Here is a 72,089-nt window from a genome sequence, read left to right on the forward strand (position 1 = left end):
GGTACAAATGGACAGAAGGAGTAAAGCTTCAAGGCTTCTCTGATGCAAATTGGGTAGGGATTACATCCAACCTGAAAATTACATCAAGAGGGATCTTCAGTATTGGGTCAGTGACAGTGTCTTTGTACAGCAGGAAATCAAGATCGGTTGCACTCAGTTTGATAGAGGTAGAGTACATGGTTTTAAGTCAGGAAACATGTGATGCCATTTGGATGAGGAAGGTCCTGGTTGGTTTGTTTGGTCAATAGATGGATCCAACCACGATTTACCACGATAATCAGAGTTGTATCAAACTCTTTGAAAATCCAGTTTTTCATGATTGGTCCAAGCATATTGATATCCGATATAATAATCTCAGAGATTGTGTATTGAGGCAGATTATGTTGTTAGAATATATTCCCGTGGAGGAGAAAGATGCTAATATTTTGATAAAGGAATTGTCAAGATGTAAATTCGAGTTTCACAGAGACAAGATCAGGGTAGCTGATAATCCATTTCTTGTTGAGGGGGAGTGTTGAGAAATGGAAACAAGAAATTCCAGTTTAATTTGTCCTTGAATTAAACTGAGAATTAAAATCAAATTCTATTCTCATAACAACTTGTAAATAGTTAATTAAGTTTAATTAACTTAGTAATTTTGAGTTTTAAGTATTTCTGAAGTCATGTATATGTTCTCCCTACGTTTTAGGGTTCCAGTATGAGTTGAAATTGAGTTGGAGATTTGATCACTCAGTTCACTGAGTTAAGTTCAGGTAAATTAGTTCTAAATTTCTTTTGGAACTAATAGCTAGTTGGTGCACTAATGCATCCACTAGTGCTACTCCAGTTAACTGAAGATTCCCTCATGTGAAACTTATGCATGCTGATTTTGAGAAAGACCCTGTTGAGACTAGAGTGTAGGGATAGTATACTATCATTGGTATTATTTATTAGAGTGTAAACATCATGCATGCATCATAGATTGATCCTATGTTTGGATTGTGCAATTTTGGAAGCATGAATTCCCTTTAAATATGGGTTATTCATCCTAGGAATTATGCAAGATATTAGGGGCTTGGAGAACTGCTAAATAGGTTAAGAATTTGGCTTGAACTAGCTTGTGAGTTGACAGAGATGAGCATACTTGTGCAAAACTTTTCTTTTGAGAACAAGCTTTGTATCTTCACTCATATTTCTGATATATGCAATACAGATAGCGGGGTTTTGAGCAATGGATTTCCCCAGATACATCTTGTGTTATGTGCCATTGATTTATCTTCTTCTTGCTCATATTGCTTTCATCGATCTATTGGCTTCCACTGGTTGAAAGTAGAAGTAGATTCTTGTCATGTGCTTTAGTAAATTGCATGAGCTTGTGAATATATAGGATTTTCTACAAGAAGGGAGGTTAACCCTATTTTCACAGGCTACAGAATGGTTACCCTTTTTGTTTGGATTCCCAAATCGAGTTGTGTTGGAGAGTGGAAAACTGCTACTTGAAGCACGACTTAATTATGTGAACAAAAGAAACAATTATTGAGTGAAATAATAATAACTTGTAAGGGGGAAACTTTACAAACAAAGCGATACCAGAGAGGTGTGAAGGGGGAGAGTTAGCTAAGGGGAAACCCAGACAAATTCACCAAAATGAATTTAACACTCCTGAGGTATAGTTCACCCATAAATACATAAGTGAGACTGCAAGGGTTGGGCCAGTAGAATGAATTCACTAGTAGTCTCCCTGTTCATAAACTCAATCATGGGGAAAGAAAATTATCTATGGAGGAAATTAGGAATGGAACCCCTCAATAAATATTAATGTTGATTCATTACAAACCATGCAGTCAACCAAATAGAAAATCTCTTCTTTTTCCCAGTAGTCAAAGTATGAATGACATACTTGGTAAAGTAGAGAAACACAGTCGGAAACCAAGTGAGTAACCCGACAGCCAAGAACCCGCGTCGATGACCCTGGTGTTGGGTTGTGTTATATTCTTTCCACGTATTTAATAGGTGGTTTGAGGGGCACCCGTAACCCCACTTTATGGGGTCTAGGGTAGTGCCCCAGAAAATTTTGGTTTTGGAACCCATGTTAGGTTGGGCGGACCCACCTATGGTTTAGTGCATGATTTTCGCACATTTTTTTGGATGCGATGGTTTTCGGTCCATGGTATTGGATGCTTCGGCATGTATAAATATGTATTATAACATTGAAAGGAACATAATGAAAAATCAAGCTGGTAGTCCCGGTTTTGGGATCCAGGGGAAATCTCCGTGTATATGTGTTTTATGTGTTATGCTCTCCCATTGTTTATTTTTCTGTGCTTTAGAATTCATATGCAGGTAATTTCTGTACGAGATTAAAAACTACATTTGGTATCAAAGTAGGTTTGGCTTCAAGGGGATGCCTTTGTTGCTGAGGGGTTTCACTCAGGCCTGTGGTAGACCCTGTTCAGTGGGAGTTCTGCAAGATTGATTCTAGTGGTGAAATAAGATGGCGAGCAGTGGAATGATAGAGATCGAGAAATTTAATGGAAACTCAAGATGGAGGATCTATTGGTGGATAAAGATCAGTGGATCATGGTAGATCCAGGTACTAAACCAATGGGAGTGTCCGATGAAGAATGGAAAAAGTTGGATCGGAAGGCAAAGAGCACAATACGATTATGTGTCTCAGATTCAGTATTGCTGAATGTATCTGGAGAAGCTACGGTGAAGGCTTTGTGGGACAAGTTAGGGACTTTGTACCAATCTAAGTCTCTAGTGAATAAACTGTTCCTGTGAAAAAAGATGTATAACTTGAGGATGAAAGATGGAGGCTTGGTGATGGAGCATATGAACGCATTTAATACTGTGGTAAGTCAGTTAGCATCTATTGATATTAAAATTTCAGATGAAGATAAGTGCATCAGTTTGTTGTGTTCTCTACCAGATTCATGGGATAGTCTGGTTGTTGCAATAGGTAGCAATGCAACTGCCTTGCAGTTTGATGAAATAGTCTCAGCCTTGATGACGGAGGAGATGAGACAGAAAAATATGGAGAGCCAAAATGGTGATGCCTTGTCTGTACGAGGATGGTCCCAGAACAGGAAAAAATAATAATTCATCAAGTGGGAGATCTAAATCTAGAGGGAGATCTAAATCTCCAGGAAAACCTGTAAAGGTGGTGTGTTGGAAATGTGGAAAGGAAGGCCACTTCAAAAGGGACTGTAAATCTAAAGCTCCTGACAAAGGAAAAGGATCTGATGAGGCTCCTTCTACAGAGGCAAAAACCACCTCAGATGAAGGTGGGGATGTGTACTTGGCTTCTTCAAGTACACATGTAGATCATGTGGCATAGTTGATTGACTCAGGTGCATCCTTTCACTTTACTCCCCACAAAGAGTGGTTCTGAGAGTATGAGAAATACGATGGTGGAGATGTCTTCTTAGGGGATGATAGGAAGGCTAGAATCGTTGGTCGCGGAAAAGTAAAGTTGAAATTGCAAGGTGGAAGGGTTAGAACACTTCCAGGTGTTCTGCATATTCCTGCATTAGCCAGAAATCTGATTTCTATTAGTAAGTTGGATGATGCAGGTGTAAAAATAGTGTTCGAGAAGGATACCTGCAAGATGGTTCAGGGAGCACTGGTATTGATGCGGGGAGTTCGGATTGGAACTCTATACAAGCTGCAAGGTAGCACTGTTGTTGATGGGTGCAACAGTTCCATGGTTCCTGAAAGTGGAGCAGAAAATCTAGTGGTCTCTGGAGAAAAGACCATGATGTGGCATCAAAGGCTTGGACATATTGGAGAGAAGGGCCTTCGAATACTTCATGGTAAAGGTATGGTAGAAGGTATGAGTAATAGCTCTCTGGATTTTGATTTCTGTGAAAATTGTGTATATGGGAAGCAAAATCGGGTAAGTTTCCCCTCTGGTGGTAAGAGGGCGAAACATATATTAGAGCTTGTGCACAGTGATGTGTTTGGACCTATGAAGGTTCCATCACTGGGTAAGTTTGTGTACTATGTATCATTTATAGATGACTTCTCAAGGAATACATGGATATATTTCCTTAAGAAGAAACCTGAAGTCTTTGATAGGTTTAAAGAATTTAAGGCTCTAGTGGAAAAACAAACAGAGAAGAAGATAAAGGTGCTGAGGAAAAATAATGGTTGAGAGTTTTGCAGTAAGGAATTTGAAGAATTCTACAAGAAGTGTGGTATAGCACGACAGAAGAATACTCCATATACACCTCAACAAAATGGAGTTGCAGAAAAAATTAACAAGACGTTGATGGAAAAGGCAAGAAGCATGCTCAATGGTGCCGGGTTAGGACAGGAATTTTGGGCAGAGGCGGTGGATACTACATGTTACCTGGTCAACAGGTCACCTTCATTAGCGTTGAAGGATAAGACTCCACAAGAGGTATGGACTGGTAAGAAACTCTCTCTTTCACATCTGAGGGTATTTGGATGTGATGCATATGTACATGTTCCAAAGGAGAAAAGAACAAAGTTGGATAGTAAATCTGAAAAGTGCATCTTTATTGGGTATAAGGATGGTTTAAATGGTTATAAGCTTTGGAACCCAGTAACAAGGAAGGTTATGTACAACTGAGATGTGGTTTTTAGAGAGGTGAGAGATGTTATTAAACATGAAGTCAAACCAAAGGAACCTGAGAAGATAGAGTTTGAGCTAAAGGAGGAAGAATCAGACTCTACAACAGAGGAGGAATCAGAAGATGAAGAGCCACAAACTCTGGCTGTAAGAAGATCAGTTTGAGAAAGAAGGCAGCCAGAAAGGTATAGTCCATCTGCTTTCTGTTCAAATTTTTCTTTGTCTGTTATTGATGATGATCCCAGAACTGTGAAGGAAGCAGTGGATTCAGAGGATGGAAATCTCTAGAAAGAGGCCATGGTTGATGAAATGGAATCTTTACACAAAAATGAGGCTTGGGATCTGGTGGAGTTGCCGGCTGGAGGGAAATGCATTGGCAGCAAATGGGTGTTCAAGAAGAAGATAAATGCAGAAGGAAAAGTGAAGAAATACAAAGCTCGGTTTGTAGCAAAAGGTTATTCCCAGGTGCCAGGAATTGATTTTGGTGATATTTTTTCTCCTGATGCAAAGGTAACTTCTATTAGATTACTTTTATCTGTTGTTGCTGCTTTTGATTTTGAGGTAGAACAGATGGATGTGAAGACAACATTTCTTCACGGGGATTTGGAAGAGGAGATCTACATGAAGCAACCTAAAGACTTTGCGGTGAAGGGTAAGAAAGAACTAGTATGCAAGTTAAAGAAGTCTCTGTATGGGTTAAAACAGTCACCAAGGATGTGGTATCATAAATTTGATACGTTTATATGGAGACTTGGCTTCACCAGAAGCAAAGCAGATCACTGTGTGTATTTTAAATTAATTGGTGACTGTGTTATTTATCTGGTCTTGTATGTGGATGATATTTTCTAGTTAGAAATGACAAAGAAATTATCCAAGATTTGAAGACCCAATTGTCCTCCAAATTCGACATGAAAGATCTTGGTTTTGCAAACTATATTTTGGGCATGGAAATTAAAAGAGATCAAGAAAAGAGGAATATCTGGTTAAACCAGAGGAAGTATGTCGAGACAATACTGCAGAGGTTTAATATGCAGGATAGTAAATCGGTGAAGGTTCCTATTACTGTAGGTGTGAGGTTTTCTGCTGAATAGTGTCCCAAGACACAAGAAGAGGAAAAGGACATGTCCCGTGTTCCATATGCAAGTGTAGTCGGTAGCCTGATGTATGCAATGGTCTGTACTAGACCAGACATTGCACATGCAGTGGGAGTATTGAGCAGGTTTATGTCAAAACCAGGGAAGGAGCATTGGGTAGTAGTGAAGCGGGTTTTCAAGTATTTGTGTGGCAGTAGTGATTATGGTTTGTGCTACCAAGGAAGACCAGGATTGGACAAAGTGTTGAATATTCGTGGCTTTGTTGATACATACTGAGCTGGAGATCTGGATCAGAGAAGATCTACAAGTGGGTATGTGTTTAACCTATTTGGAGGTACATTCAGTTGGATGAGTAAGAAACAATCTGCAGTGGCGCTATCAACGACAGAGGCAGAATACATGGCAGCCACTCATGCAAGCAAGGAAGTATTTTGGTTGCAGAGATTGTGTTCAAGTATGGGGTTATTACAGGAAGCTACAAGGATAGACTGTGACAACCAAAGTGCAATTTTCTTGGCAAAGAACCCTGCATATCATTCAAAGACAAAGCACATTGATGTTCAGTATCACTTTGTGAGGGATATGATAGAAGACAAAAAAGGTGTTGTTGGTAAAGGTGGAAACTTTGAAGAATACTGCAGATGCATTGAAAAAATCTATGAGCTCTGAGAAGTTCTCTTGGTGTAGAGAGACAATGGGCATTTCAGGGCTGGAAAAATGACTAAGCTCTCTTATGACCCCCTGTGGAAAGAAAACAATGAGTGGGAGAATGTTGGGTTGTTTTATATTCTTTCCACATAGTTAACAGGGGGTTTGAGGGGCACCGGTAACCCCACTTTATGGGGTTCAGGGCAGCGCCCCAAAAATTTTTGGTTTTGGAACCTATGTTAGGTTGGGTGGACCCACCTATGGTTTTGTGCATGATTTCACACATGTTTTTTGGACGCAATGGTTTTTGGTCCATGGTATTGGATGTGATGGTTTTAAGTCCATGGTATTGGATGCTTCAGCATGTATAAATATGTATTATAACATTGAAAGGAACATAATGAAAAATCAAGCTAGTAGTCCCGGTTTTGGGATCTAGGGGAAGCTCTCTATGTATATGTGTTTTATGCGTTATGCTCTCGCATTGTTTATTTTTTTATGCTTTAGAATTTGTATGTAGGTAATTTCTGTACAGGATTAAAACCTACACCTGGTGCTTCCTATGTTCCTTGTAGGAGATGACAATACATTAACACTTAAAGAAACTAAACCGTGAAAGGAAATAAAATAAAACAGTGGTTGTAAAGGGAATTGAAGCCAACAAAAAATTACCCCACCATGGAAACGTTGTGATGGATCTTGTCTCTAGTGTTGTGTTATGCTCTTGGAGATGAAGGGAAAATGCCACCAATGTTCTGAGAAGAACCTAAAACAGGCAAGAAACAATGTTTAAAGATGATAATGGGTTCACAAAAACAAATAAAAAGACCACCGAACATTGAAATCATCACAGTGTATACATATACCTAGAGAAGTGTCGTGGCCATAGAATTTTTGGAATTATGGTACATGCGTTGTCCTTGATGGCAACCCACTCACAGGTCAATTCAAATTTGATAAAGGGCGGCTCACATTGTAACAGGTCAATTCAAAGGTAACAGGGAAATGGTACAAAAGAACAGGATGTTGGAACAAAGGACTAAAGATGAGATTCAAGAATTGAAGAAAAAGAATGTTCTCATTCATATTAAGTTGTATACACTAGTTCACCTAGTCCAAGTAGTGTATACAAGTGGGTTCACTGAACAAAAAGCGCGTATACGTATGCACGCACTTTCACAAGAGTAAAAGTGCATATGAGATGAAAAATTAAGAAAATTAAGATAAATGAATACCAAGGGTCCATACCATGGTATTAGCCCACAATATTGAGTGGAATAATGATTATTTGATCCCCTATAAGAATACCACGGTTCTATGTGTTGTTTTGGTCTGAGGTATTGAATAAGGCTAAAACTATATAAGGAGGAAAAGATCAAAGGGCTAAGTGTGCAAGTGAAAGGGTTTTTCATGAATACTTCTATCTGAAGTATATTTTATGTTGTAAGGGCTATGGTTATGATATGATCTAAAATGTCTTGTGCACCTTTGGATACAATGTTGGATCAGGATCATGAAACCTGAAATGACTTATCATTGTATGATCTAATTATTGTTGGGCTATATTTGAATGCTAATGCATGTTTTATCCTGTAAATGTTATGATCTGGGTATGATTGAAGTTTGGAATAGTTGTGAAGTTATAAGTTATTATTTTTAGATCTATATGTTGGTTTGCCTTGGTGAAGGCGTTTATACACGCTGGTTCAGCACCTTCAAGTAGCATATGTAGAAGAAAAGCTTGTTGTTCAAAGATGACTGATCTATCTGATCAGTGTTGTTGTTTTACTGTTATCTGTTAATGATGTCTTCATTAGATATGAAAGTAGAACTGACTGTATAAGTAGATTGAGCCTGATTGATTGATTGATTGAGTAAGAAGGGTGATCTTTGCAACTATCTGTTTAGAACTTTGTAATTTGACAATAGATCTGCAGGATATTTTGGTTGGTACAATTTTGATTCAAAGGTTTTTATGATTCAACATTTTTGGAGGTATACACAGGTTTGATTAAAGGAAGTAGCATATACATGTAGATTGGCTTCACTGAAGTAGCGTATACATTCTGACATATGATTTTTGAGGTTACAGTTGGTTCTGATTGTTGATGCAGTGTTCTAGATTCAACTCTATGTTCTAGTGACATTGATCTGACTATTCAGATTGATTGATTGTTGTTAGATGCAGTTATTGCAGTAGTAATTGATTTTAAGCTTCATTGTTACTGCTGGGTCCAGTATGAAAATTTGATGAAATGTGACCTTCATATTGTGTTGTTATGTATCAAGAGTATCGAGTCTGAAAATTTATGAAACGTGGTCACCAAAGGAAGAGTGAAGGTAGTAGCCTTATGTAGGTCAGCACCTACATACTGGTAAACAAATCAGCCAGTACAAGAGCTAGGGGGTTGAAGCTCCCTTCCACGAGAGAAAGTTGTAGCCTTCAGCAGGTAGATTCCTGCGTACTAGAAAAGTTTGCACGAGTACAAAATTTGTAAACACTTTTATTATAAGAAGATTGAAGACTGAGACGACAACATCAGTGGTTTTTTCCCACATTGGGTTTCCACCTGAAAAATCGTGGTGTTCATGTTTGTTGCTTATGTGTGTTGATTTATTCTATTCTTAAAAACTGCATCTATTTACTACTTAATGCACTCTGATTTAAGACAATGAATCAGTTGTTTATTACATATACGTTGGTTTCATTCTTTATAGTAGCGGACACACGTTGGTTGGTTTGAGTAAAGTAGCGTATACTGTTTGAAAGGGAAAATCATAATAGTGGAAGTTAAAATATTGATTCACCCCCCCTCCTTCTCAACATTTTTCCCAACAAGAATAACATGGAATCTGGGCTAACTCCATGGTCCAAGTGTGAAGGAGGAGCTGAAGGAGACATATCGTTGCTACTAGGAGGAAGAGGCAACAACTAAAATGAGTGAAATAATCGAGCGACTAGGGTTACCAACGATTTATGGTTAGAAGAGTTGATCTAAGTTGTTGATTTCCAACCTCTCATATCCACCGTCCAGAGATTGCCATCAATCCTAACACTACCACCATGGTCACATGATCTATATGTGACAGTGGCCAACATGGAGATGTATGAGAGGGCAGCTAGAATTGTAAGGAAGAATAGTACAGAGCGTATGAGGTCACATTAAGGTTTGGTGCTATGGTGTGGTACCATGGATACAATACATTCCATTTCTTAGTTAGAACATAGGGAGAAGAGTTAGGTTAGTAACATAGGGTATAGGGTGTGTAATGCACTCCATAATAACCATGCCCAAGAGAACTATCGTTTTCCATAACCTTTAAGTTGTATGGTTATTATTAGGGAGGATTGAGATATTTTCCTCAACCATAGAATAATAGCATGGTTAATCACCTAAATGGGTAAGGAAAAACATTTCCAGAATGTCAGTAACCCATAGCTTGAAATTACAACTCTTAAGATGGAGTGGAACATTTTAATTAACAAGAGACAAAGCTTAGGGAATTTGGGGTAAAGAATTATAGTGTTAAATTTCCCTATATCAATTAAATATATAATTCAGGAAAGAAAGAGATACTTTGAAAAAAAAGAATGTTGAAGGGACTGAGGTATGTTACATTGTCTTTGTCGTGATGTGACAGTTGATGAATATGAAAAATTATTGTAGCAAAAATTATATCTAAAGTAAAATCTGTAAGTTGTTAAAAGTAAGAAGAATATAGTCATAAAAATAAATTCAAATGACAGGAAAACATAAACAAGGGGTATGAATCACCTCCCATGATTTTCTGGCCAATAGGATGCTAGAAGAGCTCAAATCAACAAACAACCAACATTATTTTGTGGCAGAAAAAGAGAAATAAAAGACCAAAATGGTGGAACAATGCCTATAATGCAGCTCACTAGGATGAGCTATACCTTATATGAGCTAGAAAGCAAGATGATAAAGAGGTAAAGAATCTACTACAATGAATTATAATAATGATTTTCATTAGGATGAGCTACCTGGTATTAGTGAAGTTATAACAAAAAGAAGTGAGGCATCTTTTCATCCTCAAGCTTATGAAGAAGATAGAAGCAACCTTGCATGGGAAAAGGCTATGCAAGCTGAACATGATACTTTGATTAAGAATTAAACATGGGATCTCATAAATCTATCTCTGTGGACGAAATTCACTTACCATAAATGGGTCATAAAGTCAAACATAAGTTAAATGGGACACTTGAAAATTATAAATTAAGGTTGATTGAAAGGGCTTTGTCTAGAACAAAGGGATTGGCTGCAAGGATACATTTTATCCTAATGTGAAAATGGGACCAATATACTTTGTTCTAGTCATGACAACAAATCTTGGTTGGAAACTACAACAAATGGATGTGAAGATGCCTTCATCAATGGTGATCTAATAGAAAAATATATACATGTACAAATTGTCGGGGTTTCAAGTTCCAAGGATGGAACAATTAGTATGCAGATTGAAGAAAATTATTTATGGGTTGAAGTAGGCTATCGAGGCATGGTACATCAGAATTGACAAGTATTCAGAGAAAAGGGATTCAAAAGGTATCGTTCTACCCTCAATGTCTACATCAAAAGTGAGAATGGTGATGTGGTGATTCTAGTGATATAAGTTGATGATATCATCATTACAAGTGGCAAGGCAAGAAAAATTGCAAAGGTTAAATCAAATTTATGTCTAGATTTTTACATGAAAAATTTAGGTATCCTACAGTATTGCTTAGGTGTAGATGTTTGAAAAACAAATAATCATATTTTGTTTCACAAAAAAATATGCCAAAAATTTTGCTAGAAAGTTTCAAAGATGGAAAATTCTAAAATTTCATCCACACCAAAGGAAAAAGAGTTGAAACTTTCAACCAAAATTGATTCAAAGGCAATGAATGAATCAATATACAAGAAACTTATGTGCAACTATATATATCTTATTTCCATTAGCCTTGACTGGAGCTATGCAGTATGATATATCTCCCAATCTATGCAAGCTCCAAAAAAAAAACAACAAGCAATAAACAGGGTGTTATAGTATGAAGAGAGATTATTTGACTTTGTCATTTTATAATGAAAAAGAAAGAAGCCTTAGTTGTGTGGATATTCAGACTTAGATTAGGCAAGGTTCATGGATGAAAAGAAATCCCCAAGTTGTGTTCATTCTTGGCCTGGATCAATAAGAAACATGTAGTATCACACTCTTCTACACAAGCTAAACATAAGATAAGATAAGATAATTATATCTATTTCCAACAAATGACCACAAAAGTAAGTGAGTGGGAATTTTGAGTATAATGATGTTTATACAAAGAAGGTGTACCAATTTTTCATATATAAAGAACAATAAGGAAAGTAAGCTAAAACCCTCCATATGTTGGTGACTACACTGGGAGGGAGATGTATGAAGGGAAGGGATCCATGGACAAGGTCATGGTCCACTATATATATATATATATATATATATATATATATATATATATATATATATATCCTAACTTCCAAGGTCAAATGTAGGAAACTCAAAATAGAGTAACAACAAAATGGGCATGTTAAGCAATTTGGCTTAGGAAAATACTTGCGGACCTGCAAGTTCATTAGGATAAGAATAATATTTTTTATGATAATGAGGGAGTTATCAAGAAAGAAAAAAGGCACACCTTCCATAACTAAAACAAACATAATGATGTTCCTTTTCATTTCATCCAATAACCTATAGAATACTAGAGTAGACACAAGTCTAAACTGCAAACATCTTCATCAAGTTTATCGACCTAAAAAAATGTGTAAAATTTAAAGAAACCAATGGAATTCAATGAATTCATTAATGAAACATCTCCAAAACTAAACTCTCTCTTTAGCATCACTGTCAACATATATGTCAGCTACACTAAACATGCATCTATCCAAATTTTTCTCATTATGAGGAAGCCTAACCAGAATAATACCTTATTTTCCCTCATAGCCATCCTCCATGTTGAAATATCCAAACAAGGCAATAAAATTTAGGGATTTCATCAATAATCCATCTCCAAAAAAAATAATATCTCTAACACCATCGCTCATAACTATGCTAGCTAAACCCATAGAATGAGATTCAAGAGTTGAATATGGCTAATAGTTCATGTGACTAATAAAGATAGTAGGTCAGATTCTGAATACTACGAGAATTCATCTCATGGTAAAGAGTTTTTGTTTGGAACATAAGGAAAAGCGAGATGATAATAGAGTTTTATCTTAAAAAAGGGTAGTTGCAATGGGAACCATAGCAAGAGTCCCTCACACAAATTAAGTAAATGGAATTAGAAGTTGAAGATAGGGATGAGAAAACAATTTTAATGTCGTCACAAGGAATGGATGTTCTTAACGCTATCACAAGGAAAGAGGATTCTCAAAACTATTGCAAGGAACAAACGTTCTTATCACTATCATTAATCCAGGTGAATATTGGTGGCCACCCGCCTATTCCACCTAGACTCCCCAGTCACTTGTTTCCTTAATTGTAGCACAATTTACTATTTTTGGTAGTTTTTCAGGTCCTGAACTTCTGGAGCCATTTTGAGGACCTAAAAAACAATTTTTTGGAAAAATTCCTCCGAATATTGCTAAGGAAAAATGCCAGAGGAATTTTGCCAAAAAAAATTTCGTTTAGGGCCTCAAAACAGCGCCAGAAATTTAGGAACTGAAAAACTGCAAAAAATAGTAAATTGTGCTACAATTAAGGAAACATATGAAACTGACTGGGGGCTCTAGGTGGAATAGGTTGGTGGCCACAAATATCCACTTGGATCATTCTTCCCCCCTTAGGAAGAAATGGTCCCCATTGCGTGCAGAGCCTCCATAAGGTGAAGAAATTTCTGTTGAACGTGGTCCCTAATGAACCACTTGCCCTGATGACGAAGTTGGCATGCTTTGACAACTCGATATAGCTGTATCCTTTGTTGTCGAGTGTTCTTGATCTCTGTGTCCATGATTTGATCAGTTGTGTCCTATTACATGCATTCCATCTTAAGATCTGTTGGTGTGAGTTGTTCTGCAATGTTAGATGTGTCCAACAATGGTGGGAAGTATGGTCAAAGGTAATCTACATTGAACACTAGGTGCAGACCAAGGAATGATGGGATGCTGAGCTCGAACGCATTGTCATTGACGGCATTGGTGATGGTGTATGGCCCATATCGGAGCAGGAGAAGCTGGCAGTGGGGTCCAACAAGTTTCCCTTTCTACAAATGAAGCCAAACTTTGTTGCCAACCTAGAACTTGTGTGACACTCGATGTTGATCATGGCGCTACTTGTACTTAGCATTGGATCTATGCAATATATCATGGACCTATTGGCAGATGTGTTGAATGTACCTAATGAAGTTGTTAACCCTTTCAGCTTTAGACTGCACGTGAGTCGAATATACTTGAGTGGCTACAAATGGTATGGCCACATCAATGGGGCATAATGGTTGAAATCCCAGCCCTAACTGAAAGGGGTTGTAGCTTGTTGAGCTATGGAGAGCTTTGTTGTAGTTGTGTAGGACATAAGGGATACTTTCATCCCATGTGCATGGATGCTTTGAGTTGTACATGCCAGAATGCGTACAATCATTGTGTTGGAAACCTATATTTGGCCATCAGTTTGGGGATGGAAAGTCATGGAATTAGTGAGTTTTGTATCTAGCATCGACTAGAGACTTGACCAAAATGCACTCAGGAATTCGCTATCCCGATCTGAGACAATGAACTGTGGGATCCCAAAGTGTACCCACACTTGCTCAAAGAAGATCTTAGCAAGGGCCTCTACTATGATACTCTTCTTGCATAATGCCATGATGGCCATCTTAGAGAATTTGTCGATGACCACGAAAATGCAATCGTTGTCGCGCTTAGTAGAAGGAAGGTCTGATCTATAATCCATGGAGACATATTCCCAAGGCTAACTAAGAGTAGGTAGAGGAGTATACAAGCCTTTATTCTTGATGGTTACTTTGGCAAAGGCGCAAGAAGTGTGGGATCTAATATACTTCCCAACATCTTGACGAAGTTTCAGCCAACAAAAACACTTTTACAATGCCGCCATTGTTTTCTCTACTCCAAAATGTCCAGCGAATCGACTGTAGTGTGCCTACCAAATCATCTTAGCACACTCACTTTACGAAACACATATGTGTCCCAAGTGACATAACAGTGCATCCTGAAGGTGAAAATTTGGAACTTTCTTCCCTTCCAGGAGTGTATGGTATATGTTGTCGAATTCTAGATCGCTCTTCTAAAGATGTGGCCACCTCGATGTCTTGTGCCGTAATCTAAAATGAAGCAGATTAGTAATTTTTTTCTAATTCCCCATTTAGAATAAAACCCAAGATGCTTATCATTTTCTCATCAAGTTCTTAAGGATTCAATACTTTTTCTTAATTAACTGATTCCCATGAGAGTTTCTTATGTAAATGTTATAAAAAAATTTAACAAAAAAATATATGCTGAACAATAGCAAAATAATGGTAAAGAACAACAAAATACAACACACAACAAGCACATGATAAAGGAGTTCACCCCTCCTAGGCTACATCTCCTTGGTCCAGCTTCCAACGGCTTGGGCCTCTCTATTATGCTCAAATTACAACAAAAGTGTGTTTACAATACTCAAATGCCTCTGAAACCTATCTCAATGAGTTTAGAATACTCAAAAATGGCCATATAGCCTCTTTTTGCATCCATTTTGGATAAGAACTGAAGAAGTTATGACTTCTCCTAGTTCTTCTACTATTTGTTCCACAAAATTCTCCAAAACTGATCAAAAACCCCATTTCAGCTCCAAAATCCGCTAATGGAGCGAGAAATTCGCCGTTCGGCGGGCCATATCCCGTCAGTCATATCCAAATCGCAATCAGCAAGTTCTGCAGGATCCCAACATAGAAAAATGTTGTGATTCTAGTATTGTGGACCCGCCAGGGATAATTAACTGCAACATATATAATCCCACATGCAAAACCTCTCGGTCATCACAAATGGCGAAGTTCAACGATTGAAGGTCTTGTTAACATGGGAACACTACAATTGTGGTATTGCAGACCCGTCAGGGTATTAAACTGTGATATATAAAATTCCTGCATCTGGGTCTTATCACAACTAGATTGGATGTGGGTACATAACTAGTGCGATATGATGGACCTGCCAGGACATTAAACTGTAACACATAAAAGTATCACATCTAGGAGTCTTATTGCAATCAGAACTTTACCAGTGGTAACAACATAACAACAGGATGTTTGATTCGATTTGCGAGGGCCGATTATTAACATGCGCCTCTTTTTTTCCTGATGTGCAATTTGCATGACCCAATGGAAACCTGCCACTTGGTGCTTCCCCATTCATTGGGACCCTTGCCATGTCATCCAATCATGTCACATAGATAAGTCAAATGTGAACTTTGACATGCTTTATTTTCTGCATATGAACTCGGATTTGAGTGTCGTTCACACTTTTGGATTAAGAATGATGAGCCCCTTAATTGGAAGCTGAGTTTGACAAGATTCTAACACATTGATTTTTGAGCATAATTCTGAGCACCTAATCACTCCTTCCCACTCGAAGTCTTTTGGACCCAAAAATATTTATATTCAGTTATTTAATAGATGAAGGTATTGTTCCCTCACCTTCCCCACTTCAATCCATTTTTCCCTTGATGGATGTTACCTTTGAGACCCCCCCAAATATAATCAATACTTCCCCTTTTAGTTGTCCTTCTCCTTCTATCAAGCATAGTGTCTTGCTGAAGCACATCAAGGAAGTATGCAAAAAAGTGTTCAATAGATGCAATTTGAACATTATCTCCTTGATCTTCAATCAAAGGAGGTTCATATAATCTCAAATTTTCAACATTAACAATGGATTAGATTTGCATATATGAAGGCAAATCAATCTTGAAAGCATTATTACCAATCTTTTCCATAATTTTAAATGGACCATAACGAATGGGTTTCAGATTTTTACCTTCACCTTGAAGCCTTTCCTTGCTAATGTATAGCAAAACTTCATCACCTACTTGAAACTGATGATCCACAAAATGCTTATCATGCCTTGCCTTATACTTTCCTTGACTTTTTTCTAGTTGTTCTTGAACTTTTTGGTGAATCAACTGAATTTTCTCAATGCATTTATTTTCTCTATCTATGTCACTATGTCCATCTACAACTACAACTTTCTCAAAGATGAAATCCAAAGGTGATTTAGGAAAATAACCAAGACATGCTTCAAAACGCGAAGTTAGAGTAGAAGAGTGTTTTGCTCAGTTGTAAGAATGTTGAATATAATGCAAGTGTTCATCCCACAACTTAGGATGTTTGCTGTAATATCCTCTTAGAAAATAAATAAATGTCCTGTTAACCACTTCAGTTTTACCATCTGTTTGTGGATGAAAGGTTGTATTTTTCTTCAACTTCGTGTCCATCAAGTTCGATAAACTTGACCAAAAATTCCCAACAAATCGAGAATCACGATCACTTAAAATAGAGTTAGACAATCCAAAATGAACCCATACATTTTGAAAGAAAAGTTAAGTTGTTTGTTCAGCTGTAATTTTCTTTTTGCAAGGCATTAATATGCACATATTACTGAACCTATCCACAGCTACAAATGAATAATCATGACCTTTCCTTGATAAAGGAATACCTCCTACAAAATACATAGAAACACTCTCCTATGGACGTGAAAGTACTGGAAGTGGTTTGTACAATCCTAGCTTCTTATTACTAGGTTTAATGATTGCACACAATGAACAACCTCTGACAAAAAGTGACACACTTTCAAGCATATGAGGCCAATAAAAATACCTCTGAAGATTTTCCACTGTTTTACTTACACCAAAATGTCTAGCAATAAGAGAAGTGTGCACTTACCTTATGATATTTACTCTCTCTCCATGTGAAACACAAAGTTTTCCCAAATGATAGAACAGATTATCATGAACATGGTAGTCTAATTCATCAACTTGGTGGCCTTGAATTAAGTTTAAATATACCTCTTGAAAGTCAACATCCTGTGCGTATTGTTCAACATAACTTTCAGGAAAAACAGAATTATTCTTGAGTAAAATGATTGCATTAACAATCAGTCTAGAAATCATATCATCAACTCCATTATGAATACCTTTCTTGTACCTGATTACCAAATGGAATTTCTATAAGAATCCCATCCAACGAAAGTGCCTTGACTGCTGCAATTTAGTTTGAGATTGTAGATATTATAGAGGCTGATGATCGGTGTGAATAATGGTTTCTTTTCCCATCAAGTAATGCTTCCATTTCTTCACACTTTGTACCAATGCATAAAGCTCCTTATCATACGTAGGATAATTAATAACAACACCATTAAAAATCTTAGACTGAAATGAAATGGGCTTACCATGTTGTAAAATAATTGCACCCATGACGTAGTCACTTGCATCTATTTGTATTTCAAAGGGTTGTTTCAAGTCTAGCAATGCTAAAACTAGGGCTGAAATGATCTTTTGTTTTAAAGCATCAAATGCTTTTTGTTGTTTACCTCCCCACTAGAAGACAATCTTCACGCTGGTCAAAGCATGTAGTGGAACTGCTATGGAAGAAAAATTAGCAATAAACTTCCTCCAGTACTGTGCTGCTCCCAGAAAACTCCTTACTTCTGTGACTGATTTGGGTATTGACCAATTCACAATGATCGAAACTTTAGAGGGGTCAATATTCATCTGACCTCCTCCAACTATGTGGCCCAAATACACTAAAAACGTTTTCCCGAATTCACATTTAGACATCTTCAAAAATAACTATTCTTTTCTCATGATATCCAAAACTTTCCTCACATGCTTGACATGCTCTTCTCGTGATTTTCTGAATATCAAAATATAATCTAAATAGACAATTACAAACTTAGAAAGAAATGATCTTAAAACACCATTCATAATTCTCATGACTGTAGCTTTAGCATTGCAAAGACCGAAAGGCATAACTAACCAGTCAAACAATCCTTGTTTGGTTTTAAAAGCAGTCTTCCAAATATCCTCCTCATCTATTCTTACTTGATGATATCCACTTCTCAAGTCTAATTTAGTGAAATATTTTTCATTTTCAACTGATCTAGCAAACCATCTATTCTAGGCAGTGGGTATCGATTCTTTATTGTAATCTTATTCAAAGCTCAATAATTTACACACATGCGTTAGGTTCCATCTTTCTTGGGTACCAATACAATTGGTGAACCACATGGAGAAATCGAGGGACGAATTACACCTTTATCTAACAATTCTTGGACTTGTTTCTTAATTTCTAAACTTTCTAGAATTGACATTTGATACATACTGATGTTTGGGAGTGGACAGTATTGTTGTAGCTAAATTTCGTGTTAAATTCCTCTTTTTGGTGGAAATCCTTTTGGTTCTTGACACATGTATCCATATTGATTGACCACGTCAACCAATTCATCTTTCAGCTTCATATCATAGCTTGTAAAGGATTCCTGCTCTGTGTCATTCTTCTTCTTGATCATAAGGAACACAAGACTCTTGTTGGAATTGACCAGTCACTTCATTTCCCCTATGCTTGCTAAAGACAGACTAAGATTTTTGTGATGGGCTCTCACAATGTAATCCACTTTGTCTTTGAACAAATGATATTTTTTCTCAAATAAGTGGAAAGCGGCTTTCATGTCATACAGATACAGGCTTCCCAACACAATCCCAAAAATATCTAATGGCACAATTTATAATTCGACTTCATCAATGAAATTGTTAGTGATTGCAAACCTGAAAACAAATTTCCTTGTGACCTGCAAATTGGCATCCTTGGTTATCCAACCCAAAGGTTATGGTTTATGATGAGGCATGGTTTCCAGATTAAATTTCTTGACCAAATCCATAGAAATTAAGTTCGCCTGAAATCCACTGTCAAACAATGTATCAATTTTGGTGTGTTTGGAAATAATATAATATGGAAAAAATCTATTATGTTTTCCTCATTTGAAACATTATTGGAGTTATTTTTTGCACTAGTGCTTGCCGCGACGGATGAGAGAGGATGAGAAGAAAGATGAGGGGGCAGGAGATCCTATCAAAATCTGCTCGAAGAAGCCCTCGAGCGACAACAGAACGCGATGATGGACAACTTTTCCCAGATCCTTCAGCGGCTGCCCAGAAGCGACGCATCGGCTTCTAGCAGCTACTCTGGAAATGCCATGCCCTTTAAGGTACAAGTTAATTTTGAAATCCCCATATTCAAGGGTCAGATAGACATAGATGCCGTAAATAAATGGTTAAATATGCTAGAGGGTTATTTTTCTGTTCATGAATTTTCGAGTTGGGAAAAGATTGTTTTTGCTCTTCTCAAAGCAGTCCCCCATGTCAAGGATTGGTGGGAAACATACTGTGAGTAGAAGGATGAAAGTATAGGCTCACTGTTTTCAGCCGCACCCACTTGGAATGACTTCCGGGATGCCATCAAGGAGCAGTACTACCCTGTCAAAAACTATGAGGACAAATAAATCAAATGGACCACACTGCAGCAGGGATGAGACCAAGATGTATCGGAGTTCCCAAACATTTTTCATACCCTTCGCACACAGTTGGGTATCAAAGATTCTGAGCTGCATCTAGTACTCAAATACCGCAGCTGCTTGCACAGATACATCCAGGAAGAGATGGAGTTCTTGAACATCTCCTCACTCAGCACAACATACTGATACGCTGTCAAAATCGAGCAAAAGTTCAAACAGAAGAAGCGAGACTTTGGATCTGCAAACCCGAAGCCCAAAGGAAAAAGCCAAGGCGGGGTGACCCAAGACAACCCCTCGAAACCACAAGAAAAGAACAACACCATGAAGCTGAAGAAGGACACAGGAAAGTGGTGTGAGTTACACAAGAGTCCCACTCATAACACAAGTGAGTGTCGGACCAAGCAGTCGCTGGTGGCCGAGTTGAAGGCTTCCAAATCAGATGCATGTTCTGACCCTGAGCCAGAACCTAACAAGTGGAATGGAAAAGGGAAGTAGATCATTGATGCAGAGCCTAGCACCACTGTTGCCACTGCCAAGATCTAGAAGAATGAGCCTGAAGACCTAGAGGAGGGGGAGTGCCTTTTCCGCTCACAAATGTGGGTGAAGGGTTCACCGCTACAATTCATTGTTGATAGTGGGAGCCAAAAGAACCTTGTTTCAACAGAGGTCATGAAGTGGTTGGGCCTACCGACTACACCACACCCGCAGCCGTATAGTATCGGGTGGCTTCACAAAGGATGAGATCACAAAGTTCGATAGCAGTGCCGCCTTCCCTACATCATCAATCCCTTCACAGACGAGGTATTGTGTGATGTTACACCTCTGGATGTTTGCGATGTACTATTAGGTCAGCCATACTTATGGAGGCGACATGCTATGTATGAGTCAAGGCCTCACATTGTCATTATTTCTTTGGATAATTCATTATATAGGATACCGGAGGTAGCCCCACCTACCACCACCTCTTTAATCACTGCCAAGAAAGACATCAAGCTCATCTCCCAGACTAGGAAATTCATTTTCTGTCTGGTTCACTCCCAAAGTAAGGGGAAGAACGTTGCTACATCCATGACCCCCGCAAAGGGTTCCTCCACACAGCAGCAGTAGCAAAGGGATATGGTCAAGGTAGAACACAGGAACAACTTCTCCTCACCCACAGGGGTACCACACAAGTTTCAGGTGGGCGACAAAGTTTGGTTGCATCTGCAGAGAGAACGCCTTACCAGAACCCATCAGAAACTCAGACCACTCCGACATGGTGCTTACACTAGTACCAAGGCTACGGGCAACAATGCTTGGAAGCACAACATTCCTCCATTCCTTTGCTTGCATCGAGTGTTCAATGTTGACTGTCGTCGACCATGCTTCCCACCATTTTTGGACACATCAGAGATTGCAGAAGAGACCCAGCTCAGCAGAAGCTTCCTCATCTTAGGGAGGAACTCAACGCAATGGGGACCATTGCTTCCTAAGCGGGGAGGAATGATCCAAGTGGATGTTGGTGGCCACCCACCTATCCCATTTGGACCCCCACAACTATTTCTTTTAGTTTTTTAGTTTCCTTAATTATAGCACAGTTTAATATTTTTAGCAGTTTTTCGAGTCCTAAACTTCTGGAGCCGTTTTGAGGCCCTAAACGGCGTTTTTTGGGAAATCTACCGCCAGTGATTTTTCTGTCAAAAAATCACCTTTTCCATCGTATTCCTCAAAGAGATCTTTCCAACGGGCTATCATGCACGTCAAACGGAGATAATATGACCAATTCGCGACCCCAGGAAGTTGGTTGTCCAACTCACCCCAAAACGGGGCCCACAATTTGGCGTTTCATCTTCTAGGGTTAGGTTTTGGGATGTGAAGGGTTTTCCATTGTTTCTCAATAATAAATAGGCCTTCGAGCCTCATTGTAACATAGTTCAGAACAGTTCAGAGGCATGTAGCCACCACATCTCTTCTCAAAGATAAGCTACCATCGCCCTAGCTGGTTTATTCCCATTACTATTTGTAAGCATATTTCAGTATTTTACATTAATGAAATGAAGTATTATTTCCACTGCATATCTATGTTTATGGTTATCTCTGTAATTTGTTGCGTTCCTGTTTAAATCCAGATCATCCTCTTTGCTTGATTTTTCCATGACTTTTCCCTTAGTGATTGTTGCTGCAATATTGGTTTCATCTCCCGAGTCGGAACCCAAGTCTTTTTGTGCCACAGTGTTTGTCCTTTATTTACCTTTATTGTTAAATTTTTTCGGTCTTAATTCTGGATGAATCTTCCAACAATGCACTTCATCATGACCCTCCTTGGAACAATTATTTCACATGGGTTTCTCCCCTTCTTTCTTAACATAAGCATTTTTCTTCTACTTTCCTTTAAATTTATTCCCCTTTTCACCACTCTGAAATGGCTTCTTCTTACCTTCTTCTTGTACATTTTTCCCTCTTGCTTCGAGGTGTGTAGCTTGAACACAAACCTCATCAAGATTCATGGGAATAAACATAAGAATGGTATGTCAAATATAGCTATGCAACCCTCCTATGTATTTCAGAAAAGTATCTTGTGACTGTAAGTCTACTCCTAGCATAAGAGCTATTTTCATAAAATCTTGAGTATACTCTTGCACATTTTGACCTTTTAACTGTCTGAAATTTTGCCAATTCATGATAGCTTTTTGCATATGATGTTATGAAACCAGCTCAAAAAAATAGAAACGATAGATCAACAACTTAGAAATAAGCCTCTTCGAGGGGGCAACCTCGTTTACATTACATAAATGAACAATTCTTGGATGATACAAATGACAAGACCTCCTTTCTATATATAGGAGTCTAAGGGGTGATAATATAATCAGAGCCGACATAACAATAATAATGTAAGAGCACAACAATAACAATAGTGGGCTTCTTTGGGGCATAATAATAACGATGTGGGGACTGCATGGGCACACAAATATAATAAGGGGGTTGCACTAATGACAATAAGGGGTTACACTAGTAGTATAGGGATCTAACATGCCCCTCTCCTTCAAAAAACGTTGTCTTCAATGCTTGAGTAGTTCTGGATGCTTCTATATAAAATTATCATCCTCCCATGTGGAATCTTCAACGGGTAAGTTCTTCCACTTGATGAGATACTCTGAAATTGATCAATTTCCTAGCTTTCGGGTTCTTGTTTCCGTGACTACTTCAGGTTCCAATATGATTTTTCCTTCCTTGTCAAGTTTTGAAAATATTGTTTGAACTAGGAGCTTCTCACCTATAATCTTATTTAAGCATGAAACATGGAAAACTGGGTGCACTCGGGAAGATGCAATAAGCTCCAATTTGTATGCCATAGTATCAATCTTTTGTAACACCTTGTACGGACCATAATACTTTGGTGATAATTTATCATCCTTCTTAGCTTGCTTGAGGGACATTTTTTTGTACAGTTGTAGTCATAGAAATATTCAGTCACCTACATCAAAACTTCTTTCGTTGTGATGTTGATTTTCATGTTGTTTCATTCTATTCTACACGAAAGTGAGGTTATCCTTTAAGAGTTTGAGAACTTGTTGTTGATGCTCAATGTGATCCTCCACTGCTTGAACCTTAGAATTTTATTTTAAATATGATGTGATGGATGGTGGATGATATCCATAAATTTCCATAAATGGGGTCACTTTTGTTGTAGTATGGAAGGAAGTGTTATACCACCATTCAGCTAGAGGAAACCACTTGACCCATTGTGTTTGTTTATCAGATACAAAGAAACAAAGATATCCTTCCAAACATTTGTTCACTATCACAATTTGCCCATCAGATTCAGGATGAGGAGCTATGAGCTAATTGAGTACCCAAATATTCCACCTCTTGTACTCTAAAGAAACAATTCGAGCTTTTTGCATATAATTGTTTCTCCTCCAATAGTTTGAGCACCCTGTCAGCATGTTGAACATGATACTTCCAAGACTTGATGTAGATTAGTATATTATCATAAAATACTAACACAAATTTTTTGAGTAAGGGTTTGAAAATGAAATTCATCAAACCTTCAAATGTAGAAGGTGCATTGGTAAGGCCAAAATGCATGACCAAAAATTCATAATGACCCTCATGAGTTCTAAATGTTTTTTTTAGAATGTATTCAATATTCATTCTAATTTGATGATATTCTGAATGAAGATCCAACTTGGTGAAGTAAATTTCTCCATGTAATTCATCTGATAATTCATCAATGATAGGAATCAGAAATTTATCTTTAATAGTAAGCTTGTTGAGCTCCCTATAATCTAGACACATGCGCCATGATCCATCCTTCTTGTGTACCAATACCATTAGAGCAGAGAAAGAACTTTGACTAGGTTGAAATATACCAACCTCTCGCATTTCTTCAACCATACGTTCAATTTCACTCTTTTAGGCATATGGATATCTGTAAGGCCTGATGTTTGGGGGAACACTTCCTGGAATGAAATGAATAGCATGATCATGATCATGAATAGGTGGGAGGCCTTTGGGAGTCCCAAATACCTTGCAATGATTTCCAAAAAAATTTGGAGATCTGGAGAAATAAATGATTTCGATGTGGGCACCTCTAGTGAACATAATTTTGCAATTTCACCCTGTTGTTATTTCGTTAGAAGCTTTGTCATCTTGTTAGAGTTGATTATCTTTCTCAGTTTCAATGTGATACCACTTAATTCAACCTCCTTTACTTCCCAAAAAAAATTCAAGAAAAGTTCTTGAAAATTAAAAGCTATCGTACCCAAAGATTGTAGCCATTGAACTCCTAGTACAACATCCGCACCACCCATTGGAATGGAAAGAATTGGACTATTCAAGACATATTATCCCATGCATAGCTTGATATTATGGCACTTTCTAGAGAAATTTACTATTCCTCCATTTGCAACCATTACTTGACACTCTGAAGCTGGATATAGGAAGCAATTCAATTCCTTGGCTATCTTACAATGAATAAAATTATGGGTACTACCCGAATCAATCAACATTGTTACCTTTTTATTCTTGATATGACCTTCTCTCTTGAGAGCTTGATCAGTTGTAATTCCTGTCAATGCATTACAAGATATGGTCAGATTCATTTCTTCTTTCTCTGGGATTGGTTCCTGGTGTATATCCTCTTCTTTTAACGTTTCTTGTTCCTTTTCTTGCTCCTCTTCCCCATCTATGTAAATTAATTTATTCTTAGCACACTTATGACCTTTAGTGTATTTTCTATCACAATTGTAACAAAGCCCTTTTTCTCTTTTTTCTTCCAATTGTTGTGGTCTCAACCTTGTAGGTAGTGAAAGGCTAGGAGAAACAACACTTCCATATGTATAGTTATAAGTGTTAGTCTTCCTTGTTGCCATAATTTTTCTTTCAATTTTTCTTGCTAACTTGTATGCCTTATCCAATGAATAAGGTTCCCAAAGGCGAACATCGTGTTGAATATTATCCTTTAAAGTCCCTATGAATACATCAATCCTATACTTCTCTGGAATATCATTTAACCTTATATTCAATTTTTGGAAGTCCTCAATGTGCTCTGCCATTGAACCCTTTTGTTTGAGAGTTATCAATTGGATAAAGAAGGTGTTTCTTTGTGTATCCTCATAATTCTATCATTTCCTCTGTGAAAATTGACCAGGTGACAAGTAGTTTACGAGAACAAAGCCCTTTATACCATAAAAATTGATTCGGTTCTAAATATAAAGATGCAATATGTACCTCTTGTAACAGTTGCATCATGTAGATCAAAATATTTCTCCAATTGTAGTATCCATGTTATGGGATCCTTTCCATCAAACCTCCTCAAATTTACCTTTGGAATATGGTGGGTCTTTTCATCATTAGGAGGCCTTTCTTGTAGTAGCTTTGTCCCACCTCCCTTCAAACTTTCCATGCCTTTCTTCAAATCTGCTTCCCTACCATCGATATTAGCTTCCGTGGTACATATAAAACTATTTATATTAGCCTCAATCACATTCTTCAAATCCTCCATCCAAATTTGCTTACTATATGTTTCTATTTTCTTGATTTGAGTTATTATTTTTCTTTCTTTTAGCAGCTCAATCTTGAATCTATTGTATCTCTAAATTTAGGATCTCCAAGGTATAAAATTACGACCTGTAGTATCCCTCTACGTCCTCTTTCCAATGCCACTAGTTTGATCAAAATTGGATTCTCCAAGAAAGAGTTATGCCCAATCTCCCAAGATGACCTAATTATATACCATTTCAGTAGAGTGATCTTGTACGAAGTGCCACATGTTACTGTTTCAACCTTCGGACCTAAAAATAATACAAAAAATATTGCAATCTGTCCTCTTTCTATAGCTTCTTACAAAATTTCAATCTGATGCTCAGAGAGAAAGTTATAACGATTTTCCCCTGGTTAGCTATTTTAGATGTAATTCGGGAGCTTGCAGAAACCCTAAATGTCTTGGACTGTATCTCCGCAAATATAGTGAAACAAGATCTGAAATTCGAATCTGAGCTTCACCATGATTCTACTCAAATCATTTTTAATTTAAGAGTCTGAACCTTCATGGAAAACAAATTATAGTGAAAATTCCATAATGACCTATTTGAGATGGAATTTTGGAGCTTGCAAAAACCCTAACTTCCTCAGATCAAATCTTCGAAAATATAGTGATACAAGATCTGAAATTCAAACCCCAAGTTTAGAACGATTTCGGCTCAAATGGGGGTTTTTGTTTTAGCTTCTGAAACTTTGTAGAAAACAAGTTATATCGAAAATTCCATGATAGCCTATTTGGAGCAGTAAAACCCTAGAATTCAAACCTCTGATACCAAATGTTATGAAACCAGCTCAAAAAACTACAAAAGATAGAACAACAACTTAGAAAAAAGGCTCTTTGAGGGGGAAACCTCCTTTACATTACATAAATGAACAATTCTTGGATGATACAAATGACAAGACCTTCTTTCTATATATAGGAGTCTAAGGGGTCATAATATAATCAAAGCTGACATAACAATAATAATGTAATGGCACAACAATAACAATAGTGGGCTTCTATGGGGCATAGTAATAACAATGTGGGGACTACATGGGCACAAAGATATAAGGAGGTTGCACTAATAACAATAATGGGTTACACTAGTAGTATAGGGACCTAAAATATGAGCTAAAGGGTAGAACTGTCTTTTTATAGCAGCAATGAAATCATTCCAAGAAATAGAGATCGTACAATGTTTTCTGATCTCGTCTTGAGTCCTTGATTCCCACAATATAAGTGTTTCTACCTCCATTCTCAATGAAGCCAACTGAATTTTGATATCATCCTCTTGAAGGTTCTGAATTCTACAATACACCTTCAACTGATGAATCCATTTATCCAACTTCTCTGCATTAACTTCACCATTGTACATAGGCAACTCAAATTTAACATCAAGCTTTAGAAAAGGTGATTTACCAATTCCTTTTGAAGAATGATGATGAGTATGAGTAGTGGTGGTATTAGTGGAAGAGGGTGAAGATGCTTTCAAAGAAGAAGATGAAGAAGATGGTGGAGATAGTGGAGGTTTTCCTCCATTCCCATTGCCTCTTTTTCCATTACCTCCTTTTCTATTACCTCCTCTTGAAGAGCCTTCTCCATTTGGAGGCTTGGAACTTTCTCCTTACATCCTGCTATTCCTCTCTTCATAGAGGACCTTAACCATCTCTATCATATCAAATAAATCCTTTCTGAAGGTCTTCTCATCTTCTATCACGATAGGTTCTCCTTCATGAGACATGATCTCAGGAGCTTCAACTACAACTTGAGGCTAAACTAGTGTTGGAGTCTCAACTGCAACTTCTGTAACTTGAGGATATATTGGTGTAGAAGACTTTGGAAACCTTTCTCTTCTTCCACTTGACCCAAATTCAAGGCTTTCAAACAATTTTCCTTCACCTCTTTGGAGTTACAACCTTGTAATCATGACATAAACTTGCAAAGAATTAAATCCTTCTTTCACAAAGAAAATATAATAAGCAAAAAAAACCAGTGCTCTGATACCAACTTGATCTAAAATGGAGTAGATTAGTAATGCTGTGCTAATTCCCCATTCATAATAAAAACCAACATTCTTATCATTTTCTTATCAAGTGCTTAAGGATTCAATACTTTTTCTTAATTAACTAATTCCCATGAGAGTTTCTTATGTAAATGTTATTAAACAATTTAACATAAAAATATATGCTGAACAATAGCAAAATAACAACAAAGAATAACAAAATACAACACACATCAAGCACATGATAAAGGAGTTCACCCCTCCTAGGCTATGTCTCCTTGGTCCAACTTCTAATGGCTTGGGCCTCTCTATTATGCTCAAATTACAACAAAATTGTGTTTACAATGCTCAGATGCCTCTAAAACCTGTGTCAATGAGTTCAGAATACTAAAAAATGGCCATCTAGCCTCTTTTTGCATCCAATTAGGATAAGAACTGAAGAATTTATGACTTCTCGCAGTTCTTCCACTATTTGACCACAAAATTCTCTAAATCCGACCAGAAACCTGATTTCCACCCCAAAATCCACTAATGTAGTGAGAAATTCATTGTTCGGTAGGGTATATCTTGTCAGTCGTATCCAAATCACAATCGACAACTTCTACTGGCTCCCAACACAACAAAATGTTACGATTGCGGTATTGTGTACACGCCAAGGATAATTAAATGCAACATATATAATCCCCTGTCTAGAACCTCCTGCTCATTGCAATCAACAAAGTTCAACGGCCAAAGTTCTTGTTAACATGGGAACATTGCGATTGCAGTATTGCGGACCTGCCAAGGTATTAAACTTTGATATATAAAATTCTCGCATTAAGGTCTTATCGCAATTGGAATTCAATTGCAGGTACCTAACCAATGTGATATGATGGACCCACCAGGACATTAAACCATAACACATAAAAGTATCACTCTCGGTAGTCTTATCACAATCAGAACTTTATTGATGGTAACAACATAATAGCAGGGTGTTTGGTGCGATTTGCGGGGTCTGATACTTAACCTGTGCCTCTCTTTTTTTTCCCGATATGCGATATGCGGGATAGAGTGGCAACCTGCAACTTGGCGCTTCCCCATTCACTAGGACCCTTTCCATGTCATCTAATCATTCCACATAGACAAGTCAAAATTGAAATTTGACTTGCTTTATCTTCTGCATACAAACTTGGATTTGAGTGTCGTTCACACCGTTGGATTCAGGATGATGAGCCCTTCAATCTGAAGTTGAGTTTGACAAGATTCTGACACTTTGATTTTTGAACATAATTCCGAGCACATGATCATGCCCATAGGAGTCGAGCAATATGATTAGCACCATGACTGGTGGTTAGCTGAGGAAATCAACAACATTATTGGTGTTTCCCTTCTTATACTTAATGTTCAAATGGAACTGTTGTAGATAGGTGGACCATTTTTGATGGCAATTGTTCTGCAACTTCACTATAACTATATGACCTATAGAGGTTGGTGGTCAGTGTGGATGACCGTTTACTTCCCCATAATGTAATGCTTCCATTAATGACAGGCCTACACAATGGAATACATTTCTTTGTTGTAAGTGGGGTACTTTCGGATTGTGTCTAAAAGTGTCTCACTATGGTAAGCCACTGGATGCCCATGTTGAGTAAGAACTACACCAATAGCATAGTTGAAGGCATCTGTCTCAATCTCAAATAGCATTGGTACAAAAAAGAGGTGATTCTTCAACTTGGAGAACGCTTGTTGTTGGGTTTCTAACCAAAAGAACTTTTCTTTCACTCCACCCTTAGTGACTTGACTTAGTGGCCAAGTGATATGAGAGAACCCCATCATGAACCTACAATAGAAATTGGCAAGACCCAAAAATTTGTGGAGCTATATTAGAGTGGTTGGTGCTAGCCAATCCTGATTGACTTGTATATTATATGGGTCCACATGTACACCCTTCTCATCAATGATGTACCCCATATATTGAACATGGGTTAGGCCAAATATGCATCTCTCTAAGCTAGCACACAACTTGTGTTGTCGAAGGGTTTGAAGGACCTATCAAATATGGTGGAGGTGCTCTTCCAAGCTCTAGATGAAGATCAAGATGTCATATAAATACACCACCACAAATGCATTGGTTAAGGGCTGCAAGATGTCATCCATCAGTATCATGAAGGTTACACGGGTGTTCGTTAATCCGAACGGCATGACCAACCATTCGAAAAATCCCTCCTTGGATTTGAAGGCAATCTTCCACACATCGGAGGGTTCGATAGGCACCTGGTGATAACCTGACTTCAATTAAACCTTGCTGAAATATTTGTCCCCCTTGAGCTGGTCTAGAAGGTCATCAATCTGCGGGGTTGGGTACCTATTCCAGACAATGATCTTGTTCAACACTCGATAGCCAATACAAAGCCTCCAGGTCCCATCCTTCTTTTGTACCAATACAATCTAGCTCTAATAAGGTGATGAGATTGGCCTGATGTGCCCTTTATTCAGTACTTCTTGAATCTGCTTATTGATCTCATCATTCTCTAGAACATAGCATCGATAGATCAGTCCATTTGGCAGTGGCGCGCTCGGGGTCAGATCGAAGGAGTGTCTGACCTGATAGTGCAGAGGTACCCCTATGGGTGAGGCGAAAATGTCCCTGTACTCCTCCACAACCTTCTCCATCTATTGTTGCTGTGCATAGGAGCCCTGCCTAGAATCTGTGGCCACAACCTTATTCTTGCCTTGTGGGCGAATCATAAGGAAAATTAATTTCCTGGTTCAAGAAATGATCTTACTACATTTCTTTGTAGTGATCAAAGAGATTTTAGTAGGCAAGGCTACCTCTGGTATCCTGTACAACTTATTAGCCAAAGTAATAATCATAGAGTGAGGTCTAGACTCATATACAACATGTCTCTTCCACAAGTATGATTGTCCTACCAATACATTAGAAACTTCAAGAGGAGCAATGTTACACAGTACCTCATCCGTGAAGGGCTTGATGTTGTAGGGAAGGTGACACTGTTGGATGACGCGAAGATCTCATCCTTGGTGAAGCCACCCGATAGTGTATGGTTGTGGATGTGTTGTAGTCATTGGGCCTAGTTTCTTCATGACTTCTGTTGAAATGAGGTTCTTTTGGCTCCCACTATCAACAATGAAATGCAGTGGAGAACCATTCACCCACATCTGTGAGTGGAAGAGGAATTCCCCTCCTCTGCATCTTGACGCTCAATTTTCTAGATATTTGTGGTGATCACGATGGCACTGGTGTTATAGACATTTTTGTGCCTTACAGCATGAAGCATGAAATTTCCATAATCTAAGGGATCCAAAGTCCCTAAACATGTTGTTCCTGCCCCTAGAGGAACAAGGTCAGCAAACCACAGCACTGAGTAATAGTTCTCCACCTGAAAACACTCAAAAACAAGCTAATTCTGGATCATGTCAACTGCTCCACTGAGCATCTGCGCTGAATGTCAACTGCTCCACTATCTACTTGCGCTGAATGTCAACTGCAAAGAAGGCTACCTACGCTGGGCGAGTTTGGACAAGTGGCACAGTCATTCCTCAAGGTGTCAATGCCCAGGAAGCTTCCAAAATGACACTTGGATCAAGGAATTCGACTGGTGATGAGTAAGAGGGTCTAGATCTCCAAGTGGAAGCAAGAACCTGCAAGTGGACTCAAGAACTGAAGAATAACTGAAGTGAGAGAGGACACTAGTCAGCTTCATGCCAGCCTCAAGCTGACTCATCCTTTCTCCAAAACTCCTATATATAGATCTCTCTCATGAGGTCTAGGGGGGCTGGAATCTTGTGAATGTAAGGAAGTGTTGTTGGTTTGAGTTTAGAACTATTGGGTGATTTGCTTTGAAGGAGGTGAAGAGGAGATTTCTTTCTGCTGGGAAGGTGATGCTGGATTGGGCCTCTTATGGTTGTATCACTTCCTGAACTTTACTTCTTCCATTAATAAAGCATTTGAGGTTCTTCTATATGCATGTATCTCAATGATGTATTGTTATGTTTGTGTATTTGATTTATTCTAATCCTTGAATCAATTATGAATGTATGCTTCTTGTAGTTTCCCTCTCTTGCCATTTCGTAGGATCTTGGTGTAGCTGGGCCAGTGAAAGAGCAAGGAGCTAGGAGCAAGCAGCAAGGAGAGAAGATTGGATCAACCATTAGCGAAAGACATCGGTTAGTGGATCTCTTTCTCTCCTATTTTACTTTCATAAAGAAGAAATCTTAGATAGATTTGCTTCGATTGTTGCTGAGGTACTATCACCCTTAGAGTGGGATAGGGTCATTCCGTATTGGATACTTTTCCCAACAACAAATTGGCGACTCCGCTGGGGATCGTATCTTGTTGGTTGTTTGTGTTTTTGCTATTCATTTCCTAAACACAGGGAGTATCGAATCGAACTGCATTTGGATCTTTCAAATGCAAAGTAGAGGGCAGCTACTCTAGCTCAGTTTCTGGGCATGTTTATGATTTGAAGAGCTGATCCACAAGGACTCTGAACAGCTCTTAGTGATAGCTTTTCATCCTCCTTTTCATCCTTTAGTGTGTACTTGATTGATAGCTTTTGATTTGGCCAAAAACTGTGGATTTTTGAGCAATCTGTAACCCGGAAACCAAGAGAAACGAGAGTTTCTCTCTTCATTGCAGGCACTGTGAAGGCAGTCTGCATTTCATCACAGGTCCCGAAGGGGCTACCTGCGCTGAATGTCAAACTGACAGTGTACTACCTACGCTGAACCAGTTTTGCCTTGTGCAACTGGGGTTCCCTTCTGTTTATTGCCCTGTTTTCATCCTTGTTTTTGCAGCCTGTTATCAGTCAATGTACCTATTTGAAACCACCTTTCCTTGCCACTATTCCACCTCGGTTGTATAAAGAAACTGTATTTTTTCTTTGTGTATTTCTTATATCATTTGCAGTTTCCCATAACGAAAGTGAACTAGTCTTGCTGTGGCCTCTTAGATCTAGACCTGTGATAAGTGTCGTTTTGATCTTAAGTGTTAGTTTGTTTGCTGTTCATAGCTGATTGAGCTTTTGCTTTCGTCATATGGTTTGAATTTCTGTATTTCTAGTGTCGAAACAAGTAAATCTTAAGGTGTCTTTTGATTTTGGACAAAATCTTGTTTGTTTTCACTTGAAATTGAATTCAAAGTTATACAACAGCTTTCTTTTTGTAGTACATCAACATTAAGAAAGAGAAAAGAAATACCTGCATTGTGCATGTGCATTTTGACAGCTTGTATGTTGATTTATGGAAAAGTGCATTAGTGTGTGCTCTATGATCTGTGTGAAAAGATGATGTCTTTCTTTTCCCTCAGTAGTTAATATTTTCAAAGTTGAAAGATTGAAAAGCTTGCTTATCATCTTAGACTGCATTTAGGAGTTGTACCATACATTTCGTGGTGATCCATAAAGGCAAACTGCTAAACAAGATCAACTTAAAATAAATTGAATTTACATAACAACGCATTGAAACATAACACAAACATATAGAGGTCTAAGCTAGAGACGTGTTCCGGCGTCGTTAAACGTGATATCTTAGCGTTGAGTGGTTGGGTGATTCCTCCACGGTGAAGCGATAAGTATCAATACAGACTTGTGCTCCCACGTACCGTCGCGTATATATTGGGAGACCCCTATAGGAACAAAGCCTTTATCCATAGGAAGCCGTGTCGGCCGCCCTACTGATCGCAATGCAGTGAACACAGCATTCACGAAGATCGACCACCCGTACCGTAAAACGTATTCTGTGGTTTTACGAAAAGTTTGGCACACCCTCTGCCTAGATCTCCAGAGCAGTTTCTTTTTCCCTTTTTCAAACTCTATAACTGAAAAAGTCCATCCGAGAATTTGTCACTTCGGGTTCGTTAAAACATCGAAGGAGACTAGAGTCATCTTTAGCTTTTTCTCGACTCTTAAAAAGTGAAAAACCAAGTTGTGTCTAAAGCGTCGTTATAAAATTTATTTTAAACGGAACATAATCACCTCTTATTCCTGCGTTGATCTGTAGGTTGAGAACATGGAACGCCCCAACCAAGGAATTCCCCATGATGGAAATCCTAGTCTTTTTTCCTCTTGGGGAGAAGTTGGTGCACCCCACATGGCCACATTGTCGCTTCCAGGACTGACAATTGGCCTGCCAATTTGGCTATTCTCAACCAATGTAGTTCAGAACACCATGGTTCCTGAACAGTCGAGTCAACAGTTAGATCAGTCTAGAGCTGCCCACCAACCTTCTACTTCCTATAACTCTTCCTCCAATCCCTCGTCTTCGCAAGGTAGAGCCGGCAAAAGCCAAGCTCCCATGGAGAAGAAGGAGAAGAAGAAGAGAGAGAAGAAGAAGAAGGAGCCTAAGGAGACTGGGGGCAAGCAAAAGACATCTGACAAAAATCCACACACAGCACAAACCGGGCCTAAATCGCCATGTGTCATATGTAGAGGAGACCACTTCCATAGAGATTGTCCCTGTATTCCCCGGATACTAAGGGACTGGTCCCCTCGTTTGCACAATTCGGGAGCATCAACCTCTGATAGCCATGTTGAATGCTTACCGTCAACCAGCGAAAGTGAAGGTTCAAGACAAAGAGGGGGAGTAAGATCCCCCTGCAGATTGTGTGAAGGCGATCACGCCATCCACCGTTGTCCCTTCTTAGACGAAGCGAAGAGAGTTTTGGAAGATCGTCCGGTTTCACCGTTGAGACTTCCTCCTGGATACAAAAAACTCGTGCCAAGTCCTTCGTTGGTTGAGAATACAGCTGGCCCGCTTAAGTGGTCGGCAAAAGCGTCAGTCACTGAAAATGAACCTACTGAATCCAGACCGGACGAAAGTCCAAAGGTCGAAATGACAGTTGACCCGGTTCTCCCTTCAGAAGTTTCATCTTCAAATGACACCGTCACTGAAGACTCATCTTCAAATGACACCCTCACTGAAGAGAATAAAGATGACACCATCCAGATTCTTTTCATCAACACAGACTCTGATGAGCATCAGGACAATGCGCCCATTCCTTTATCGCAGGAAGGAACATCGTCAGGGTCATATCCGGCCGTATATTCGGTCCCACCACCAAGCAACCTGGTTGTATCCTTTGATTGGAATCAACTAGGCAGACCCCGGTTGCCAGCCAGTATACCATTCAGAATCATAGTCCAAATATACAGAATGGTAATGGCTGGCACTATCATTGATGAAGGGGCATCTGTGAGTATCCTTTCCTCTATTGCTTGGAAAGCACTGGGTTCCTCGACGCTTTTGCCTGAGATAAGAAATCTCCCGGGTTTCGATAAAGGAACCAGTCAACCATTAGGGATCCTCCCCAATGTGCCTGTTACATTGAAAGGGAAGACCGTTCAAATGAATGTGATGGTCGTTCAAGGACCCTTGGATTATAACCTACTCCTTGGACGAGACTATATATATTGCATGGGAGCAATAGTCTCCTCACTCTTTAGAGTAATGTGTTTTCCACACGAAGGAAGAATGGTCAAGCTCGTAGACCAACTTTCATTTCCGGGATCACGCATCGCAAATAGTCACATACCAACCCTGAATGGTCTATTCAATCAAGAAATGTCTCCACCCCCAGTCCTCCTTCCCGATGAGTGTGAGTGATTCGGAAAGATGGGACTGGAACCCAGGGGGCATGCATCCTGGTCTGCTTTGGGCAGAGAAAACCTTGGGTATAAGATAGAATTTTCGCGAGAGAATATGACTAGTCCGTACCTCGTCCGTGGATGGAAGAGGGGTTGTTCTGGAATAAGATTCTTTTGTCAAAGTTACGTGTTTGACAAAGGTCATTCACCCTTGTCTATTTCGGTAGACAGTGCCGAGGAAATGTTTTGTTTGAAAGATTAACGAAACAATCTGCTGCTATCCCTGTTTATCACTCGTTCCTCAAAAGACGAGTCTTCTTTGAGCTCTTTTCAACTGACTCGTAAAATATGAAAAGATTGCCGAGTTTTGGCCTTCCAGCTCGTTAAAAGGACCAGAAGAGCTATCCCTCCTCTAGATTTTAATCTTTTTGGACCCGAGGGATTATTGCACAAAAAGGTCGAGCACTTGTTTTATTCGGCTCGTTAAAGTTATCAAAAACTCATCCCTTCTGTATTGTTTTATACTTTTTCGGACTTAAGGGATTAGATGACGAAAAAGGATTTTTGGAGTTAACTTTCTGTACCTTTTCAGACTCTCTAAAAATGAAAAGGACCGAGTTTTCCTTGTCGTTAGACTCGTTAAAATGATTAAATAGCGACAAACTTGTCTTTAGACGAGAACGAGTTTCCCTATCGCTAGGCTCGTTAAAACATAGCGATGGGTTTGCCCAAAGGGCAGGTTATAGAACAATCATATGTTATCCTCCTCAAGCTTGACAAAAATAAAGAGGTACTGGTCAGAAATGACTGGGGAAAAATTGGGAGAACCTCAAAGCTTTAATGGTAGCAAGTCGCTCTTGAACATGACACTTTTCCTCCGTATCACATCGGGTTGGGTTGTTTCATTCACCGGTCTCATCACCATGGTCTCGCCAAACCATCCACATTTGGGGTAATGCTACCGATCCATCGCATCAATGTCGTTATATGTTCAAGAGATGTTGTTCAGAAAGAGTCAACCATGTCCCATCCACTACCATACATTATCCTTCATCCATCCATGACCGCCACCCTGAATCATATGTCACAGATTGTTTTCACCTCCATTAAAATCATTAGCTCCATTCCGTGTCACTGATGTGGGATCCATTAAGGCCCTCCTTTGACGGATCGCTTCTTGTCGACTTCAGCTCATTATCCAAGAAGTTGATCTAGGAACAACCCCCTCAGTACTTTGAAGCTTGCATGCCTCAATGGCAAGTTTCTCACTTCCGGCGACAGGTATACATCAATGACCTTCGACCAAAAGATTTTGCGTGGTGTTCGACACCAAGTCCTTTTTTCACACCACGTGAATTGTACTGCAGTACCTTGAGGGTCATTATCATTATCGGTGATTCCTCTCGCGCTTGTTAACGGTTTACATCATTGACCGGTAATCAAGCGATGTCCTTCCATGTTCGACTTCAGCGCAATTCTCACATGGATCGACTTGTACTTAGAGTGAAGATCGAACGAGTTTGAAGACCCCGGATCTAGTTTCATCCATCCGGGCTGCGATATATATTCAGGAAATATAAAGACATTTGACATGTACATCATTGCAGCAGATGATCATCCTACTCAAAGGATGGTAATTTCAGCAGAGAATTATCAGTCTACCATCAGACGATCGGCTGTTCTATGTACCAAAATGAATTTATAAAGCTGAGCATGGGAATGCCCGCCTCAGCTAGATCATGAAAGCAGAATGAAAAATAATGTATTGTATTGTATTTTATTACAGGTCACCTCTCAGCGATTGAATGAACTTCAGATCCTCCTGATAAAGCATTTCACCCGATAAACGACCTCATACTTTAGGGGGCAACTGTTATAGACATTTTTGTGCCTTACAGCATGAAGCATGAAATGTCCATAATCTAAGGGATCCAAAGTCCCTAAACATGTTGTTCCTGCCCCTAGAGGAACAAGATCAGCAAACCACAGCACTGAGTAATAGTTCTCCACCTGAAAACACTAAAAAACAAGCTAATTCTGGATCATGTCAACTGCTCCACTGAGCATCTGCGCTGAATGTCAACTGCTCCACTATCTACCTGCGCTGAATGTCAACTGCAAAGAAGGCTACCTGCGCTGGGCGAGTTTGGACAAGTGGCACAGTCATTCCTCAAGGTGTCAATGCCCAGGAAGCTTCCAAAATGACACTTGGATCAAGGAATTCGACTGGTGATGAGTAAGAGGGTCTAGATCTCCAAGTGGAAGCAAGAACCTTCAAGTGGACTCAAGAACTGAAGAATAACTGAAGTGAGAGAGGACACTAGTCAGCTTCATGCCAGCCTCAAGCTGACTCATCCTTTCTCCAAAACTCCTATATATAGATCTCTCTCATGAGGTCTAGGGGGGCTGGAATCTTGTGAATGTAAGGAAGTGCTGTTGGTTTGAGTTTAGAACTATTGGGTGATTTTCTTTGAAGGAGGTGAAGAGGAGATTTCTTTCTACTGGGAAGGTGATGCTGGATTGGGCCTCTTATGGTTGTATCACTTCCTGAACTTTACTTCTTCCATTAATAAAGCATTTTAGGTTCTTCTATATGCATGTATCTCAATGATGTATTGTTATGTTTGTGTATTTGATTTATTCTAATCCTTGAATCAATTATGAATGTATGCTTCTTGTAGTTTCCCTCTCTTGCCATTTCGCAGGATCTTGGTGTAGCTGGGCCAGTGAAAGAGCAAGGAGCTGGGAGCAAGCAGCAAGGAGAGAAGATTGGATCAACCATTAGCGAAAGACATCGGTTAGTGGATCTCTTTCTCTCCTATTTTACTTTCATAAAGAAGAAATCTTAGATAGCTTTGCTTCGATTGTTGCTGAGGTACTATCAACCTTAGAGTGGGATAGGGTCATTCCGTATTGGATACTTTTCCCAACAACAACTGGGCTCTGCATCAATGATCTGCTTCCCTTTGTCATTCCCCTTATCAGGTTCCAATTCAGAGTCGAAACCTGCATCTGATTCAGAAGCCTTTAGCTCGACCACCACTCACTTCTTAGCCTGACACTCACTTGTATTGTGAGTGGAGCTCTTATGGAACTCACACCATTTTCCCGTGCCATTCTTCGTCTTTGTGGAGTTGTTATTTGCTTGCAGCTTTAGCAGGTTGTCCTGGGTAGCCCTGCCTTGGCTTGGTCCCTTGTTCTATGGTATGGGGGTGTTGGCATTATGATACAGGTATGACACAGGTGTTGTCCTTGATGGCAACTCTCTCAGATGAAAGATCACAGTATAGCAGGTAAACATCAAAGAATGAAGAAAGAAAATGTATACGCAGGTTCACTATATACCAAGTCACGTATACACGCAGGTTCACTATATACAAAGGCGCGTATAATGTACACATGCAATTTCACAGAAGGAAAGGCACATACATGTTGGAAAACTAAGTTTTGGTCCGTGGTATTTGGTTCGTGGTATTTGGTCCATGGTATTTTGGTATTGATCCATGGTATTTGGTCTGAGGTATTGACCCCAGGTATTGGGTCCAAGGTATCGGTCCTATGTGGTTTTAGACCATGGTATTGAGAGAGGCCTAAACCTATATAAGGAGAAGAAGATCATTAGGAAAAGTGCAAGTGTCCAAGGATTGAATATCTGATGAAGTGTGAAATCTAGTATGCTGGTTATGGGTTTGTGATGATTTGCTCGATCTGAACCAAGGATGCACCTATGCAGTTGATGATGAATGATGGATTGAGATCATAAGGCTTGGAATGTATTATCATTATGTGGTTTTATCATGGATAGACTAGATCTGAATTATTGATGCATATTTTATTTTATAAATGTTATGATCTAGGTATGACTGATGTCTGGAATAACTGCAAAGTTATGAGTAAATATTTGCAGATCTGTATGCAAGTTCGCTTTGGTAAAAGTGCGTATACACACTAGTTCGGCTCATTAGAGTAGCATATACAATATGAATATGAAAATTGGATGAAACGTGGCCTTCAGATTATGGTGTCATGCTTCAAGAGTATCCAGTATGAAAATTTATGAAACGTGGTCCCTGGAGGAAGTGAGAAGGTCGTAGCCTTCTGTAGGCTGGCGCCTACATACTGGTAAACATATCAGCCAGTACAAGAGCCAGGGGGTTGGAGCTCCCTTCCAGTAGCAGCTGGAAAACGAGTGAAGGTTGGAGCCTTCAATAGGCCGGCGCCTACGTACTAGTAAACATATCGGCTAGTACAAGAGATAGGGGGTTGTAGCTCCCTTCCAGTAGTAGCTGGAGAATGAGAGAAGGTTGTATCTTTCTGCAGGTTGGTGTCTGCGTACTGGTATGAGTCTGTGCCAGTACAAGATTGTAAATAGGTTTTTCTTATATTAAAGGAATATGACGGCTGGTGGTTTTTGTCTTGCATTGGGTTTCCACCTTATATCATGGTGTTCATGTGTGTTTCTTATGTGTGATGATCTATTCTATTTTACTACACCTGTTTACTATTTATATGGTTAATGAAGTTCTGATGCATTGATTAAAGATCAACATATAATGGATTAACTGAATCATAAGTTTAATGGATATATGTTAGTTGCATTAAACACAGTTGCGTGTACACGCGGGTTCCCATAACTGAATTAGCGTATATGACTCTGTTTATGGAAATGAAAAAGTTAGTGATTTGCTAATATTGATTCACACCCCCCCCCTCTTAGTATTATTTCCGACAGGGGGCACATTTTCCTTGCTTTAGATTCACAGATCCAAAGTCCTGCACTTTTGTTTAAACTTCTTCTCAATCTTTACAGCATGCTGATATGCTGTGTTCCTAGATGTACTTGTGTAGACATTCGTGATACTTGAGCACCAAATTCCGCTCAGTATCCTTGATACCTAGCTTCGTGCAAAAGTTATAGAAAGTATTTGCAAACTATGACACACCTTGGCCCCTTCCCTGTCGTAGCATGGTCCACTTTATGTATTTATCTTCATAGCTCCCTACAGGGTAACATTGTTCCTTGATGGCATCTCAAAAAGAATTCCAAGTGGGTGCAACTAAAAAAAATGATGGTTCACTCTCATTTTTTTTCTCACAGTAGGTTTCCCACCAGTCCTTGATGTGTGGGGTGACTTTGAGAAGTGAAAACGTCATCTTTTCCCGATTGTAAAAGTCATGAACTAAAAAATATCCTTCCAATAGCTTTAACCATTTATCTATGGCATCTTCATCTATCAGGCCTTCGAATATGGGAATATCGTAGTTAACTTGTACCTTAAAATGAGTGGCACCTCCAAAGTGGTTGTTGGATGAAAATTCATTTCCTGTGGGTAGTCGTCAAAGGATCTGGTAAAATTTATCTGTCATCGCGTCCCTTTGTCACTTGAGGGCTTCCTTGAGCAACATTTTAAAAGGATCTCTTGCCCCCTCATCTTTCTTTTCTTCCACCATGGGATATCGTCTAGTTTTGCGAGGTTGATCCTACCATGGTTCAACCAGATCAAGCCCTAACCCCTTATACCCTGACCTCATTGGGGACATGTAAAGAAAAAAATAGAAAGATAATACTGCTCTAATACCATTGATCTGAACTTAAATAGGGAAAAAACAACTTACATATATAATCATAAACATAGAGATGCAGCAAAAAAACACTTCATTTCATTAATAGAAAAACATTGAAGTATGCTTACAAAGAGAATGGAAATAAGATAGCTCGAGTGACGGTAGCTTATCTCTGAGAAGAGATGTGGTGGCTACATAACTCTGAACTGAGTTACAATGAGGATCAAGGGCCTTTTTATTATTGAACAATAAGGGAAAACCCTAACCTGAGGAGATGTAACACCAAGAGTTTATGGGCCCTGTTGGGGTTAGTTGGGCAGCCAACTTCCTGGGGTCGTAACTTTGTCATATTATCTCTATTTAACATGTATGATACCTTGTTGGAAAGATATCTCAGAGGAATACAGATGTTGAGGTGGTTTTCATAGAATTTTTTGGCTTTTGCTATGGAAATCGCATCAACAGCTGTAGTCCTTGGAGAGATATTTCCAATGAGGTATCATATGCGTCAAACGGAGATAATATTACCAAGTTACAACCCCAGGAAGTTAGCTTCCCAACTAACCCCAACAAGGCCCATAAACTCTTGGTGTTACATCTCCTCAAATTAGGGTTTTGGTTGTTTATGGTTTTCCCTTATTGTTCAATAATAAAAAGGCCCTTGAGCCTCATTATAATTCAGTTCAAATGCATGTAGCCACCACATATCTTCTCAGAGATAAGATACCATTGCCCAAGCTATCTTATTTCCATTCTGTTTGTAAGCATAGTTTAGTATTTTTCTATTAATGAAATGAATTGTTTTTCTGTTGCATATCTGTGTTTATGATTATATTTGTAAGTTGTTGTGTTAATGTTTAAGTTTGGATCCGTCATAAGGAATGATGGCTCTTAGCGATGTTGCAAGGAATTGAGTAATGATGTTCCACATCGCAAGGAGTGATTCTTCTCTATGCCACATCACAAGGAGCGAATCTTCTCTACACCACATAACAAGAAGTGAGTCTTCTCTATGTCACATCTAGTGAGTCCTTTCAACACTATCACAAGGAATAAAGTCTTCTTAGTGTGTGTCACAACAAAGGAATTTGAAGTGACAAATTCTATGTGGACAAGGTCTTGTCTTGGTTTTTCCCAAGTTGAGAAACATCACAATCCAAATGTATTGGCGGTTCCATAATTACCACTCTTATTCTCTCATGCGATTATAGGATATGGATCCACAATCTCATATGAAGGAGAAATATGGGATATCTAGATAAATATTGCAAACTATGCTGTTGTTTCTTGTAGTTGTGGAAAATATTTCACTTTCTAGGAAGTAACAGGAAAACATGATTTTTATTGGATATAAATTTTTACAGTAATATCTCTCATTATGGCATGATACATCAATAGTTATCCCTATTAGGCTATAAGCAAGGAAACTGAATTTGGAATTGGAAAATGTTTGTAATAAAATGGTGCTAGGAATGTTGGAAGGATATCTAAGGAAGGAAACAATCCTTCAATGTTGATCAATTATGTAGAAACATTGACACAAGGAGGATATGACATACATAATGATTCATATTCATAGCCCTAGTTAGGAGATTGTCTATTCCAAAGTGTGTCCTTTAGCGATTGTGATTGGTTCAAGCTCACTTGATTTCAATAGAAATTTTAGCAGAGATTAGTAGAACCCTTCTAGCACCAAGTGATTTAGGTAGAAATATCACATAGAGGCACAAAAATAGAGAATATTGTTGGTAGCTTAATTAAGATTGATCCATACAGAAGAAGCTAGGGATTTCACCTTCTTGAACTTGAGTTTAAGGACCCAACAAACTTCATGTTTCAGATAATAGTCTCCATCCAAGGAAATAAAAGAGATCATGAAATAAAAGAGAATAAGTCATGAGATGAAATCATGGGATTCAGTCTTTAGAGCATGTAGGATACCTTTTCTTCTTAGTGGAGTATTTAAACCTTTTAGTGTCATATTTCTCTCCCCAATATTCTTCATCTTAGAACATATGAACCATTTTTAAGAGTTGTATTATCATCAAAATTCTGAAATATATAAATCTTTTCTAATTGCTTGACTACAATTGGGCTATATTGTATTATTTGGAGGGCATGTATCTTTTCTCTTCATTTGAAGAGGGCATTTGGTTGCTCCCATTGTGGCTCAAGCATGTCATGTATACAAAGGGGAAAATTAACCTCTATGGCATTTCTTGTTGGTATAGCAAGCTTCTTTATGATGTTTTCTCCAACTTGTAACCATATTCTATACAATTATAACATTACTAATTGGAAGTGTTGGTTCTCAATGAATATGGGCATTCGCAACATCCTATGGGATTCACAGGTCATGTAACTCAACAACCTAATAGAAACTTATGGAGATAAATACTTTGCTTTGAGGCTTGAAAAGTGCAACAATTTTCACTGACGATAAGCCTATATAAACATTACATTAGGAAAAATACATTTCTTATATTTTTTTATATATTGTAAATGAGCAGAGCCCTAAAAGAGATTTTTGTTCGAATTGGTGAAGCAATTGGACTCATATTTGAAACATGAAGTTTTCCACTGGACTTATTATTATGAACATAAGATGTGTCTTGGATAGAAGGAAATATTTCCCCTGGAAGCTTTCATTGCGAAATTCATGATCATGTATAACAAGATTTTAATTGTAGCCTTTGGTTGAGGACATAACATTATGTAAATTTTATGTTGTAAATATTTCTTTACATGAACTAAGGATAAAGCGTTGGGCCTATCATGGTTTGGATGTCATGCTCTAATTGAAGCTTCATTATGGAATTCCATTGGTAAGGAAGATACACTAGCAAGGAAGAAAAAGTTGAAAAATCAAGTTAAAGAACGTTATACAATCTTTGGGAGAGAAAGATCAGTTCATATCGAGATAGTAGAAGAAAAGGAGAGAGCTCCAATTTCTCATAGGGTTTTGTTAATAAAAAATAGTGGTCAATATGGTGGTTCGATTTCTTAGCCTCAAAAATGATCTAGACTACCAATCTATCCCAAAAATATTTCAACTACTATACACTTGTATGCAAGTCATATGGTAAAAGGCCTTAAAACAAAGAAGGATGGTTTTATGAAGGTTTACTGAAATTCCCATCAACTCCTAAACATGCCAAATATTTTGGAAATGTGTAAATTGTAATTAATTGCAATCGATGAATATCTTTGAAAACATCAAGGATACCCCGAGGTTTGGCTAAGATCTCTTCAAAAATTAAACATCTTTCTTAAAATTTGAAACATCAAGGCTCATTGTGATTGGCATGGGTTTGCACCTAATGTCCATTGGAATTCCTGGGATACATCATCATGTGTTAGCATTCCTTAGCACTCTATTACATGTCGATATTCCCTATAACTCCCCAGAATTCATTAGCACACCTTGGAATTCCCTAGAACTCCCTGACACTCATTGATATGCAAAAGCATGCATTGGAGCTATGCGCACATTGGAAACTAGTGTTCACCAAGTAAATTTTTATCTTTATCACTAAAATAGATATATGCATAAGCAAAATCATTTTGTTGGAGTGAAATCATAGGTATGACATTAATATATTTTCCATCTTTGGGATTTAACCAACTATTCATGTAATTAAACAACATAAATAAGTGATCAGGAATATTTTAGGTGTGTGAAACTATTAAAAGGTAAAATCAACTTGTATCTTGGTGAGTACATAACCAGTGATCAAATGTTAGGATTTACATGAAAATATTTGATAGGCAGGTTATATGGTTGATATATTTTAGGGGATAACTTAGTGAGTTGGATAGAACAACACTAGAATCCGTTTCTAGGATATACAATACATTTACACACTCAAGTGAAGGGATGATCAATGTTTCCTTTCAATTTTGAGTAGCTAGATGTAGTAAAGGTGTTGAAGATGAAATGGTTATGGGGGCTACGAAATGGATAATGTAATTCTAAAATTGGTTTCAAATGTAAACATTCTGCCCAAATTTTCAGTAGAGATAAGAGGCTACAGAATGGAGAATGTCATTCTAGACTTGGGTTTAGATGTAAACAATATGCCCAAAAGATCATCAGAATAGATGGGAAGACCACAAATTTTCTGGTCACCAGTTCAATTGCGCGTGGCCAACCAGTATAAAATATTCCCGATTGGAAGGCTAAAAGTGTGTATATAAACCTTGATGGAGCGCAAATTATAAGAAATTTTGAATTTATTGAAATAATGGATGAGACAGAAGCATGTCCAACCTTGCTAGGTATTGACTTAGCATTTGAAAACAAGGTTGTCATCAATTTGAAGAAAAGAATAATGGCCTTTGTTGGGCAATTTATTGGGCTTAAATTGTTGCATTAAATTATCGACCAGGGAAACTCGTAAGCTTGTGATGATGCCATCAAAATATATGCAGGAGTAGGCAACTAACTCTATGTCTAGCTAAATTATTTAAGATTCAATACAATATGCAAGGGAAGAGGCTCCTAACTAAGGAGGTCCTGGTTGTCCTTCCCTACAGTATCATAGAGAAATCATTCATAAAACCAGAAACTTGAAATAAAGACAAGAGAATGAACTTTAATTGTTGTTCAGATTCAAAGAGAGAGAAAGACTAACTTAGTCTCTTGATTGTCCTCTCATGTACTAATCCAAACTAAACTAAGATTCATCCATAAGCATAAGAAATGAAATAACTTGAAACTTAAAAGAAAAAGAATGAATTTCAATTATCATATGAATCAAATGGAGAGAGAGCCTAACTTAGACTCTTGGTTATCTCCTCATATGATACTTGAAACATAAAAGCAAAAGAATGAATTTCAATTATCATGCAAATCAAATGGAGAGAGAGAGCCTAACTTAGACCCTTGGATATCTTCTCATATGTTGATAAGATTCTAATTTAAAACTCATTCATCAATCACAAACAAATCCTCAAACATCTAAGCAACTAAATGAAATGAGATCTAATATGAAATAACATGTTCCTTTGATCCTTCTAGAGTGATCTCAATTCTCCTAAGAACAAAGTGACAAGCTATTCCATATACTACATTAAGGCAACTTATATCTAAAACTACATAATGGAAATATATGTACAACTTATATCTAAAACTACATAATGAAAATATATGTAAAATGAAGCTTTATTCTATTCCATCATAAGTTGGATACAATGCTCCAAGAGTCTTGTTTTTGGAATGGAGGAGGTACTCCTATTTATACAATGAGATGAGATAACAAACTCATAATGATGATCCACTAATCTCTCTTTTAGTTCCATACATTTCTCAACCATCTAGACACATAACCCTATCCTACATGATTTCCTCCATGAGGTCCATGATATTCTCCATGAGATCATGATCTTTTCCATGAGGCTTATCTTATCAAATTCGAATTTGATCATTCAAGGCCACATAAAGATGCTCTGGAAGCTTCCTTTGTACCTACACATGTCAACAAACTCATTCTAATTGTTAGGTATAAGTATAAGCATATTATTTTCTAAAGTTTAGACATAAATCCACTTAAAAATGTTAAGAATTAATAAACTTTGGAAAAGCATAGTTATAACCCAATAATGAGGTAAATGTAATGATGTGGAGGTGGAATGGAGGTGACATGAAGGTAAAATGTGAAGATATTGGTAAATAATGGAGTGAAAATAGGGACCATTTTGAGGCCCAACAGCCTTCGAATTAGACTTAATCATATTGGTCACCCCTTTGGATCCCAGGGAAGGAAAAAAATACATAGATCCTATAATGGAAGATTGGGATAATGGAAAGATTCAGGGCTTGTACAATGTTGCTGCTAAGAAGCAAGATCAAGGAAGATTCACAACAAGCAATGATAGAGATAAAAAACAAGGAAGCCTATATGATATCACTACATGAAGGGAAGACTATGTCAAACTCGATGTAGATGGAGAACTAAGTTGGAGGAGCATATGCTCATATGACGTAGATTCAAAAGATGCACTATATCGTTGGAAGAATAGGTTACACAAAGTATCATTTAGGAGATGTTTGCGGACAACTAGGCATGTGAGATGTATTGGCTCAGAGATCCAAGGATTACCAAACTTTGATGCAACAAGGAACCTCACTAACTTCCTGCAGGAAATAGAAAAAGTAGCAGAGCAATCACATTTTCTTTCTCTAGATGTCGCACTCTGTGGACCTTTATAGAGATGGTGGGAAATGCATAAAGAAATTCCAAAATCATTGGAGATTTTGACATTAGCAATGTGACATAGATTTTACCAAAGCCAAGATCACGTCACAACTTTGTACAAAGGCATAAAAGATCCAGTGGAGCATGTTTCTTGATGCAAGAATACATGGGCCATTTTAGAAGTGGAAGAAAAATTTATGTCCCACAAGTTCATATACACCCTTGTGACCATACCAAAGAGATGTTATGTGTAATAATAATTAAGAAGAGAAAATATCTTCAGTCCAAAACCAACAACATAGTGAGTGGGATCCACAGATGACTTGTATCTATGAAAATAGACACAAACATACATATTCCATGTAACCAAGCAATCCACCCTCTAGCTCGTAGGAAATAGTAAGACATTCTTCACGGTTTAAGGTTGTGTTGAGTTATGGTATTTTATATGCTTATAAAAGTTTACTTCTTTTTCTTATTATATTCCAGAGATTAGCAATCACATGTACATAAAGTAAAGTGCAGATAGAACATTAAACGATCGACAAAAAACATGCCAAGGCAAGAGACACAAGATGTGGCGGCTAGCCAGGGACAAACCCCACAATGTGTGGGGAAGCCCTTTGATCAAATCTTCTTTTATCTTCAATAATTCAGTAGAGAGAAATAGTAAAATAAATCTGATTCATATCAGCAGTAGAAAACCCTAGATTAGCAACATCAGCATCAGCGGCTTCATTATCAAACTAGGGCAGACGATATCTCACAAACCGACCGTCGGATTGACTTCATTCCACCACCAAAAGTTGTGGCTTCCAGAGGAGGTTCAGATGAACCTATAGCACAGTTTAGATGAGGAGATCTTCTAGGCTACATAGGTCAATCTTTACTTATGCAGTTGCATCTTCGGTTTCAACAGTTTCCGGCTTCAAACTAGGGCAGTCGATATCTTGCAAACCGTTCGTCGGATTGACTTCATTCCACCACCAAAAGTTGCGGCTTTCAGAGGAGGTTTAGATGAACCTACAACACAGTTCCAAAGAGGATATATTCTAGGCCACGCAGGTCAATCTTTAGTTCTGCAGTTGCAGCTTCAGGTTCAACAGCTTCTGGCTTCACATGTGTGAGAGAGAGACCCATTTCTGCGCAGTAGAGAAGAGACTCATATATGCACAGTAGAGAGAGAGAGGGAGATGTGATGAGAAGTGTGAGTGCAAATGAGGAAAAGTCCTCCAATATTTATACACAACCTTGGTGTTTGAATAGATGTGACTGTTGGGCTTCTGAGCCTACATGAATTGTAGGTCGGCTTGATAATAATTCCATAATCAAAATAAATTCATATCTCCATGAATACTTATCGGAATCAGATGATATTTATATCAATCCTACACCTCTAAACGAGAGGAATCTAATAAAAATATTATCAGCCATGAATAAGATGACCCACATGAATTTTTGCCCTGGTTTCCAATTTTAACACTCCCTCTCAACCATGGAGAACTTCATCTATAATCTGTCTATCGGTCGTTACTATTCATCCATCCAATGCACTACCCTGTACAGCCTGACCCTTGCCCTGCTCTGCTCTATTTTTCCTGTTCTAATTTGTCTTGTTCTGCCCTGTACTGATCGGTGCTGTTTTTCTCTGTTCTGCTCTGCTCTTGCATTGTTCTTGTTCTACTGCTTTTGTCTGAATTATGAAGAAGTAGAAATGATTGAGGATGTATCATACTGACTCAAAAGTCAGTCTCAGAGTATGTACCACTGGTCCCAGACCAGTCTCAACCAACCCGAAGTCAGCGTCATAATGAGTACAACTCCATTGGTCCCATACTAGCATCATCCTCCAGTGACTCAAAGTCAGTCTCAGAGTGCATACTACTGGTCCCAGACCAGTCTCAACCAACCCAAAGTCAGCTTCATAGTAAGTACCACTCCTACCACTAGTCCCAGACCAATATCGTAGTCTCAGAGAGTGTACCATTGGTCCCAGACCAGTCTCAACAGACCCGAAGTTAGCGTCATAGTATGTACCACTCTCACTGGTCCCAGACCAGTACTGCACTAACACGAAGGTAGTCTCGGAGTATGTACCACTGGTCCCAGACCAGTCTCAACCGACCCGAAGTTAGCGTCATAGTATGTACCACTCTCACTGGTCCCAGACCAGTACTGCACTAACACGAAGGTAGTCTCGGAGTATGTACCATTGGTCCCAGACCAGTCTCAACCGACCCGAAGTCAGCGTCATAGTATGGTACAACTCCTACCACTGGTCCCAGACCAGTATCATTGATCCTAGATCAATGGAGGTCATCCTAGCATAGGGAGTACGGTAGATACAACGTTGCATCCATCGGTACTACTATGGTCCCTAACTTCATTTCCCTGCTCATTGATCAGATGAGAGGTACTCCCCATGGGTCCCAGACTGCATGGGTAGGATGCCTCGACAAGAGAACTAATCAATCCTGTCCTCACAGGAGAACACATCAATCCTGCTACAATCTCCATGGAGAACACATCAATCCAGGCGGCCATGGAGAAGACATCAAATCCAGGCCTCACAGGAGAACTAATCATCCTGCTACACAGGAGAGCGGATCATTCTATTCCACAAGAGAGTGAATCATCTTGTCCCACAAGAGAGCGAATCATCTTGTCCCAGTGTGCACCACCAGGAGAGGGTGAGTCACCCTGTGGTCATATGTTGTTCCAGTAAGAACCGCAAGCCCTCAGAGCTCAATGTGTGTAGGACCCTTTTACAAGAGTTTCTTTCCGACTCTAAGTCGTTTGGGAAAATCACATATTAGATCTTTCCTCAGGGCTGTGAAAAGGTGTATCAACCCATACATCATCTTAATGCGATGGAGCCTCCTTGCTCATTGACTTGCCATATCCCAGATGATGTTTATCTGCTGGAGCAATCGAAGAATATAAGATTCCTCAATAATCGAATCCCACCTCTGGTTGTTACAGAGAATCACAGTGGTATCCAATGTAAATCCAAACAGCTCACTGAAGAGCTTTCGCAACTAGACTGCCTCACACGAGGTCATGCTAACAACAATATATTCTGCTTCGGCGGTGCTCAAAGCCACTGACTTCTGCTTCCTGCTCATCCAGGATATCGAAGCAGATCCCAAGGTGAAATAGCACCTGAAAGTGCTCTTACGGTCCACCACATTGCTTGCCTAATCAACATCAATATATCCAAGTAGTCTCACATCTCCGGCAGTGTATATTAACCCATTGTACCACGAAGATATCTCAGAAGATTCTTGGCATCAATCCAGTGAGGCTCAACCAAATATGAGCTCACAATGCTAACTACAAAACATATGTTCAGATGGAGGTTCACCAAGAACATCAATGAAAATGAGTTTATGAAACTCAGAGGCATTTCCCAAATCTGGTCCGACATCACTACCATATAACTTCTAAAAGTTTAGTTCCTCGAGGTAGTCACAGGCTTGCAGTTCATCATACCGAATCTTTCCAATATCTTTACCACATATTTTTCTTGAGATAAGAAAATTTCCCTTGGCTTCTGCCACACTTCAAGTCCTTGGTCCTTCATTTCAAATTGAGAAGCCAACTCCCTCTTACATTTGTGAATGAGAGGGTTTGCACCTGTTAGAAAGAGGTCATCCACATACAGCACCAGTATGAGAGGCTCTTCATCTTCAACCTTAAAGTAAAGGTTAGGATCGGCTTCACTTATAGTGAATCCCAACTTCATCAAGTAGCTATCGATCCTCTCATACCATGCTCGGGGTGCTTGCTTCAGCCCATAGAGAGCCTTCTTTAACCTGCATACATGAGATTTTCAATCATAAATCTCAAATCCTTCGGGTTGCTCCACGTAGACTTCTTCTTTGATCGAGCTGTGTAAGAACGTAGTCTTGACATCCATTTGATGTAGGTTCCATCCTTGTTAAGTGGCAAGGGCTATAATCGAGCAGATGGTCATATATCTAGCAACAAGTGCAAATATCACATCATAGTCTATACCTTCCTTCTGGGAGAAACCACGAGCAACAAAACGATCCTTATACTTTTCCGCACTTCCATCTGCTGCATGCTTTATCTTGTAAATCTATTTTGAAGTAACAATTGTCTTGTCCATGGTCTGGGAATTACTTCCCAGACATCATTCTCCATAATAGACTCATATTCTATGGTCATAGCATCCTTCCATGCTTAATGCTTGACGACATCTGAGAATGATGAAGGCTCATTTTATATGATCGTGCTTATGATGGTCAGGTATCCCTAATACCTGTTAGGTTTCTTACTTTGACGGAAGGTTCCTTATGGTGCAGCATGTCCTTCAACATCATCAAGTATCCCCCTAAGCCATGAAGGCCTCTTCCTAGAAGAGGAAGGCTCATGTCGATGAGGATCAATCGGATCCATGGGTTCTTCTACATCAGGCATTGATTCATCATCCTTTTCTTTCGGTTCCCTGGTGTCGGCTTCTTGAGAGCTCCTCAAAGTTAGAAAATTGTTCACCTTGCTGAGAGCCATATCTTCGTCAAAGGTGACATCATGACTAATCACGACTTCCCTTTGACTGGCGGTGAACATTTCTTCAGGAGTCTTGGAACCCATGAGGGCATCGATTTTGTACATATACGGTGGTGTTTGTAGTTTCAGCCCATAGAAACTTCAGAAGTCTTTTATCATGTAGCATGGCCCGGACAACTTCCACAATCGTGCGGTTATTCCTTCCCACCACACCATTCTGCTCAGGAGTATCTAGTGTAGTAGTCTCCCTCTTAATGCCAACCTCAGGTATGCCTGAGTGAACCAACTGTAATATATCGGAGGTCTTGCTTTGGTTGGAGGGGAATGGTCCCCTTTTGATCTTTCCTTCAGCACATCCTGGGCATACACCTTCTTTCTCTACTCAGAATTTGGGCATCCCTATAACCATTTGTCTTACATCGAGTATAGCTTTATAATGAAGGGGGGAAAACCTCCGATGTCAAAGTTCGGACTGAAGAGATGTGTCATAAGACATGACACCTAGAAGACTTCCATCAACCTGATATAATGAATCAACACTAAGCCCAAGAGTAAAGGCATCTTTAACATTATTTTTCCATATACGTACCTTGCCATCGCTAAAGGTTACCTTATAGCCTTTGTCTTCCATTGCCGAGATGGACACTAGGTTCTTTTTGAGGTCAGGTGCATTTAATATATCCTAGAATTTCTAGCCTTCTTGAATGGTTGTCCTCTTCCTCGATTCCTACCTCTCCTCTTACCTTTGTTATTGAATTTTTCATTTTGATCATCATCCCGATGTGAGTCATTTCTATCAGGGCACTCCCTTGCATAGTGACCTACTTTATCGCAGATGTAACATCGTCATTTTCTTCCAGCCTTAGGTCCAGCCTTTCCTTTTGATTTAGTCCCGGAATTATTTCTTTTCTTAGCATGAGAAGAAAAGGAAGCAGGAGGACCTTTAGGCATGGGCATTTCTTGCTCTTCTACCCTTGTTTCTTCTTGAATGCATCTAGCCATTAATTCCTTGAAACCAAAAATTACATGATTGTTCAGAAGAGTAGTCATGAACATGTACCATTCAGATGGTAATCCTCCAAGAGTCATGAGTGCCATTTCCCTGTTAGTAATAGCCAGTCTATTGTAGATTTCCTTGGAGGTGCCCAGTTCAGAGATGTAGGCCACCAAGTGCTTGTCGATAGAGTCCCGGATGATCTTCTACTTTGACTTCTTCGGTTTTCCATTTGTTCCATGCAGTAGTGGATGCATTTGATGGAGGCTCAACAATATTGCCTCAGCCATGGTCCAACACTCCTTGATCTTCTAGGGTTAGATCGATAGACATCTTCCATCCATGATAGTCAGCTTTCTCACGGAGCTTGTCTTTGATAGGAAAGAGTGTTGAGGATCCCATAGTTCTTTTAGGATAGCCTCGCCAATCTTCTCTTCGGTGATTGCTCTTGCTCTTGCTCGAACTTTGTATTCACCTCGACTCTGATACCATGTTGAGTTATGGTATGTTCTATGCTTATAACAGTTTACTTCTTTTTCTTATTATATTCCACAAATTAGAAATCACATGTACATAAAGTATAGTGCAGATAGAACATTAAACGATCGACAGAAAACAAGCCAAGACAAGAGACACAAGATGTGGCAGCTAGCCAGGGACAAACCCCACAATGTGTGGGGAAACCCTTTGATCAAATCTTCTTTTATCTTCAATAATTCAGCAGAGAGAAATAGTACAATAAATCTAATTCATATAAGTAGTAGCAAACTGTAGATTAGCAACATCAGCATTAGCGGCTTCATTATCAAACTAGGGCAGACGATATCTCACAAACCGACCGTCGGATTGACTTCATTCCACCACCAAAAGTTGCAGCTTTCAGAGGAGGTTCAGATGAACCTACAGCGTAGTTCATATGAGGAGATCTTCTAGGCCACATAGGTCAATCTTTACTTCTGCAGTTGCAGCTTTAGTTTCAACAGTTTCTAGCTTCAAACTAGGGCAGTCGATATCTTGCAAACCGTTCGTCGGATTGACTTCATTCCACCACCAAACGTTGCGGATTTCAGAGGAGGTTTGTTATGAAACCAGCTCAAGAAAAGATAGAAAATAAAGATCAACGCCTTAGAATTCAGCCTCTTCGAGGGGGCAACCTCCTTTAAATTACATAAATGAACAATTCTTGGATGATACAAATGACAAAACCTCCTTTCTATATATAGGAGTCTAAGGAGTCACAATATAATCCAGCCGACCTAACAATAATAATATAAAGCCACAAAAATAACAATAGAGGGATTCTATGGGGCACAGAAATAACAATATGGGGGTAATAGGGGCACAACAATATAAATAAGGGGTATAACTACAATAGTAATGGGGTAATCACTAGTATTATAGGGACCCAACATGCCCCTCTCCTTCAAAAAAGTGTTGTCCTCAACGCTTGAGTAGTTCTGGATACTTCTGCATAAAATTCTCATCCTCCCATGTGGAATCTTCAGCGGATAAGTTCTTCCACTTGATAAGATACTCTGAAATTGATCGATTTCGTAGCTGTCGAGTTCTTGTTTCTGTGACTGCTTCCGGTTCCAATATAATTTTTCCTTCCTCGTCAAGTTCTGGCAATATTGTTTGAACTGGGAGCTTGTCGCCTATAACCTTCTTTAAACATGAAACATGGAAAACTGGGTGCAATCGAGAAGCTGCAGGAAGCTCCAATTTGTATGCCATAGTACCAATCTTTTGCAACACCTTGTACGGACCATAATACTTTGGTGATAATTTATTATCCTTCTTAGCTTGCTTTAGGGACATTTGCTTATATGGTTGTAGCCGTAGGAATACCCAATCACCTACATCAAAACTTCTTTCACTGCGATGTTGATCTGCCTGTTGTTTCATTCTATTTTGTGCCAACACGAGGTTATCCTTTAAGAGTTGGAGGACTTGTTGTTGATGTTCGATGTGATGTTCCACTGCCTGAACCTTAGAATTTTCTCTTAAATATGATGTGATGGATGGTGGTTGATACCCATAAAGTGCCATAAATGGGGTCATTTTTGTTGCTGTATGGAAGGAAGTGTTATACCACCATTCAGCCAGAGGCAACCATTTGACCCATTGTGTCTGTTTATCAGATACAAAGCAACGAAGATATCCTTCCAAACATTTGTTTACTATCTCAGTTTGCCCATCAGATTGAGGATGATAAGATGAGCTATGAGCTAACTGAGTACCAAGACAAGAAAATAATTCTGTCCAAAAATTTCCAGTGAAAATGGGATCTCTGTCACTTACAATAATCTTTGGGTTTCCATGTAGCTTTTGAACTGTTTCCATAAATGCAGTAGAAACTGTACTGGCTTTAAATGGATGTGATAATGCACAAAAGTGTGCATACTTGGTAAGTCTGTCAACTACCACCATGATGACACTCTTTCCCTCAGACTTGGGTAAACCTGTGATAAAATCCATTGAAACCTCCTCCCAACGTTGGCTTGGAATGGATAAAGGTTGTAATAGACCCGGTGTCTTAATTGTTTCAACTTTATTTTGTTGGCAAACCAAACATTCCGCCACAAACTTTTGAATATCTGATTTAAGGCCATCCCAAAAAAATTCCTTCTTAACCCTGTGGTAAGTTTTTAAAAATCCTGAGTGCCCTCCTAAGGGAGAAGTGTGCAATTCCATAAGAATCTTTTGTTTTAGCTGGGAATTCTTACAGAGGTATAAGCGATCTTTGTACCATAACGAATCATTTTTCCAGCTAAATGTATCAGAAGTACTGGAATCTTGTTGTAGCTTTCGAATAAGTGCCCACACTTCTTCGTCATTCTTCCATTCCTCCTTTGCTTCGTTTATCCAATCTGGTTGGATAATAGAAATGGCACACAACAATGCTTCCACATCCTCATCCTTTCTTGAGAGTGCATCTGCCACCACATTTTGCTTCCCTTTTTTGTAGATGATTTCAAAGTCATAACCCAACATCTTTGTGACCCACTTTTGTTGCTCTTCAGAGGATAATCTTTGTTCTAAAAAGTATTTAAGGCTATCATGATCCGTTTTTACCTTGAAGTGTCTTCCCATTAGGTAGGGTCGCCATTTCTTAAGTGCATGGAGTATTGCCAACATTTCCTTCTCATAAATAGCTTTGCTTAAAAACTTTCCCTTGATTGGACGACTTTCAAAAGCAATGGGTCTTTCATCTTGCATTAGAACAACACCAATTCCATTTCCTGAAGCATCACATTCCACAATAAAGGTTTTTGTGAAGTCCGGTGTAGCTAAGACCGGTGCTTGGCACATTGCCTCTTTAAGATGTTCAAAGGCCTTTGTTGCTTCCGGAGTCCATGAAAATGAATCTTTCTTCAATAATGTTGTTAGAGGTGCTGCTATTCTCCCATAATTCTTAACAAACTTGCGATAATACCCTGTCAACCCAAGAAATCCTCGCAGATGCTTTATGGATGTGGGGATTTTCCATTCCTTAATGGCTTTAATTTTGCTAGGGTCTACCTTAACTCCTTCATGAGATACAATATGACCCAAATATTCCACCTCCTGGACTCCAAAGAAACATTTGGATCTTTTTGCATATAATTGTTTCTCCTCCAATAGTTGTAGCACCTTGTCAACATGTTCAACATGATCCTTCCAAGACTTGCTGTAGATTAGTATATCATCAAAAAATACTAACACAAATTTTCTAAGGAATGGTTTGAAAATTGAATTCATCAAACCTTGAAATGTTGAAGGTGCATTGGTAAGGCCAAAAGGCATGACCAAAAATTCATAATGACCCTCATGAGTTCTAAATGCCGTTTTCGGAATGTCTTCAATCTTCATTCTGATTTGATGATATCCTGAACGAAGATCCAACTTGGTGAAGTAAATTGATCCATGCAATTCATCCAGTAATTCATCAATGACAGGAATGGGGAACTTATCTTTAATAGTGAGCTTGTTGAGCTCCCTATAATCTGGACACATGCGCCATGATCCATCCTTCTTGTGCACCAATACTACTGGAGCTGAGAAAGAACTTTGACTCGGTTGAATTATACCAGCCTCTAGCATTTCTGCAACCATACGTTCAATTTCACTTTTTTGGACATAGGGATATCTGTACGGCCTGATGTTTGGAGGAACACTTCCTGGAATCAGATGAATAGCATGATCATGATCACGCATAGGTGGGAGACCTTTGGGAGTCTCAAATACCTTGGAATGATTGTCCAGGACTTTTTGGAGATCTGGAGAAATAGATGATTCCAATGTGGAAACATCTAGCGAACATAATTGTGCAATTACACCTCTTTGCTCCTTTTTTAGAAGCTTTGTCATGCCATTAGAGCTGATTATCTTTCCTGGTTTCCCTGCAATACCCCTTAATTCAACTTCCTTTCCTTCCACAGAAAATTTCATGAAAAGTTCTTGAAAATTAAAAGCTATTGTACCCAAGGATTGTAGCCATTGGACTCCTAGTACAACATCAGCACCTCCCATTGGAATGGAAAGCATTGGGCTAGTCAATACATATTCTCCCATGGATAGCTTGATATTATGGCACTTTCCAGAACAATTTATTGTTCCTCCATTTGCAATCATCACTTGACACTCTGGTGCTGGATATAGGAAGCAATTCAATTCTTTTGCTACCCTACAATGAATAAAATTGTGGGTGCTATTGATGGTTTGAGGAGTGGTAATTCCCGCCAATGCATTACAAGATATGGTCGGATTTATTTGTTCTTCATCTAGGCTTTGTTCCTGGAATATATCCTCTTCTTTTGACCTTTCTTGCTCCTTTTCTTCTTCCTCTTCACAATCTATGTAGAATAATTTCTTCTCAGCACACTTATGACCTTTTGTGTATTTGCTATCACAATTGTAACAAAGCCCTTTTGCTCTTTTTTCTTCCAATTGTTGTGGTGTCAACCTTGTAGGTTGTGGAAGACTATGGGCAACAACACTTCCGTCTTTATAGTTGTGAATGGTATGCTTCCTAGTTGCCATAATTTTGCTTTCCATTTTTCTTGCTAACCTGAATGCCTTCTCTAATGAATCAGGTTCCCAAAGGCGCACATCATGTTGGATATTATCCTTTAAAGACCCTATGAACACATCAATCCTATGCTCCTCTGGAATATCTTTTACCCTTATGTTCAATTTTTGGAACTCCTCAATGTGCTCCATTATTGAACCCTTTTGTTTGAGACTTATCAATTGGCTAAAAAAAGTGTTGCTTTTTGTATCCTCATAATGTGCTATCAATTCTTCCGTAAAAATTGCCCAAGTGATAAATTGTTTACGAGAACAAAGCCATTGATACCATACAAACTGATTTGGTTCCAAATATAAAGTTGCCATACGTACCTTTTGTGTGTTTTGCACATTATTGAGATCGAAGAATTGCTCCATCTGTAATATCCATGTGGCGGGATCCTTGCCATCAAACTTCCTCATATCGATTTTTGGAATATGGTGATTCTTCGATCCAACATTAGCATCTATGGAATCATGATTAACATTTCTTTTGTTCTCATCATGAGTTTCCTTTACTACCTTTTCACCATTAGTAAGTATTTCTTGTAGAAAATTAGTCAAATCTGTCTTCAAATCTGCCATGCCTGTCTTCAAATTTGTGTTCAAATCTATCTTCAAATTGTCCATCTTAGCTTCCATGCCATTCATCTTAGCTTCCACGCCATTTATCTTAGCTTCCACACCATTTATCTTAGCATCTGTTAACTTTTGTGAGCGTGACATTTGTTGCACTTGTTCTTGTAATTTTGATATATCATGTAGCATTTCTTCCTCTTCTTCATGAGTCATGCTAGAGCTTTCAGGTTCCTTACTAGGTGTTTGCATTTTCTTTCCTCGGGGCATCAGTTACCGATAATAATGCTCTACTATGCCCTTTGAATTCCTTCAAAATAAATTTTCAAACCAAGCTTAAGCAAAAATTTAAAAAAAAATTACACACCTTTTTTCACTTTGTAGGAGCTCGATATTGCCTCTGATGTATCTCTGTACTTTCCAATCATCTAGTTCTGAAATTGTGACCTATAGTAGCTCTCTGTGTCCTCTTTCCAATGCCACAAGTCTGACCCAAATTGGATTCTCCAAGAAAGAGTTATGCGAAATCTCCCACAGTGACTTGATTATAGACTAGTTCAGTAGAGCTAACTTGTACGACGTGCCGCAAGACACTGTTTCAACCTTTGGATTTGAAAAACACCCACAAGAAACTACAGTCCGTCCTCTTTCTGTACCTTCTTACGAAACTTCAATCCGATCCCCAGAGAGAAAGTTATGACGATTTTCCCCAGGTCACCTATTTTGAATGTAATTCAGGAGTCTGCAAAAAGACCAACTTCCTCAGATCATATCTCTGCAAATATCATGCGAAAGGTTTAGCGCGATTTCTTCTCAAATGGGTTTTTTTTGCGACTTTTGAAACGTCACAAAAAACAAGTTATAGAGAAAATGCCACGATGACCTGTTTGGAGCAGCGAAACCCTAGAATCCAAAGCTCTGATACCAAATGTTATGAAACCAGCTCAAGAAAAGATAGAAAAGAAAGATCAACGCCTTAGAATTCAGCCTCTTCGAGGGGGCAACCTCCTTTACATTACATAAATGAACAATTCTTGGATGATACAAATGACAAAACCTCCTTTCTATATATAGGAGTCTAAGGAGTCACAATATAATCCAGCCGACCTAACAATAATAATATAAAGCCACAAAAATAACAATAGAGGGATTCTATGGGGCACATAAATAACAATATGGGGGTAATAGGGGCACAACAATATAAATAAGGGGTATAACTACAATAGTAATGGGGTAATCACTAGTATTATAGGGACCCAACAAGGTTCAGATGAACCTACAACATAGTTCCAAAGAGGAGATCTTCTAGGCCACGTAGGTCAATATTTACTTCTGCAGTTGCAGCTTTAGGTTCAACAGCTTCCGGCTTCACATGTGTGAGAGAGAGACCCATTTCTGCGTAGTAGAGAAGAGACTCATTTCTATGCAGTAGAGAGAGAGAGATGTGATGAGAAGTGTGAGTGCAAATGAGGAAAAGTCCTCCAATATTTATACACAACGTTGGTGTTTGAATATATGTGACTGTTGGGCTTCTGAGCCTACATGAATTGTAGGTCGGCTTGATAATAATTCCATAATCAAAATAAATTCATATATCCATGAATAATTATCGGAATTGGATGATATTTATATCAATCCTACACCTCTCGATGAGAGGAATCTAATAAAAATATTATTAGCCATGAATAAGATGACCCACATGAAGTTTTGCCCTGGTTGCCAATTTTAACAGGTTGTACAACCACAAGGCTTGAATCCATTACAAAAATATACACAATATGAGCTCAACGTGTCACTTACAGGAATTGAACCTAGGTGGAGAGGATAGAAATCAAGCTATCAAAAGAAGCATTGGTTCTTGAGGAAGGGTATTTATTGGTTCTGGTGTACAATGACGAGACTCAACATGAGTCCACTGAAACTTCTCCTTATTAAATGTCTTTTATCATGATGTGTCATTTTGTTATTACGATAGATATGTAAGGAAATTATTGTTTGTGAGATATCTAATATTACTCCTGTGGTTTATGGTGACCTAAATTATGTTTTGTATTCTTATGTTTTGGAAGGGGCAGATAAGTGCAGGTAGACTTCATACTCCTACAATTCTTTAGGGAATACTATTGGAAAGGATGAACTAATAGACTTGAGAGATTTGTAAGTATACATATTTCTTTTTTAAATATTTTTTTCATTTATGTGTTTTCTAAACTTATGAAAAGTAGAATTTTGAAAACCAAAATGTTTCCCCATTTTAGATAACATTGAATAGAATCATGTTAGAAAAATATAATATGTTGGCACACCACATAGAAAATAGAGGTGCTCTACTATAAAGTCAACCAAGCCTAAATGCCATAATTTGATGATGGATCCTTGGGGAAAACTCAATGAAGTGATTGTTCCATCAAACCTCTCCATAGAGTTGTGTATAGCTCAAAATCTAGTTGGTGAAACCAACCAGAAAGGTTAAGCATGGTTCTAGAATCTAGACAATAAGAGGATGTAGCAAGTGTATGCAGTGCCATTCCATTCATGTAACATATCCATAATCATGACAAGAGGAGGATGCTCAAACAATTGTGGTACCAATCCAAAAAATAAATAGGAAGTGGGATCCAGTTATTGTAATCAAGAGGGCTCTTGCATCAAAAATAATTGCAGCCAAACTTATAATGCAAGAAAAAATTCTTAAAGAGTCATCTTGGGAGTTATGCCTATTACCTTTACAAGGGTTACAAGGAAACTTGATGGATCGCTAACTAGTCCAAGAATTATTTTTCAAAGAATATTATAAAAAATATTTGGTTCTCGTGTTTTAGTTTTTAGTCAACATGTTTTTCCATTCATTAGTATGTTTTTCTTTCAATATTGTCAGCCTTAAGAGAGGGTGTCTAGACTCCATCCCACATACAAAGTGGAAATGTTGTGCACAATGAGAAATCATATATAAGGAGGTGAACTCCATTATAATAGATGCACCAATTGTTCATTAATAATATCATAATGTGCTATTGTTAGTACCATTCTTTGAGCTCAAGCTTATGATTCAACCCTATCTAGGCTTTCATCATTTAGTGATATAGCTCAATTTTGTAATGAAATCCACCTAAGCTCATAGGGTTGGACATGAATTTGGTAAGCATTATGGATACTAATGCTCAATATCTTTAGTAATTTTCTCGAGATAATAAGAGAAAACAAGCAAAAGAGAGCAACAAACAAGAAAAAGAGAGGGCACACAAAAATGTCAAAATTAAATATTAATTTACAGTCTTCATCAATATCTTTTGGCTAAGGATACATTTAAACCACTTTTACAAAATTGCAATATGTCTAATAATATGGGCTGGTACTTTGGATCTATGTTGTTGTAGTCTTCATATGGAGTCTGGATTTGTATGCCCATTCAAAGTGGGGTGCTTGAACCAATGGTGGAAAGCTTTTTCAAATGGAATATATTCAAGGAAGAAAACCAATGAATTACCTCCACTTTATAGGAAAAATCTTGCAAGAGGAAGTTTAAGAGCTAGAACTAAATTTGTTGGAGGCTTGGGAACTACAAAGGGATTCAATGATTATGAATGGTGTAGATTGACCTGCTTTAAAATAGATGTATGTGGAGGAAAGTGGTTAAGTCAATCCATACCAAAATAATTCATTTAAGGGATAGGGAATTGACGAGAGAAACATCCCTATCTCAAAATGGAAAAAAGTGGAGAAAATACAAAAACAAATTATCATAATCAAGCTCAAAATAAAAAGTTTGGTTCCTTATGAGATAATGTTGAGTGAAACGGGAGTATACCCCATTGAAGCAATTTGCTATGGTGCATTCCATAAGGTACCTAAAAATAATTGAGTAAATGGGAGTAGGCATATGGCCTAAAGTTATCTTCAATGAAGGCATAAACGAAAGAAAGAAAATGTGGATGAGAAAAAACAATAAATGGATGCAAAAATGGAATATTTACTTCAATAGTTGTCCCACAAATAGAAAGGAGCTAAAGAGTTTTTTTATGGAGAAGTTTCATAAGCGTATGTTGTGAAAAGAGTTCGGTAGAAAGAAGTATTATGTTTAGGAATTAAAACCCACTTATGATCTCCAACAAAAAGAGTACATTGGACCTAACATTCCGTGGAGAGAAAAGATTATTATTGCTCACTTAGTGAGTTGGATAGAACAACACTAGAATCCATTACTAGGATATACACTACATTTCCACAGTCAAGTAAAGGGATGGTCAATGTTTCTTTTCAATGTTGAGTAGCTAGATGTAGTAAAGGCGTTGAAGAAGAAATGGTTATGGGGCTTGTTTCCACCCAAATATGGTGAACAAGAAGGGATGATGTTGAGAAACATTGGTTTACGTGCGAAGCAATCTGGGTGATGGAGCCAACCCCAGACAACCAGGATAATATTGTATAGATTGAAACAATGTTTAAAGATAGAGCGTTAACTTGATATATGAAATACAAATCAACTACAAAGAAATTGTTAAAATCAATGCAGGCACACATTGGAAACTAGTGTTCACCAAGTAAATTTTTTTCTTCATCACTATAAGAGATAAGAATAATCAAAATCATTTTGTTTGAGTGAAATCATAGATATGACCTTAAGTTGTTTCCCATATTTGGGATTTAACTAGCCATTCATGTGATTAAACAACATAAATAAGTGATGAGGAAAATTGTAGGTGTGTGAAACTTTTCTAAAATTATATATAGCCTAAGTTCCTAAAAATCAAGAGTCGTTATTCCTAATCATTGTAACTATTAGACCTCTAATACAACATCAACTCTACCCATTTGGATTTGAAACATTGGACTATCCATTAAATACTCCCTCGTAGTGAGCTTAATACTATTTTTCTTCCTTTAACAATTTATGATATGCCCATTTGCAATCATTACTTGAAACACTAGTGCTAGACATGTAAATATGTTGAGAAGTTTCACTAATTTGAAATAATTGAAGTTATGCACACTACCAAAACCAAAAAACATTGTTACAATTTTCTTTTGATATAGCATTCTATCTTGAGATTTATAGAAGTGTTGATGTGATCCAATGCATGATAGTACATGGTTCTGGTAGTCTCTTCTAGTTATAGATGTTGCAATAGTTCAAATCCTTAATCTTTTTTCTCTTCACAATCTGTAGAATGATATCTTGTGGATATCCTCTCACAAAACTTATCACTACAAGGAAGATACCTTCTATTGGAGGTTATAACGAAGGGTTTTAGAGTTATAAAATTGTCAAAAAAACATCTGCTAAAACATCTATTTTTTATAGTAGATTTTTTAGCGGAGATTTTAACAAAACTTCATCACAACTAAAAATATTTGAGCGGCCAGAAGTTTTAGTGGATGTTTTTTTCCAGTGCTCTTCGTGGAACAAGTAGCACCGGTGTGCTACATATATAAAAGCATTGGGCTACATGAATAACTAAAAGCACCAAGGCATTGAATGCAAAGAATACTAGTGCCTAAAATGTATACTTGCCCCAGTGTTTTCAAAAAACGCCCCAGTGTATTCTTTTAAGGAACGACATCAGGACACACAAAAAATAAATATAGTCTTGGTGCTTTTGTTTAAACTCACAGTGTCGATGCGTATTGTTTTTATAAACACACTACTGCATTAGGGATATAAAAGGATCAATGCTATTAATTTTAATAATGTGCTAGGGATGCAAATAATATTTTGTAGGACCAAGGTGTTAGTTCTATGAAAGCACTAGTGCATTCAGAATTACAATGCAACAAGGAATTAATTGCAAATAATGTCGGTGCCTGAAGAAATAAATGCCCTTGTGTTGTCGTTTTATTAAAAGGAATCAGAAATGCAAAAGTTATGTTGTCACAATGCTTTTATATAACATAACACACCAATGCATTTTTATGTTATGGATGCATCACTTTTTTGTATGAGATTTTCTCTTTTTTGGAAACATCAACTTGTGACAGTGCAATTATTGTAATTTTTTTCAATCCATTATTCATTGCAAAAGCGCCATATATCTTATAACAATATTCATATAAATTAAAATTTGATTAGTACATTTGTATATGATGTTTGGATTAATTTGTTGTATTATCAGGTTTCACATCTCTTCATTATAATATTTAATCATCCATATATTTAATTAGTGGCGTAGCATTTCACAGTGACAATGGATAACATAATAGAATATAGTAAAATGTATTTTATTATATATCAATAAGAGTCTCTTTTTCATATAAAATGGGATTGTTATTGGTAACCACTTGTATTTCAATTGGGACACTATGTCCATTACATGAAATAAAATGTCTGATTTTCATAGACCATTATTTCAAAAAAAATACAACAGATTGCATTGATATCCAAATAGATCATCATTCTTCATTGGAATTGCTGTCAATGCTCAAGATATTTCCATGACTTGGGTTATTTGGAGGAATGTTTTGTTGATTGCATCGATTATTTTTGTCTTCTTGATATTGTTCCATGTGAAAACATAAAAATAAAGTGTAATGAGTGTATCTACACTGGTGAGAATAACGAAAATTGAAATAAATAATATACATCAATGTAAATTGAATATCAATGTACCATAGTAAGAAGTGACTCATAAATTGTGCACATGGTTTCAAAACCAAGTCTCATTCCTTGAGGCAACAAGTCTTCTGCTAGCATAGCTCCATACTTTGTTTCCTTCATGTTTTAAACCCCATTATAAATCATAGATTTAATATGAAGGATTTTTTTTCTCTATTAATTATAGACTCAGAGAAGTAAAAAAACATAGATACTTACAAATTCCATAATAAATTTTTGGTATGCCAACATATACTCACAACCCATATTTAACCCAATGTCAATCAATTCTTTTGATGCCTCTTCTTTGTATTTAGGCACCTACTTGAACACATTCAAGGATGGTTGTTGTAAAACAATAAAAAAAAAAAAAAAAACAACAACAACAACAACAAACAAACAAACAAACAAACAAACAAAACCTTGAGTTGTTATAAGGAAATATTAACAATTACTCAAAAAATTTGATATCAACCCTTTTTATTTCTTTCCATCTTGTTTTATGTGTTGAATGAGTTCTGTCTTTCTTTATTTTCTGCAAGTAAATACTTGAAAATTAATGTTTAATGCTAAATTATTTTTTTATATGTACAAATTCAATCATGATTACATACATTTGAGGTACATTGTTGTTGAGATGGCTCCTCCTATGATGCAATTATGTCAATTTACTTTCTCATATCCTTGTACACTTTTTTGGACATTCCCACTAGCATGTTTCACAGATCAACTCATTGAACATTTGGGATTTTCATAATCTTCCTATTGATGGGCTGGAATCTTACACCAACAGTCAAGGGGATATCTCCAATGTGGGTTCCTAACTAGAACCTACAACAAGTGTGCTAGAGATCCCTTCCGGTATGTAGGCCCAGCTGTCGTTTAGTTTTGTGGAGCTAGCTTCAGATGGAGATGGGATATAAACTTAGTAGAATGTATGAGCTTTAATAAACACAAGAGAATAATTGACAAATATCCTGTACCATATATATACCATGAATAGAAAAAATGTAAACAACACAATCTTATATAAAGTTACTGTTAGCAGGACTTTAGATAAGACTTGTGCATACTAGATAAATAATGCTTAATGATTGTAAATCAGTTCACAACAATCAACCATTTATAAGCGTACATAACTGTGCAATCAAAACAGATTATACTAATACCAAAAGAAATAGTTCACTGGCACGAGCATAGAGTTAGTAAGCCAAATACCATTCATACGTAGCAAAACCAGATTTGAAGTATGAAATAGCATGTGGGGAGACCGCACATCAAAAATCTTTCAGGAACATTCGATCCGTCAAGTGAAGAAAATACTCATGGCGCAAGCACATAGAAATTTGAAGAATTCAATAGTGAAGACATACAATTAACTCTTGTATTGACTAGAAGGACAACAATTCTCTCAAGTAATATGTATATGTATCTCCAAAATAGTCCTCAGCAAAAAGCCCTTACAAATGAGGCATGAGGTTACATTTATAGGATAAGAGTGACCCTTGGTCTACTCTTGACTCTTGGGCTTTCTCATGACCTTTCACCTACCATATGACTCTTGGCATTCTATGTGACCTTTCACGTTCACAGGGAATTTTGTGCTACCGTAGTACACAATGTTATACAAAAATAAAAATGACTACCATCCTAATTGACTAATCTACAGATGGCAAGTTCCAGAATGTTGAGCCCGAGATTTTCTGTCAGGTAAGTGTGCCATATGTTGTATTCTGCCGCTATGGGAGAGATCTGTGGCTGGCCTTCATCATGTTGGTGTAAGCACTCCAGTGCATCTAGGAGAAGGGTATTCCATTTGGCATCTATATGATTATTCAGGGTACCCAACTTGGTGTAGAGCCTCACTAGTTCTACTATGTAACGCCTAATATTTTCTCTTGAGATCGGCATATCTCCCATGCGGGCGACTTGTCTATATGTCTCTACAAATGCCTGCACTTCATTGTTGATCTCCTCCTGATTTTTAACCTATCCAATCTCTCCTATGGAGGGGGCCCCATGTAGTTGGATCATTGATTCCAAACTGCTGAAAAATTGTGTGTATGAAGCCAACACTCTCTCCGCATCTTTGGCCAATTTTTCTCTATACTGAACTTTAATATGAAGTTTGGCACTGGTATTTTGCATAGTGATCCAATATTTCCTAGGGTTTACTACCGCGGCTTTGGGGTGTTGGAATTATGATACAGGTGTTGTCCTTGATGGCAACTTACTAAGATGACAGATCACAGTTCAGGCTCATAGAATGAAGAAAAAGAGATATACGCAGGTTCCCCTTGATAAAGCCGCATATACACGCGGGTTAGCCGACCAAAAGGTGTGTATACGTATACATGCACTTTCATGCAATGGAAGGCGCGTACATTGGGTTTTGGTCTGTGGTATTTGGACCATGGTATTGTGATCCATGGTATTGGTCCAAGGTATCTTGTTCGACGTATTGACCCCAGGTATTTGATCCAAGGTATTGGTTCTAAGTGGTTTTGGACCATGGTATTGAGTAAGGCCTAAGACTATAAAAGGAGGAGAAGATCATTAGGCAAAGGCACTCAGAAAGTCTTGAATATGTGATGAAGTATGGGATCTAGTATGCAGGTTGTGGGTTCATAATGTTTTGCTTGATCTGAGCTAAGGAGGAATCTCAGCGGTTGATGGAGAACAAGATCTAAGGATAGATTGGGATCTAATGGCTTGGAATGAATCATCTCTATACGGTTTTATAATGCTTATTCTAGATCTGTATACTGACGCATGTAATGTTCTGTAAATATTATGATCTAGGTATAACTCAAGTTTGGAAAAGCTGCAAATCATGAGTGAATATTTACAGATGTATACGCTGGTTGACTATGATAAAAGTGTGTATATACACAGGTTAGATACATCTAAGTAGCGTATACCATATGAACTATGATGTTTGAAGTTACATGTGGTTCTAGTTGTTGATGAGTTCGGATGACTGTTTACAGGTGTTAGTATTCTGCATATTCAGTTTGGTTGATTGTGTTTAGCTTCACTGTTGATGGATGCGATCTAATAATGGATCAGGATCATAATGACTTATCTTTATGTGATCTAATGGACTAGATCTGGTTGCTAACACTCACATTATCCTTGTATATGTAATGATATGGGTATGTCTAAAGTCAAGAAGTGCGGTGAAGTTATAAGTAAGTAATTAATGACATATATGCTGGTTCGCTTTGGTGAAGTTGCGTATACACGCTAGTTCGGCTCCTCCAAGTAGCATATGCACTCTGATGCATGATTTTTGATGATACAGTTAGATCTTAACATTGTTGTAGAATTTTTGTGTTCTGCTCTGTGTTCTGGTGACTGCAGTTTGTTGACAGAGTTTCAGTGATTGAATATTGGGTGATTCAGAGATTGATGATGCTAGTGTTGATTAATTGTGTGCTTCAATGATATTGATGGGTCTAGTATGAAAATTGGATGAAACATGGCCTTCAGATTATGGTGTTGTGCTTCAGGAGTATCCAGTCGGAAAATTTATGAAACGTGGTACTTGGAGGAAGAAAGAGAAGGTTGTAGCCTTCTATAGGTCAACACCTACATAGTAGTACATCAACTAGTACAAGAGCTAAGGGGGTTGTAGCTCCTTTCAGTAGTAGCTGGAAAACAAGTGAAGGTTGGAGAATTCAGTAAGACGACGCCTACGTACAGGTAAAAGGATCGGCTAGTATAAGAGCTAAGGGGGTTGTAGCTCCCTTCCAGGAGAAGATGGAGAACTAGAGGAGGTTGTAACCTTCTGCAGGTAGAAGCCTGCATACGGGTATAAGGATGCACCAGTATAGAAATATTGTAAAAGAAGTTTCTTATTAAAAGAAGATAGAGACGATTGCAGCAGGTGGTTTTCACCCACATTGGGTCTCTACCTTACATCATGGTGTTCATGTGTGCTTCTTTTGTGTGATGATATATTCTGTTTTACTGCACCTGTTTATTGTTCATATGGATAATAAAGTTCTGATGCACTAACTAAAGATCAACATTTAATGGATTAATTGAATCATAAGTTTAATAGATATACGCTAGTTGCATTAGACACAGTTGCGTGTACACGCAGGTCCCCTTAACTGAAGTAGTGTATATGAATTTGAGTATGGAAATGAAAAATTGTTTGATTTGATAATACTGATTCACCCCCCCTCTCAGTATTATTTCCAACACGGGGTACTTTTTAGACCACTCATGTATTTTAAACTAGTCATGACCTCTTTGAGCATGGCAATCCTTTCTTTTGAGTGAGTTTGAATGGTCACTATGGGTGCTATAGTGTGGTGCAGTTTTGCCATTTCTTCATACACTACTGCCATAGTCTCCCCCAGGATCTTTGTTTCTGATGCAACTATTGCATGGAATTTAGCTTAGCTTATGTGTGATAAGCTAAGTGTTGTGTTTTCCTCCTCCATTCTTCTCTTCCCTTGTTTCGCAATGGTGGCCCTTTTCTCGGATGCGTATAGCCTATTTTGAAAATCTACAATTTTCTTACTCATTTGGGCTAAGTTGTGTTCTGTGGTAGCCAAAAATGTTGTTCCGACGGAGGCGGTCATTTGAGGATTTGTCGTGATATTTAGCATGATATCTGTTGCCATAATTACTGAAAATGGGTCAGCTAGGTTCCTGCTGCAAGATTTCTTCCTCTCCTGTATAATTTTGAGGTTTACTTCATCAAATGTGATTTTAGTTAGATCTAGAACCTCTTCGTCTTGATCTTCTGATATGCATAGCTCTCGAAGGGGAACGTTTCCACCAGTGAGGGGAGTAATGGGAGGTACATCCAAAGGAGGAAGCTCACTTTGTCTTGAGCCTGAGTCAACTGCTTTGCTTGTCTCTCCTTGTTCATTTACCTCAGTTTCCTTTCCCTTGTCTATCCTAAGCTCCTCCTGTTGCCTCTTTTTCCCTTCTGTTAGTGCCCGTTGTCTTTCTAGCTCCTCCATGTTCTTCAGTTCTTGTTCTAATCTTTGTTGTTCCTCTTGTTTTTTCTTTGCAACTTCTTCTGCTTGTCTCTGCTTTTCAGCTTCTTCTTTCCTTTTCCTCTCTATCTCATCTTGTGCTCTCTTTTCTTCTTCCTACCGCCTTTTCTCATCTTCTTGCCTTTTCTTCTCTATCTCATCCTGCGCTTTCTTTTCTTCTTCCTGCCGCCTTTTCTCTTCCGCTTGTTTTCTCCTTTTCTCATTCTGGCTTTGGTCATCGGATTCCTGTGATTATTTGCTCTCCAATTCTCTTTGCCTCTTTAGCTCTCGCTTCTTTCTTGCCAATTTGGCATTTCTTTGTATGAGCGTAACTTCTTCTTCCTCATTGTTGCTTAGGGGGTCTTCAACTTCTTTTCCTTTTCGCTTCCCTGATTCCTCGGCTCCCTTTGGTGTTCTTTCTCTGAGGCTTATGTCCTCTTGGAAATCATCAAGGAGCTCATCTTCTATGGCCTACTGCTCACTGGGGCTGATTTCCCTTGTGGAGTTATACCAATTCCTAATCCCATCCTCGAGATCTTTCCTAGTGTGGGCGTAAGACCAACTGAATTTCTCCTTTTTGCAATGGGTAGCTACGACTTTCTAGGGTTTATATGTTCGGTAATTCAGGGTCAAAAAATGGCTCCTATCCAGTTCTTCAGATTCCACTTCTACCTGTTTGAAGTTTTCTACTACGTACGCCCCAGTAGTGAGATGGGATGGCAACCAAGGTTTCTTCTTGCCTTTGTTCAAAACCTTCAAGAAACCTTGTGTCATTTGGTAACAAATCTCTCGTAGAAGTGTCCTATCTATGATGAGCTTGGATAGAGTTTGAGTAGCTTTATGAGTACCGAACACCCTGATGATTGTTCCTTCATCAATGGGGAACCAATGAGCTACTTTAACCACGGTCCTCATGGCTCTCTGTGACATGTAAGGTGGTTCTTCCATGAACAGCAATTGGTATAATGGGATGATAAATGTTTCAGATATTACATCCAACATGCTTCTATAAGCTGTGTCCCAGAAGACTTTGTAGTGGCAGTGGATGGGTTGGGCTACCGATGTGTCCCAATTACAGCTCCAGTGCTCGAAGTGGCACCTCAAATAGACAGCATCAAGGAGGTATGAAGACATATAAAATTCTGGAGGTTGCTCAAGGGGTGGGCTTTGGGTAGTAGCTATGTTTGTCCTTAAGGATGATGAGAGGATGCTTGCCCAATTAAAAATAGTTCCTTGAGTGGTGACAACATACATGAGTGGAACCCACATGCTGAGAAAAACATCACACTCTGCCTTACCATATAGTTGGCACATCATTGTAGCAATTAACTGATATGCTTTGTGTAGCCCCTCTATCTTGTAAGCCTGGTCAGTCTTGACCTAAAATTTTGTAGGTTCTTGCCACCAATCCATCAAGATGTCTTTCGTTGGGATGGTGAATCTGATGAGCCACTTGGTGTTAAAAATATGCTACTTCTCAGGCAATTTTTATTAGGCATTGATGCTTGTCGAAGCGATGGTGGCTATGGGTGCTCCATCATGACCCCTAGTCATCCAGTCATCTGTGCTTGTATAATGCAGTATCCATTCAATGGTTTCAATGCACTGGAATACTGGTGGATGAGCCGCTACTTTATGTAACTTTTACCTCTTGACATTGATATATACTTGGAAGACCTCCAATGTTTCTAGGATATCCTTCTTAGCAAATTCCTCGTAGATTGCATACCAGGAGAGCCTGGTGGTTTTATTTATGTTGCAAGTCGTGTCTATAAAGATAGGTGGTTGTTCTTCTGGATCGGCCTCCCATGCCCTGCTTCCCAAGGTGCCTTGAGCTACTTTAGTAGTCGGGTGACCCATCTCGTCTTCAAAAGAAGAAATGGATATGCACTCAAGCTTGACGTCACCTGGCATGTCAAAAAGGCAATCCCACGATGAGAGAGATGGCATGAAAATCAATTGCAACCGTAAAATAAAAGGAGACTTAGCCAGTGAAAGGAAGGTTGTGGGGAAGGCAAGTCACACGGTCGCAGATGTTAAGGATGTGACTGTGTGACTAAGGTCAAAGGTCAAGGAGAAAATACAAGCTCGCGATGCGCAAAATTTGGTCATAGATTGCACAGCGGGTGGTGGTCACAGGTCACTGATGGTCGAAGGTCGCG

This window comes from Pinus tabuliformis, chromosome 5_1 (assembly GCF_031772625.1).
Source record: "Pinus tabuliformis cultivar Carrire ecotype Pingquan chromosome 5_1, CPIR1, whole genome shotgun sequence".
Classification (NCBI taxonomy): domain Eukaryota; kingdom Viridiplantae; phylum Streptophyta; class Pinopsida; order Pinales; family Pinaceae; genus Pinus; species Pinus tabuliformis.